This window comes from Lolium perenne, chromosome 4 (assembly GCF_019359855.2).
Source record: "Lolium perenne isolate Kyuss_39 chromosome 4, Kyuss_2.0, whole genome shotgun sequence".
In the NCBI taxonomy this organism is placed as follows: Eukaryota; Viridiplantae; Streptophyta; class Magnoliopsida; order Poales; family Poaceae; genus Lolium; species Lolium perenne.
Genome location: NC_067247.2, coordinates 24,064,749 through 24,135,480, shown reverse-complemented (window position 1 = coordinate 24,135,480; position 70,732 = coordinate 24,064,749). Strand labels below are relative to the sequence as shown.

The 70,732-nt window shown below is 44.0% G+C and overlaps 4 protein-coding genes and 1 long non-coding RNA gene across 11 annotated transcripts; 4 read left to right on the top strand and 1 right to left on the bottom strand.

Annotated features, from left to right (window-relative positions):
- The first annotated feature begins 22,236 nt into the window (after positions 1–22,236).
- Positions 22,237–26,982, top strand: LOC127291928 (uncharacterized). 4 transcript variants are annotated; one of them, XR_007844827.2, is made up of 7 exons: positions 22,237–22,411; positions 22,511–22,741; positions 24,447–24,671; positions 24,822–25,428; positions 25,767–25,806; positions 25,952–26,036; positions 26,476–26,982. It is a non-coding gene; the product is annotated as an uncharacterized lncRNA (long non-coding RNA). The 4 variants fall into 4 exon arrangements; XR_007844824.2 differs by having other exon boundaries at positions 24,447–25,210; positions 25,311–25,428; XR_007844821.2 differs by having other exon boundaries at positions 24,447–25,428.
- Positions 26,983–28,556: 1,574 nt separating this feature from the next.
- On the top strand, positions 28,557–36,917 carry LOC127291926 (flap endonuclease 1-B). Of its 3 annotated transcripts, none has more exons than XM_051321248.2 (17): positions 28,557–28,714; positions 28,833–28,949; positions 29,630–29,688; positions 29,800–29,859; positions 29,953–30,006; positions 30,096–30,144; positions 30,251–30,298; positions 30,487–30,552; positions 31,210–31,260; positions 31,343–31,462; positions 31,532–31,616; positions 32,210–32,288; positions 34,754–34,862; positions 34,934–34,990; positions 35,087–35,133; positions 35,218–35,269; positions 36,456–36,917. In XM_051321248.2, the coding sequence occupies exons 1-17, from the start codon at positions 28,703–28,705 to the stop codon at positions 36,627–36,629; spliced, it is 1,239 nt and encodes a 412-aa protein (XP_051177208.1). In that variant the 5' UTR covers positions 28,557–28,702; the 3' UTR covers positions 36,630–36,917. The 3 variants fall into 3 exon arrangements, with proteins under 3 accessions (XP_051177208.1, XP_051177209.1, XP_051177207.1); XM_051321249.2 differs by having other exon boundaries at positions 35,218–35,292; positions 36,456–36,593; XM_051321247.2 differs by having other exon boundaries at positions 29,630–29,859.
- Positions 36,918–37,036: 119 nt separating this feature from the next.
- LOC127291927 (uncharacterized protein C24B11.05-like) lies at positions 37,037–39,881 on the top strand. The gene is made up of 10 exons (XM_051321250.2): positions 37,037–37,122; positions 37,211–37,273; positions 37,365–37,670; positions 38,236–38,314; positions 38,410–38,475; positions 38,570–38,667; positions 38,754–38,879; positions 39,020–39,310; positions 39,397–39,462; positions 39,554–39,881. The coding sequence occupies exons 4-10, from the start codon at positions 38,263–38,265 to the stop codon at positions 39,710–39,712; spliced, it is 858 nt and encodes a 285-aa protein (XP_051177210.1). The 5' UTR covers positions 37,037–37,122; positions 37,211–37,273; positions 37,365–37,670; positions 38,236–38,262; the 3' UTR covers positions 39,713–39,881.
- A 464-nt stretch (positions 39,882–40,345) lies between these two features.
- LOC127348270 (uncharacterized) lies at positions 40,346–41,828 on the bottom strand. 2 transcript variants are annotated; one of them, XM_051374354.2, is made up of 2 exons: positions 41,001–41,828; positions 40,463–40,915 (listed from the first exon to the last, which is right to left on the bottom strand). In XM_051374354.2, the coding sequence occupies exons 1-2, from the start codon at positions 41,807–41,809 to the stop codon at positions 40,600–40,602; spliced, it is 1,125 nt and encodes a 374-aa protein (XP_051230314.1). In that variant the 5' UTR covers positions 41,810–41,828; the 3' UTR covers positions 40,463–40,599. The 2 variants fall into 2 exon arrangements, with proteins under 2 accessions (XP_051230313.1, XP_051230314.1); XM_051374353.2 differs by having other exon boundaries at positions 40,346–41,828.
- Positions 41,829–42,977: 1,149 nt separating this feature from the next.
- LOC139838869 (uncharacterized) lies at positions 42,978–46,918 on the top strand. The gene is made up of 8 exons (XM_071828887.1): positions 42,978–43,371; positions 43,486–43,731; positions 44,981–45,155; positions 45,302–45,470; positions 45,554–46,032; positions 46,167–46,272; positions 46,504–46,577; positions 46,630–46,918. The coding sequence occupies exons 1-8, from the start codon at positions 42,978–42,980 to the stop codon at positions 46,916–46,918; spliced, it is 1,932 nt and encodes a 643-aa protein (XP_071684988.1).
- The last annotated feature ends 23,814 nt before the right edge of the window (positions 46,919–70,732 follow it).

The following is a 70,732-nucleotide window of genomic DNA, read 5'->3' as shown; positions in this document are numbered from 1 at the left end:
CTGGAACTAACCTATTAACAAGATGCCGAAGTGCCGATTCTTTGTTGCTGTTTTTGGTTTCAGAAATCCTAGTAACGAAATATTCTCGGAACTGGACGAAATCAAAGCCCAGGGGCCTATTTTTCCACGAAGCTTCCAGAAGTCCGAAGAGGAGACGAAGTGGGGCCACGAGGCGCCCAAACCCTAGGGCGGCGCGGCCTGCCCCTTGGCCGCGCCGACCTGTGGTGTGGGGCCCTCGTGTGGCCCCCTGACCTGCCCTTCCGCCTACTTAAAGCCTCCGTGACGAAACCCCCAGTACCGAGAGCCACGATACGGAAAACCATACTGAGACGCCGCCGCCGCCGATCCCATCTCGGGGGATCCAGGAGATCGCCTCCGGCACCCTGCCGGAGAGGGGATTCATCTCCCGGAGGACTCTACACCGCCATGGTCGCCTCCGGAGTGATGAGTGAGTAGTCTACCCCTGGACTATGGGTCCATAGCAGTAGCTAGATGGTTGTCTTCTCCCCATTGTGCTATCATTGTCGGATCTTGTGAGCTGCCTAACATGATCAAGATCATCTATCTGTAATTCTATATGTTGCGTTTGTTGGGATCCGATGAATAGAGAATACTTGTTATGTTGATTATCAAAGTTATATCTACGTGTTGTTTATGATCTTGCATGCTTTCCGTTACTAGTAGATGCTCTGGCCAAGTAGATGCTTGTAACTCCAAGAGGGAGTACTTATGCTCGATAGTGGGTTCATGCTCGCATTGACACCGGGACAAGGATGAAAGTTCTAAGGTTGTGTTGTGCTGTTGCCACTAGGGATAAAACATTGATGCTATGTCTAAGGATGTAGTTGTTGATTACATTACGCACCATACTTAATGCAATTGTCTGTTGCTTTGCAACTTAATACTGGAGGGGGTTCGGATGATAACCTGAAGGTGGACTTTTTAGGCATAGATGCAGTTGGATGGCGGTCTATGTACTTTGTCGTAATGCCCAATTAAATCTCACTATAATCATCATGATATGTATGTGCATGGTCATGCTCTCTTTATTTGTCAATTGCCCAACTGTAATTTGTTCACCCAACATGCTGTTCGTCTTATGGGAGAGACACCTCTAGTGAACTGTGGACCCCGGTCCAATTCTCTTTACTGAAATACAATCTACTGCAATACTTGTTCTACTGTTTTCTGCAAACAATCATCTTCCACACAATACGTTTAATCCTTTGTTACAGCAAGCCGGTGAGATTGACAACCTCACTGTTTCGTTGGGGCAAAGTACTTTGGTTGTGTTGTGCATGTTCCACGTTGGCGCCGGAATCCCTGGTGTTGCGCCGCACTACATCTCGCCGCCATCAACCTTCAACGTGCTTCTTGACTCCTACTGGTTTGATAAACCTTGGTTTCTTACTGAGGGAAACTTGCTGCTGTACGCATCACACCTTCCACTTGGGGTTCCCAACGAGCGTGTGCTTTACGCGTCATCAATGGCAAACTTCGTTCTTGGTCAGAGAACAATTAACAGGTTATACTTATCTATTGAGCAATGCTCTCATATTTAAAGCTTATGGTAAACTTTCATACTCAATCATAATGATCATTGATAATTTGCAAAGTTATATTCATTCAGATAAAACTTGTACTAAACAAAGAAGAGTAAAAGACATGATGAAGTAAATCACAATATAGATAGTTTGATCACAACAACTCAAATGCTTGCATAAGATGGAGGGAAATAGGTTCACTGACTCAACATAAAGTAAAAGATAAGCCCTTCGCAGAGGGAAGCAGGGATTAAATCATGTGCTAGAGCTTTTTCAGTTTTGAAATCATATAAAGAGAATGAAAGTAATAATTTGAGAGGTGTTTGTTGTTGTCAACGACTGGCAGCGGGTACTCTAACCCCCTTGCCAAACAGACTTCCAAAGAGCGGCTCCCATGAAGGACGTCATCTCTACCAGGAAGGTAGATCATCCCTCTTCTCTTTTGTTTACACATGTACTTTAGTTTATTTAAGGATGACACTCCCCCCAACCTTTGCTTACACAAGCCATGGCTAACCGAATCCTCGGGTGCCTTCCAACAATCTCATACCATGGAGGAGTGTCTATTGCAAAATTAAATTGCTTACTGATGAATCAGAGCAAAACATGTGAAGAGAATTATTAATGAAAGTTGATTAATTGGGGCTGGGAACCCCGTTGCCAGCTCTTTTTGCAAAATTATAGGATAAGTGGATGAAGCCACTAGTCCATTAGTGGAAGCTGCCTAACAAGACTGAAAGATAAAACACCACATACTTCCTCATGAGCTATGAAACATTGACACAAATAAGAAGTAATAAATTTTGAATTGTTTAAAGGTAGCACATGAAGTATTTACTTGGAATGGCAGACAATACCATGTAGTAGGAAGATATGGTGGACACAAATGGCATAGGTTTGGGTTCAGGTTTGGATGCACGAGAAGTATTCCCTCTCAGTACAGGTCTTTGGCTAGCAAGGTTAATTAGCAAGCAAAAGAGTTGATGGAAACAAACAAATATACATGTGATAGACATAATCATGCATCTTCCTTGTAAGCACAAACAATTTTAGCTTCAGAATAATAAGCTATGAGCTAATCAAGGAAGAAAGACAATGAAACAACTACATGTATTTCTCTTTTCTACTTAAACTTCAAAGTGTTGTTGCTACTGACCAATGCTAAGTTTGCCAAAACCAAATAGATTTATTCGATGCTCCCAAAGTGATACCAATACTAAAATCAAGATCAATCATATAATAGAGATTGCAAACTAAAATAAGGTGTGCAATATGTAAATGATAAGACTTCTCATTCATATTCCATAACGATAACTCACACCAAGGGATACATAGACAACCAACTAAAGGAGAGATACTTCCACACTGCAACCCATCTTATATGATAACTTCCCTACTCATGATATGACACTACTTGACAGTAAAAGGTAAAAGATAGTGATGATGTGATACCGCGGCACTCCCCCAAGCTTGGAATAAACCAAGGGGATGCCAATACCGATGATGAATTACTCCTTTGGCGATGGTGGTGATGAATTCTTGACAAGCTTCTCAACAAGCTCCTGAAGCTCATCAATCTTGTACATGAGATTGCGGATCATCTCCGAATTATGCTCGACGCGGTTAAGAAGTATATCCGACGGCGAACCCCAACTCTTGGAGTTATTTCCCCACCCTTCAGCTTCAGGCCTCGTCCTTCCTGCAGTGTGATACGTCTCCGACGTATCGATAATTTCTTATGTTCCATGCCACATTATTGATGTTATCTACATGTTTTATGCACACTTTATGTCATATTCGTGCATTTTCTGGAACTAACCTATTAACAAGATGCCGAAGTGCCAGTTGCTGTTTTCTGCTGTTTTTGGTTTCAGAAATCCTAGTAACGAAATATTCTCGGAATTGGACGAAATCAAAGCCCAGGGGCCTATTTTTCCACGAAGCTTCCAGAAGTCCGAAGGAGAGACGAAGAGGGGCCACGGGGTGGCCAAACCCTAGGGCGGCGCGGCCCCACCCCTGGCCGCGCCGGCCTATGGTGTGGGCCCCCCGTGCCGCCTCTTGACCTGCCCTTCCGCCTACAAATAGCCTCCGTGACGAAACCCCCAGAACAGAAAGCCACGATACGGAAAACCTTACTGAGACGCCGCCACCGCCGATCCCATCTCGGGGGATCCAGGAGATCGCCTCCGGCACCCTGCCGGAGAGGGGATTCATCTCCCGGAGGACTCTACACCGCCATGGTCGCCTCCAGAGTGATGAGTGAGTAGTCTACCCCTGGACTATGGGTCCATAGCAGTAGCTAGATGGTTGTCTTCTCCCCATTGTGCTATCATTGTTGGATCTTGTGAGCTGCTTAACATGATCAAGATCATCTATCTGTAATTCTATATGTTGCGTTTGTTGGGATCCGATGAATAGAGAATACTTGTTATGTTGATTATCAAAGTTATATCTACGTGTTGTTTATGATCTTGCATGCTTTCCGTTACTAGTAGATGCTCTGGCCAAGTAGATGCTTGTAACTCCAAGAGGGAGTACTTATGCTCGATAGTGGGTTCATGCCTCGCATTGACACAGGGACAAAGTGATGAAAGTTCTAAGGTTGTGTTGTGCTTTGTTGCCACTAGGGATAAAACATTGATGCTATGTCTAAGGATGTAGTTGTTGATTACATTACGCACCATACTTAATGCAATTGTCTGTTGCTTTGCAACTTAATACTGGAGGGTTCGGATGATAACCTGAAGGTGGACTTTTTAGGCATAGATGCAGTTGGATGGCGGTCTATGTACTTTGTCGTAATGCCCAATTAAATCTCACTATACTCATCATGATATGTATGTGCATGGTCATGCTCTCTTTATTTGTCAATTGTCCAACTGTAATTTGTTCACCCAACATGCTGTTCGTCTTATGGGAGAGACACCTCTAGTGAACTGTGGACCCCGGTCCAATTCTCTTTACTGAAATACAATCTCTTTGCAATACTTGTTCTCTTGTTTTCTGCAAACAATCATCTTCCACACAATACGGTTAATCCTTTGTTACAGCAAGCCGGTGAGATTGACAACCTCACTGTTTCGTTGGGGCAAAGTACTTTGGTTGTGTTGTGCAGGTTCCACGTTGGCGCCGGAATCTCTGGTGTTGCGCCGCACTACATCCCGCCGCCATCAACCTTCAACGTGCTTCTTGGCTCCTACTGGTTCGATAAACCTTGGTTTCTTACTGAGGGAAAACCTGCTGCTATACGACATCATACCTTCCTCTTGGGGTTCCCAACGAACTTGTGAGTTACACGCCATCAAGCAGTTTTTCTGGCGCCGTTGCCGGGGAGATCAAGACACGCTGCAAGGGGAGTCTCCACTTCTCAATCTCTTTACTTTGTTTTTGTCTTGTTTAGTTTTATTTACTATTTTGTTTGCTGCACTAAATCAAAATACAAAAAAAATTAGTTGCTAGTTTTACTTTATTTGCTATCTTGTTTGCTATATCAAAAACACAAAAAATTAGTTTACTTGCATTTACTTTATCTAGTTTGCTTTATTTATTACTGCTAAAATGAGTAATCCTGAAGTTGAAGTTCGTTCGTTTAAGCAACAAGGGGGAGAATGTTTAAAAGATGCTTGGTATAGAATTAGTGATGCTCATAGTAGGTGCACTAAGAAACATTCCACCACTATCCTACTCAGGAATTTTTATGTTGGTATCTCTAGCTGGAATAGATATGTTCTTGATTGTCTCGCGGGAGGTAACTTCCTAGGTGCTCCCGCTTTAGAAGCTAGTTGCATTATTGAGAGTTTATTTGGAACACCACCTGTTGATGAAACTAAAATTGAAACCTCTCTTGAGGATGTTATGAAAAAATTGGAAACCATAGAGCAAAACCTTCCAATTATTGATACTACTTTGAAAGCATTACTTGATAGCACTGATAAACTTGATAAATCTCTAGGTGGAATTAATGAGAGAATCGCCATCTTAGAATCTTGTGCTATTCATGATAATCAAACCCAAAGGATTAGTGAACTAGAAGAGGCTATGGGAACATTGGGTTCAACCTTTTCATCTATAAAGTTTAGAGAAAAAACTTATGTGGGTAAGGAGCAAAAGTTTATGTATGTCTCTAAAGTGCCTAAACCAAAGAAATATTATTATAGGCCTAAAATTGACAAAGCCCTTAGTACCACCATGGATGGGGGAGCTCATGATAACAATGTACCACCCCTTGATAATACTTGATACACACTTTCTGCGCCTAGCTGAAAGGCGTTAAAGAAAAGCGCTTATGGGAGACAACCCATGTTTTTACCTACAGTACTTTGTCTTTATTTTGTGTCTTGGAAGTTTTTTACTACTGTAGCAACCTCTCCTTATCTTAGTTTTGTGTTTTGTTGTGCCAAGTTAAGCCGTTGATAGAAAAGTAAGTACTAGATTTGGATTACTGCGCAGTTCCAGATTTCTTTGCTGTCACGAATCTGGGCAAAATCACTCTGTAGGTAACTCGGAAAATTATGCCAATTTACGTGAATGATCCTCAGATATGTACGCAACTTTCATTCAATTTGAGCATTTTCATTTGAGCAAGTCTGGTGCCATTTTAAAATTCGTCAATACGAACTGTTCTGTTTTGACAGATTCTGCCTTTTATTTCGCATTGCCTCTTTTGCTATGTTGGATGAATTTCTTTGATCCACTAATATCCAGTAGCATTATGCAATGTCCAGAAGTGTTAAGAATGATTGTGTCACCTCTGAATATGTCAATTTATATTGTGCACTAACCCTCTAATGAGTTGTTTCGAGTTTGGTGTGGAGGAAGTTTTCAAGGATCAAGAGAGGAGTATGATGCAACATGATCAAGGAGAGTGAAAGCTCTAAGCTTGGGGATGCCCCGGTGGTTCACCCCTGCATATATTAAGAAGACTCAAGCGTCTAAGCTTGGGGATGCCCAAGGCATCCCCTTCTTCATCGACAACATTATCAGGTTCCTCCCCTGAAACTATATTTTTATTCCATCACATCTTATGTGCCTTTTCTTGGAGCGTCGGTTTGTTTTTGTTTTTTTTTGTTTTGTTTGAATAAAATGGATCCTAGCATTCACTTTATGGGAGAGAGACACGCTCCGCTGTAGCATATGGACAAGTATGTCCTTGGTTTCTACTCATAGTATTCATGGCGAAGTTTCTCCTTCGTTAAATTGTTATATGGTTGGAATTGAAAAATGATACATGTAGTAATTGCTATAAATGTCTTGGGTAATGTGATACTTGGCAATTGTTGTGCTCATGATTAAGCTCTTGCATCATATGCTTTGCACCCATTAATGAAGAAATACATAGAGCCTGCTAAAATTTGGTTTGCATATTTGGTTTCTCTAAGGTCTAGATAATTTCTAGTATTGAGTTTGAACAACAAGGAAGACGATGTAGATTCTTATAATGTCTACAATATGTCTTTTATGTGAGTTTTGCTGCACCGGTTCATCCTTGTGTTTGTTTCAAATAAACCTTGCTAGCCTAAACCTTGTATCGAGAGGGAATACTTCTCATGCATCCAAAATACTTGAGCCAACCACTATGCCATTTGTGTCCACCATACCTACCTACTACATGGTATTTTCCGCCATTCCAAAGTAAATTGCTTGAGTGCTACCTTTAAAATTCCATTCTTCACCTTTGCAATATATAGCTCATGGGACAAATAGCTTAAAAACTATTGTGGTATTGAATATGTAATTATGCACTTTATCTCTTATTAAGTTGCTTGTTGTGCGATAACCATGTTCACTGGGGATGCCATCAACTATTCATTGTTGAATTTCATGTGAGTTGCTATGCATGTCCGTCTTGTTTGAAGTAAGAGCGATCTACCACCTTATGGTTAAGCATGCATATGTTAGAGAAGAACATTGGGCCGCTAACTAAAGCCATGATCCATGGTGGAAGTTTCAGTTTTGGACATATATCCTCAATCTCAAATGAGAAAATTATTAATTGTTGTTACATGCTTATGCATAAAAGAGGAGTCCATTATCTGTTGTCTATGTTGTCCCGGTATGGATGTCTAAGTTGAAGAATAATCAATAGCGAGAAATCCAATGCGAGCTTTCTCCTTAGACCTTTGTACAGGCGGCATAGAGGTACCCCTTTGTGACACTTGGTAAAAACAGTGCATTGTGATGATCCGGTAGTCCAAGCTAATTAGGACAAGGTGCGGGCACTATTAGTACACTATGCATGAGGCTTGCAACTTATAAGATATAATTTACATGATGCATATGCTTTATTACTACCGTTGACAAAATTGTTTCATGTTTTCAAAATCAAAGCTCTAGCACAAATATAGCAATCGATGCTTTTCCTCTATGGAGGACCATTCTTTTACTTTCAATATTGAGTCAGTTCACCTATTTCTCTCCACCTCAAGAAGCAAACACTTGTGTGAACTATGCATTAATTCCTACATACTTGCTTATTGCACTTATTATATTACTCTATGTTGACAATATCCATGAGATATACATGTTACAAGTTGAAAGCAACCGCTGAAACTTAATCTTCTTTTGTGTTGCTTCAATGCTTTTACTATGAATTGTTGCTTTATGAGTTAACTCTTATGCAAGACTTATTGATGCTTGTCTTGAAGTGCTATTCATGAAAAGTCTTTGCTTTATGATTCACTTGTTTACTCATGTCATATACATTGTTTTGATCGCTGCATTCACTACATATGCTTTACAAATAGTATGATCAAGATTATGATGGCATGTCACTCCAGAAATTATCTGTGTTATCGTTTTACCTGCTCGGGACGAGCAGAACTAAGCTTGGGGATGCTGATACGTCTCCGACGTATCGATAATTTCTTATGTTCCATGCCACATTATTGATGTTATCTACATGTTTTATGCACACTTTATGTCATATTCGTGCATTTTCTGGAACTAACCTATTAACAAGATGCCGAAGTGCCGATTCTGTTTTCTGCTGTTTTTGGTTTCAGAAATCCTAGTAACGAAATATTCTCGGAATTGGACGAAATCAAAGCCCAGGGGCCTATTTTTCCACGAAGCTTCCAGAAGTCCGAAGGAGAGACGAAGAGGGGCCACGGGGTGGCCAAACCCTAGGGCGGCGCGGCCCCACCCCTGGCCGCGCCGGCCTATGGTGTGGGCCCCCCATGCCGCCTCTTGACCTGCCCTTCCGCCTACAAATAGCCTCCGTGACGAAACCCCCAGAACAGAAAGCCACGATACGGAAAACCTTACTGAGACGCCGCCACCGCCGATCCCATCTCGGGGGATCCAGGAGATCGCCTCCGGCACCCTGCCGGAGAGGGGATTCATCTCCCGGAGAACTCTACACCGCCATGGTCGCCTCCGGAGTGATGAGTGAGTAGTCTACCCCTGGACTATGGGTCCATAGCAGTAGCTAGATGGTTGTCTTCTCCCCATTGTGCTATCATTGTTGGATCTTGTGAGCTGCTTAACATGATCAAGATCATCTATACGTAATTCTATATGTTGCGTTTGTTGGGATCCGATGAATAGAGAATACTTGTTATGTTGATTATCAAAGTTATATCTACCGGTTGGTAAGGATCTTGCAGGCTTTCCGTTCCTAGTAGATGCTCGGCCAAGTAGATGCTTGTAACTCCAAGAGGGAGTACTTATGCTCGATAGTGGGTTCATGCTGCATTGACACAGGACAGTGTGATGAAAGTTCTAAGGTTGTGTTGTCTTGTTGCCACTAGGGATAAAACATTGATGCTATGTCTAAGGATGTAGTTGTTAATTACATTACGCACCATACTTAATGCAATTTTCTGTTGCTTTGCAACTTAATACTGGAGGGGGTTCGGATGATAACCTGAAGGTGGACTTTTTAGGCATAGATGCAGTTGGATGGTGGTCTATGTACTTTGTCGTAATGCCCAATTAAATCTCACTATACTCATCATGATATGTATGTGCATGGTCATGCTCTCTTTATTTGTCAATTGCCCAACTGTAATTTGTTCACCCAACATGTTGTTCGTCTTATGGGAGAGACACCTCTAGTGAACTGTGGACCCCGGTCCAATTCTCTTTACTGAAATACAATCTACTGCAATACTTGTTCTACTGTTTTCTGCAAACAATCATCTTCCACACAATACGGTTAATCCTTTGTTACAGCAAGCCGGTGAGATTGACAACCTCACTGTTTCGTTGGGGCAAAGTACTTTGGTTGTGTTGTGCAGGTTCCACGTTGGCGCCGGAATCCCTGGTGTTGCGCCGCACTACATCCCGCCGCCATCAACCTTCAACGTGCTTCTTGGCTCCTACTGGTTCGATAAACCTTGGTTTCTTACTGAGGGAAAACCTGCTGCTATACGACATCATACCTTCCTCTTGGGGTTCCCAACGAACGTGTGAGTTACACGCCATCACAGTGTTAGAACGATCTATATCCCAATTGCTAGGCAATGCTGCCTTGGGAGTCCTTTCAATTTGACTATTGTAAATTAGATTGCGGAAGGGGTTGTAGGTGCCTGGAGGAGATGTCTTTGGAGCTAGGTAATGACGTGGAACTCCTCCTCCAGTGCTAATCCGTGCACTCTTCTTGGCGTTGAACGGGTTTGACACCACTCCGATGCTTGCAATGGTGGTGCGCGGGCGCACTCGCGGAACTTCCTCGACTTCCTCTTCATCCTCCTTGACTTCTTCCTTCAACTCGGGGTCTTGGATATCTTCCTCCGAAGGCTCCTTGTCCTTGTTGTGGGAGACCATGGTGCTCCTAGATTGAAAATAGATCCTGGCAGAAACAGCTCAAAACAAAACTCGTCGAGAAAACGATATACGGACCTCCAGGGGTCCGGGGGATTATATAGAATAAATTTTTACAACAGACGGAAAGTACCAGGTCGAACCAGAGTCGGAAAGGGGCGACGAGGCGGTGCCACCATAGGGCGGCGCGGGCCCAGGTCAGGCCGCGCCGGCCTGTGGTGGCACGCCCTCGTGCGTCCTTTCCACTCCGTTTCGAACTCATAATTTTTCATATTTTCCAAAAACAGCGAAAATATTGTCCGGAAAGTAAATTGCGTACTTTTCATTACCAGTACTGTTACCTATTCAAAGTCGAGTTCTGGCGGACTGTCAATTTGTCCTTTGATAAAAGCCTCCGGTGTTTCCACTTGAATAATATCAACATCAACATTATAAGAATCACCTGAGATATAATGCTTGAGTCTTTGTCCATTCACCACTTGCGTGGCATTGCCTTGGAGAGAGCTAATTTTAATTGCTCCTGAACGATACACCTCCTCAACAACATATGGTCCTTCCCATTTCGAGAGCAATTTCCCTGCAAAGAATCTGAGACGAGACCGATACAATAGGACTTTATCCCCAATATTAAATTCTCTTTTGATAATCCTTCTATCATGCCACTTTTTAACTTTCTCTTTAAAGAGTTTAGCATTTTCATAAGCTTCACTTCTCCATTCATCTAGAGAACTCAATTGTAACAACCTCTTATTACCGGCAAGTTTAGGATCTTTATTTAATTCTCTAACAACCCAATAAGCTTTGTGCTCTAATTCTAAAGGTAAATGACAAGCTTTTCCATAAACCATTTTATAAGGTGACATTCCCATGGGGTTTTTATAAGCAGTTCTATAAGCCCATAAAGCATCCTTCAATTTACTAGCCCAATTCTTCCTAGTTTTATTAACAGTCTTTTGCAAGATAGATTTAATTTCTCTATTTGATAGTTCTACTTGCCCACTAGTTTGAGGATGATAAGCAGAAGCAATTCTATGATTAATTCCATATTTAGCAAGAGTTTTTCTAAAACCACCATGAATAAAATGAGAACCTCCATCAGTCATAATATATCTAGGAACTCCAAATCGAGGAAAAATAATATCTAAAAGCATTCTTAAAGAGGTCTCACCATCAGCACTTTTTGTAGGTATGGCTTCCACCCATTTAGTAACATAATCAACAGCAACAAGTATATGAGTGTTACCTTCTGAAGAGGGAAAGGGTCCCATGAAGTCAAATCCCCAACAATCGAATGGTTCAATAACAAGAGTATAATTCATAGGCATTTCATTGCGTCTGGAGATATTACCAACTCTTTGGCATTCATCACAAGATAAAATAAACTTCCTTGCATCTTTGAAGAGAGTTGGCCAATAAAAACCTGATTGTAGAACCTTTTGCGCGGTTCTTTCTCCGGCGTGATGTCCTCCATAAGCACTCCCATGACATTTACTCAATATTTCCTGTTGTTCATATTCGGGAACACATCTTCGCAGAATACCATCAACTCCTTCTTTATATAAGTGTGGGTCATCCCAGAAATAATGCCTCAAGTCATAAAAGAATTTCCTCCTTTGCTGAGCTGAAAAGGTTGGAGGCAAGTACTTGGAAACAATAAAGTTAGCATAATCAGCATACCAAGGACTGTCTCGCGAGCTCACCTTTATCACAGCCAATTGTTCATTTGGAAAACTATCATTAACAGGAACAGGATCATAAGAAATATTTTCCAATCTAGACAAATTATCAGCAACAGGATTATCAGCACCTTTCCTATCTACAATATGTAAATCAAATTCTTGCAACAGAATTACCCATCTAATAAGCCTTGGCTTAGCATCTTTCTTTTGCATAAGGTATCTGATTGCAGCATGATCAGTATGAATAGTAACTTTTGAATCAACAATATAAGATCTAAACTTATCACAAGCAAAGACTACAGCTAACAATTCTTTTTTAGGTAGTAGCATAATTTCTTTGAGCAGCATCAAGAGTTTTACTAGCATAATGAATAACATTCAATTTTTTATCTACTCGCTGTCCAAGAACAGCGCCTACAGCAAAATCACTAGCATCACACATAATTTCAAATGGTAAATTCCAATCAGGAGGTTCAACTATAGGAGCAGTTGTTAGGGCTTTCTTTAGAGTTTCAAAAGCTTCCTTACAATCATCATCAAAAACAAAAGGTACATCTTTTTGAAGAAGATTAGTAAGAGGCTTTGAAATCTTGGAGAAATCTTTAATAAACCTCCTATAAAACCCAGCATGACCAAGAACACTACGAATACCTTTAACATCCCTAGGATAGGGCATCTTCTCAATTGCTTCAACTTTAGCTCTATCAACTTCAATACCTCTCTTGGAAATTTTATGTCCCAATACAATTCCTTCATTAACCATAAAGTGGCATTTCTCCCAATTAAGAACAAGATTAGTTTCTTCACATCTCTGCAAAACTTTATCAAGGTTCCGCAAACAATTATCAAAAGAATTCCCATAGACAGAGAAATCATCCATGAATACCTCTACAATACTCTCGCAAAAACCATGAAAAATAGCAGACATGCATCTTTGAAAAGTAGCAGGAGCATTACATAAACCAAAAGGCATACGTCTATAAGCATAGGTTCCATAGGGACAAGTGAAAGTGGTTTTCTCTTGATCCTTAGCTTTAACAGCAATTTGTGAAAATCCAGAATAACCATCAAGAAAGCAAAAATGAGTATTTTTGGATAACCTTTCTAACATTTGATCAATAAAAGGCAAAGGATAATGATCTTTCTTAGTAACTTTATTAACTTTACGAAAATCAATGCACATTCTATAACCTACAATTACTCTTTGAGGTATGAGCTCATCATTATCATTAGGCACAGGTCATTCCTCCTTTCTTAGGAACACAATGCACAGGACTAACCCATCTACTATCAGCAATAGGATATATAATACCAGCTTCAAGAAGTCGTAATACCTCATTTCTTACCACATCCTTCATCTTAGGAATTAGACGACGCTGAGGTTCAACAACAGGCTTCGCATCTTCTTCCATATTAATGGCGTGTTGGCATATAGAGGGAGAAATCCCCTTCAAATCATCAAGAGTGTAGCCAATAGCACCTCGGTGTTTCTTCAATATTTCCAATAGTCTTTCTTCTTCAAACTCTGTAAGCGTAGAGCTAATAATAACAGGATATATTTTCTTATCATCAATATGAGCATACTTAAGATTATCAGGCAAAGGTTTTAATTCAAAGACAGGATCTTCCTTTGGTGGCGGTGTTGTACCCAAATCTTCCACCGGTAAATCGTGCTTAAGAATAGGTTGGCGAAGGAAAATTTCCTCAAGCTCATCTCTTTCCTTCCTAAAAACTTCACTCTCGCTATTCTCCAAATGTTGCTGCAAAGGATTATTAGGAACAAGAACAATAGATGCACACTGTTCCATTTTAAAATCATTACTAGGCAAATCAGCTTTATAAGGAGTTTTGGTAAATTTAGAGAAGTTAAACTCATAAGATTCACCAGCAAATTTAGTCAAAATTTTCTCTTTCTTGCAATCTATAATAGCTCCACAAGTATTTAGAAAAGGTCTACCAAAAATGATAGGACAATAATCACTAGCAGCAGAACCAAGTACCAAAAAGTCAGCAGGATATTTAATCTTACCACATAGAACTTCCTCATCTCGAACAATACCAATTGGAGAGATAGTTTCTCTATTAGCCGACTTGAATAACCACATCAATATCTTCAAGTTCACAAGAACCAATTCCGTGCATAATCTCCGTATAAAGCTCATAAGGAATAGCACTAATACTTGCACCAATATCACATAAACCATAATAGCAATGATCACCAATTCTAACAGATAGCATAGGCACACTAGCTTGCTTGGGTTTATTAGGATGTGAAACAATATTAGAAGCATCTTCACAGAAAATAATATGACCTTCCTCCAAATTTTCTTACCACAAGATCTTTAACTATTGCAACAGCAGGTTCAATTTTTATTTGTTCTTCAGGTTCTATAGGTTTCTTTTCACTTTTATGAACTGCACTATTTATAACAGAGTACTCCTTCATTTTAGCAGGGAAGGGAGTTTTTTCAATATAAGCTTCAGGAATAACATGATCCATAGTTTCAACTACAACACATTTATTTATAGATGAATCAATTTTATCTTTATACGATTCATGAAACTTATCACAATTCTTCTTAGGCAATTCATAATGAGAAGCAAAAGCTTTATAAAGATTTGCAGCAACTTGAGAATCAAGACCATAAGTAGCACTCATATTACGAAATTTATCAGTTTCCATAAAAGCTTCAATGCATTTGTAATCATAATTTATACCTGATTCTCTTTCTTTGTCGATTTCCCATCCTTCAGTATTTTCCTGGATCCGATTAAGAAGGTCCCTTTTAAACTCTTCCTTATTGCGCGTGAATGATCCAGAACAAGAAGTATCCAGCAAGGTCTTGTCTTCAAAAGAAAGTCTTGCATAGAAATTATCAATAATAACATTACCAGGAAGCTCATGAATGGGGCATTTGAGCATTAAAGACTTCAATCTCCCCCATGCTTGGGCAATACTCTCTCCATCATGAGGCCAAAAATTATATATGCGGTTCCGATCCTTATGAATTTCACTTGGAGGATAGAACTTAGAATAAAACCGGGGCACAATATCATTCCATTCAAGAGAATCCCCATTATCCAATAATTTATACCAATGCGCCGCTTTACCAGACAGCGATATAGAGAATAGTTTCTTCCTCACTTCATCCATAGCAATACCTGCACACTTGAATAAACCGCATAATTTATGTAAGAACAATAAATGATCTCCAGGGTGGACAGTTCCATCCCCTGTATAACGGTTATCCACTACACGTTCAATAATTTTCATAGGTATTTTGTATGGTATCTCTTCCTCACCTGGCGCCTTATCCACTACCTTTGCAGTAGTAGTAGATTTCCCAAACAAACATTCGAGAGAAGATCTCTCCATAATGAATTATAGCAGCAGGCAGAAATAAAATCAGCACTAACAGTAGAAGTTTCCCTTACCAATTCCACTTACCAATAGAGCTTAGCTCCCCGGCAACGGCGCCAGAAAATAGTCTTGATGACCCACAAGTATAGGGGGTGTATCGTAGTATCTTCGATAAGTAAGAGTGTCGAACCCAACGAGGAGCAGAAGGTGTTGACAAGCAGTTTCGATGTAGGAATCACTGTAGATGCTCACAAACAAGTATTCAGGGGGTTTTAATGTAACAGATGAATAAAGTACGAGTAAGTAAAGTGCGAGAGTAACAATTGCTGCGAGTGGCCCAATCCTTTTTAGCACAAAGGACAAGCCGGTTTGTTTACTTATAATGACCAAACGTTCTTGAGGACACACGGGATTTTAGTCTAGTGCTTTCGCTTCATATAGCTGATTAATCTTCATTGTTTTGATAAGTGTTGTGTGGGTGAACCTATGCTAATGTACCGCCCTTCCTAGGACTAATACATACTTGTGATTATACCCCCTGCAAGCATCCGCAACTACAAGAAAGTAATTAAGAATAAATCTAACCACAGCCTTAAACTCTGAGATCCTGCTATCCCTCCTGCATCGATATACCAACGGGGGCTTAGGTTTCTGTCACTCCGGCAACCCCGCAATTAGCAAACGAGTACAAGATGCATTCCCCTAGGCCCATAAAGGTGAAGTGTCATGTAGTCGACGTTCACATGACACCACTAGAAGAATAACACCACAACTTAAATATCATAACATTGAATATTACCCAACATACTTCACTACTAACATTTAGACTTCACCCATGTCCTCAAGAACTAAACGAACTACTCACGAGATATCATATGGAACATGATCAGAGGTGATATGATAATGAATAACAATCTGAACATAAACCTTGGTTCAATGGTTTCACTCAATAGCATCAACAACAAGTAGGAATCAATACCGGGAGAGTTTCCCCTATCAAACAATCAAGATCAAACCCAAATTGCTACAGCGGTGACGAGGTGCTGCGGTGGAGATGGTGGTGATGATGATGAAGATGATGGTGATGGTGGTGGAGATGATGTCCAGCTCGATGACGGTGACGATGGCGTCGATTTCCCCCTCTCGGGAGGGAATTTCCCCGGCGGATTCCGGCCGCCGGAGAGCTCTTTTCTCTCTAGTGTTCTCCGCCCCGCAGAGGCGGCTGTAACTCTACGTGAGGTATCCTCTGTGGCTTAGGTCTTCGGGACGAAGGGTTTCGCGAAGAAAAGGAGGCGAGAGGGGCTGTGGGCCCCCCCACACCACAAGGTGGCGCGGCCAGGCCATGGGCCGCGCCGCCCTATGGTCTGGGCCCACCTTGGGTCCAGCTGGCTCCCCCTTCTGGCTTCCTTCGTCATCTGGAAAAATAGGATTTTTGGTATAATTTCCTTCCACAGTTGATCTTCCGAAATATTGCATTCTGACGGTGCTTTTTCCAGCAGAATCCTGGCTCCGGTGCTTGATCCTCCAATGATGATGAAACATGCAAAATAGATGAAATAACATAAGTATTGTGTCCCAATATGAAATATATCAATGAATAACAGCAAATTATGATATAAAATAGTGATGCAAATTGGACGTATCACGCCCTGCCAATAGTCAGCTAGCAACACCTTTAGAAGTCACACCTTTCTCCTACTGGTCGATTAAACCTTGGTTTCTTACCGAGAGAAAACTTGCTGGTGTGCTTATCATATCTTCCTCTTGGGGTTCCCCAACGGTGTGCAATCTACGCTCATCACACCCCAGGGAGTCCGACGGTTCCATGAAACTGCATGTGGTATGCCGACTTAGAGGAGAATCGGCCGTCCTCATGCCACTTCCAAGCAAACGAGTCCTGGCCGCCGCCACGGAGGGCATCCTCCTCCTGGATCATCGCCCACAGCCGCATGTACTAAACCACGACATCCACAGATATCTGGCCCACGATGTCGGTGGCCTAGCTATTGCCCACGAGTCCGTCATGGACGGTTCGTGATCGTCGCAAGCCCGACCGAACCAGACGCAGGACCTCCGATGTAATTGCCTCAACCGTAAGCCCCCGGATCCACGCGTCCTCCCAGAAGAGCAGAGAGACCCCATCTCCTACATGGATCCACATGGAGGCATGGAAAATCGTGGCCGAGCTCGGGCCGACGTGAAGATCCAGGCCGCTCCAAGGTACAATATTGAGTTGGTGTAGATTATTATTTTTAACTCCAGTGAAAGAAGAGAATGCCAAATTCCAGGGTTTGTACATCCAAACGGGATTTGGAATTGAGTTCACCCTTCGATTTCAACATGAAATTCCGAGCACATCCAAACAGCTGAATTCTATTTCAGAGCCAATTCATTTCCATCTTAGATTTGGAATCTGAAAGTCTAATTCAATTCCATAGAGGATTCTATGCATCTAAACACAACGTAACTGATTTCGCATGTAGAGAAAATAAAAAGTAGGCTGTCATTTAAAAGATTTGTAGCTGGTTGGCTACCAAAAAAAAACCGACTAGATAAAAGCAAAACAAAATAGAAGAACCTCGAGAATGAGTTTTAAATGGTTTTGAACAAGTAAAAGATATTATTAAAGCTACCAGGGTTACATTGGTGGCAAGTAGGTTATAAGGTATACATCGGTTGAAAGCAAGGTTTTTAGCATCGAGATATTATGTAATATCATTTTCTTGTCAGCATTATCGTACCGTACTATCATGATACTATGAGATTTTTTATTTTTAATAAAAAATATGTATATATTATATATCTCAAATAAATTTAAATTTAATCTTTATATTCAGTTTCGAGCATATTCTATTTCTTTCATAGAGTCTCGTAATGTAAATGTTGTATTTGAATAATATAAATATAGGCGGACTCATCCAATGCATGATACATACGTAACTAATTACCCACTCATAAAACAAAAAGGCTGAGTTTGCTTGACAACCGGTACAAACAAATGTCTAGCTGTCTACTTATTGCATATACAAACTCATCTTTAAACTCATCTCGTCTAAATTTATTGATGTTATTTAAAAAAATATACTTTGTTAGCCTTGAGACTACAAAATTAACTTTTACTCTTCAGCTTGCCATCGTGTTGCATATGATATTCCTTTTATATCGAGATACCAAAGATACCACAATACCTATAATATGAGTAAGATAGTACCAGATTAAAATACCATCACGATACATATCGATCGGCCACGGTTGTACCTAAAATTGTAAGATAACACGATCAAAAAATCGTATGATACTACAATACGTATGGTTGTACTATTATGTATGGGTTGATTGGTGGGGGAGTGATGTTCAACAACCCCTAACTAACTTGGGGATTGTTCTATGGTAGTTTTTTTTCTTCCGTGAAACATACTAATACGATGGATTCAGTTGCTAAGGGCATGTACTAGATATGACGATAAAACATGATGTATAATGGGTTATTTTTTAGTCTTATCTCTACTAATCAACACGTCCTAAATATGTTGCAAGAGAGATTATGCTAAGAGATCATCTCTTAACTAAGAGAAAACAAACCATTTTTTCAACCTTCTCATTCTCCACCTTAGCATTTATCAAACGTGGCACTGCTAAGATATCACCATTGTACATGCTCTAAGATCTTGTGGAAACAAAGTATATTATTAGTTTTTAAGAGTATATAATTTAGTTTAGTAGAATATTTAATGGTCAATTGCCAAGGGCATGTACTAGATATGACGATAAAACATGATGTATAATGGGTTATTTTTTAGTCTTATCTCTACTAATCAACACGTCCTAAATATGTTGTGAGAGAGATTATGCTAAGAGATCATCTCTTAACTAAGAGAAGACAAACCCTTTTTTCAACCTTTTTATTCTCCACCTCAACATTTATCCAACGTGGCACTGCTAAGATATCACCATTGTACATACTTTAAGATCTTGTGCCAACGGAGTATATTATTAGTTTTTAAGGGTATACAATTTAATTTAGTGGAATAATTTTTTAGCGATATTTTTGAACGAATTTATAATATATTTTGTGAGTAATTGAATGGACACATGGTTGCGTCGTTGAATACAGTCCAAAAGAATAGGCGGAAACAATTATTCATGCCTTCTCTCTCCCACGGCTCTCGACCCTCCCCCATCTCCTCTTCTCGTCCAGATCTTGGGCTGGCTGGCCCCTCCCCTCTCTTCTCCAGCGGTGGCTGGCGTCGAGTAGGGTGAGGGTCCCCCCTGTACATGTGTAGGCTAGGTTTAGGTGTCTAGGGTTTGTGATTTGCCTCCATGACGTCTAGGTGTATGCCGTCTCCGCCTCGTTCTCCACCGTCCCCGAGCGACGGTTGGAGAGCCCTCCTCCTGCTGCTCTGTTGCTGTCCATGGTGGACGGTGGTGGTCTATGGCGGATCTGGGGGAAGCAGATTAAATAAGCTCGTTGGCTATGGTGGAGATCGAGATCTGCTTGGTTATGTCCTGGATGGCCGTCATGGTGGCGGATTGATGGGGCTACCGAGGGGATCTGGATCTCTGGGGTTAGTATGTGATGCTGCTTCGTGGAGTTCATACATGGCAGCAAACCTTGGCTGCTGTGATCTTTGGCTGAGATGGTGGCCACTCCACACGCCGCTGCAGCTTCTGCGCTTGTGCGTCTTCAATCTCCTTCAGTGGAGGCCCTTCTTCCTCGGCGCAGCGGTTCAAACCTTCCTCAGGCCAAGTGGTTTCATCCCCGGTGCTGAGGCTGGTCGTCATGCTGTGAGGTGGTTCAACGCGGGCTGTGATGAAGAAGACGGAGGACTCAATGGCGTTTCTGCAAATCTTCGTAGTGTCCTTTTTGCAAGATTTCTAGACCAAATTGTAATGATTTTTTATTTTTAAGGTCCTTTCTGTAAAATGTAAAATCACCGCTGATGAATCTTTACTATTATATTCGAGTTGGTACGTCGTCAAACATGTTTGATGTCAAAGATTGGAGACATCTTGACCATCCAATCTTACTAAACATCTCCCGCTTGCCATCCAGCCATCCGTTATATACTTACCAAAATGAACGACAAAATCAAATCAGAAATCCATTTAGCGGGAATCAATCACAGAAAATCAATCACGGAAAAATCTTCTTTACTATTATATTGGAGACATCTTAACCGTCTAATCATACTAAACATATTCCGCTTGATATCTAGCCATCTATATGATCTACCCTTATCAACATCTCCTACGTGTGAATCACTTTTTAAAATCCACGTTAGGAGCAATAAAACCGTTTTTGCCACATAAAGGAAGTAAACACAGGTATTAATCGTGGGATCGCTACTACAGTCAATCAGGATTAAATGTCCTAATTAAAGAGACAAGTTTACTAAACTTTCCTAATAACTACATCGGTGGTTTGCACGCCTTCTCCTTTTTGTTGCTTGGTTTGCATGCAGTGGACTAATCCACGAGTAATTAACTCGATCGGGTGTGTTTGGCAATGTAAATCTTATTTTTCCAAAACCGTCCGTATGTGCTAATCAATAACTCTACGTATATGGTGAACCACACCTCATTCTTGATGTTGTTGCCGACTTCCCTCTCCCTCGTGTTAATCTGGCATGCGTACACCCGGTTTGGAATACCTCTACGTATATGGTGAACCACACCTCATTCTTGATGTTGTTGCCGACTTCCCTCTCCCTCGTGTCCACCAGTTGATCTGAAATACCCAGCACGGCATCACCTCCTTCATGGTATGTGCCCATCGGATCCCAATAAAACTGGAGCACGCGACAAGACAGCTTTAGAGAGTTCGCGAATGACCGACGTTCTGGTGGTGCAAGGCGGCACGGACGACAGCAAAAACCCTAGCTCATGATCACGGTGCAGGATATAGGGAGAGGTAAGGAGCAGTCCATCACCGTCGTCTCCTCTTCAATCTGAACCGCCTTCGTTCCGAGCGCGGAGAAATGCCGAGATCTCAATGGTTGATGCCCCACACTATGCCATGGAGTCTTCCGCAACGTCAGCCCCTGGGGTCACTAGGACCACGACCATAATCGGGGTTGGTTTATTTGAAGTTGCTGAGTAGTCATCGTCGTGTTTCTCTCTCTCTCTCGTGCTATGTTAGTATAACAATTGTATGCGAAATTTCATATAGGATTTTTTTAGATAACAATGTCAAATGCATATAGGATGCCAAAGGGAATGGCGCCCCAGATGTAAAATATATTATCGCTACTTTCCATTAACTGCAATTTTATCTGAGTTTTTCATGGCAGGCTTCTATCAGCATTTTTTCCGAACTTCTCTTGAATAAATAATTTAGTCTCTGAATAAGGAGAAATCTATGGCTGGCGTCAACCCATAAGAATTGTGCCTACATGCACTGATTTCACATACAAGGTGTGGTTGGCTACTCCAAACTAGGAATCTTGCTGCTAATGTCGCGAAACATCAAAGTTGGTTGTAAATGTTTCTTTCCTTCTTACCAACGGGTTTTTTTAGTACTATCACCATTTTATTTTGTTTCCAGTGTGACCAGAGCGCACTACGAGCCCCATTATTTTCAGGTTTTGTGCCGACTTATTTTCTACATTCCATATGAAACTTTTGGAGGTAAAAAAATAGTGTAAGGAATGGCTTGACACTACCTGTACTGAAGGCAAAAGTGCAGAGTGCTTTCCAAAGTAATGAACTATGCATATAGCAGTCTTTACTATTAAATACGAGTTGGTCGTTTGACGCTCAACGCACTTTGGTGGTCGTCATTAAAACAATCTGAACCGTCCAATCTTAACTTAACAGCTAACACCGTCTGATCGATACATGTATCCCGCACTCCACAAAACAAAATTAGGCATGCAATCCCCGCATTCCCGTTTCGCCCGATCCAAATTAAATTAGGACGCGATCCCCGGCTGTTTTCCTAAGAAGAGCACATACCAACCTGCAGTCTCTCGCCATACCCTCGAGCGCCTCCCCTGACCGCCCCGCCGCCGCTTCGCCCAGCCTCCAGTCACGCTCCTCGCCCCCTTATCGAGTTATTGCCCAAGGTACCACGCTCTTCACTATATCTATTCTCACCAGCCTCTATATGGGCCTATTGAAGTTCCCAGACGCATCGGTCATCCAGATGCATCCGACCTCTGCAGCGCCTCGAGTTGGCTTTGATGGGAGCTCGGCGTGTGTAGCGTCATCGTGGAGAATCCCAGGAGCCCCATCTTAGATATCCTCAACATCTAAGCGGGGCAGTGGTGCTTATCCACCTGTCAGCCACAAACTCCGGTATCCAAGCCAACCCGATGCGGGATGATGAGGCTTGGATGCGAAATATGTCCGGCATGAGGAATTCTAGCTCGTGTTGACTCCAAGGTTCATCTCCGGTAAGATCTCTTTTCTCCTACCCTATTATTTATTTGTTCTTCTTATTCTAAATTCTGTAGCGATTAATTTGATGCATGTATAGGATAATTTAAACATTTTAGTGGTCCTGTACTTGACCTTGTTCGTGCAATTCTTCCCTTTCCTCCGATTCCATTCACTAATTGGTCTCATACTTCCTCCCCTTTGTGTTAGTTTGAAGACAATAGAAGAACAGCCTTTGGATAGATTGGAAGCTCCTTTGTTAGGGCATCTCCAATGGGGCGACGCATATCGGACGCTCAAAAGTGGTCGCGCGACTGTGTCGCTCCGCGGACATATTTTGACCGCGCGTGAATATGCCCGCGCGTGCATTTGCGTCTAGGAGTGTTCCCAGCGGGGTGACCTATTTTTATTTTGCAAAATATTTAAAAAGCATAATGTACTAGAAACTATACAAACTACAATTATAGAAACCTAGACTACTTGCTGCCCGACGTCCCGGCTCCGTCGTTGCGTCCCTCCCTCGTCTGCTTCTCCACCGCCTGCCGTGTGGCCGCTAGAGCTCCGTGCGCCGCCGCGTCCTCTAGCAGGCACCACCGCGGCGTCTCGTTAGCGGCGTCCTCGGCCTTCTTGAGCGTCTCGAAGGAGTCGACTAACGCCCTCTGCTCCGCCGCTTTCTCCTCCAGGGTAGGCGCATCAGGGTCATCAGAAGATCATGAGGTGTCGGAGTCGTTGTCCTCTGCGGCGGCCGCCACCCTACGGCGTTCGATCTCGGAATCGAACGCCGCGTGGGCGCCCGCTCCTCCTCTGCTTCCTTCTCGGCGTCAGCCAGGAACTTGCCGTCCCTGACCGGGTCGAGGAGGTCGTCGGTGCTGTCGTCGTCGAACTCATCGTCGGAGCTCGAGGCTGCGGGTGGTGCAGTCGGAGGTGGAGGTGGAGGCGCGGCAGCCTGGCCGCGGCCGGCGCTGCTCATGGTGGCAAAGGTGGAGGTTGAGCGGCAGCGGCGCTATGGTGGAGGTTGTGCGGCGGTTAGGGTTTAGTGTGGGAGGAGATGAGATGCGCGCGCCCCTGTTTATATAGGCCGGAGGCAGGCGACGGCCGCGGCACGCGTGACATCGCCATTACTTCGTGCGCAGAGGTAGGCGACGGCCGCGCGCCGCGTGATGCATCGCCATTACGCGGCCGCAGACTGCCGAAGTGACGCCTCGGCGCCAGGCGCGGCTGAGAAGACGCATCGAGCCTGGGTCACTGCTAGGCGGGCCTGACGAAACGTCCGCCAGACGGGAGAGGACACTTTGCGCGTCCGCAGAGATGCATCCGAGGCGCATATTTGGGCAAGGTTTGCGTCGGTGCGGACGGCCCGGTCACTATGCGTCGCCCCGCTGGAGCTGGTTCCTGGCGGATTTTCGGCCCGCGCGGACGCAAACGGTCGCCCAGCATCCGTTTGCGTCACCCCGTTGGAGATGCCCTTACTGCTATACTATTGATAGTCATGTTGGTTATGTTACGATTTATCTCTGTTGGGGGATATACTCTTTCTTTAAGCACCTCCATCTCAAATGTTTGCTTCTCATCCATATTTGCACCGACGAAAATTCTCAAACATATGAGAAAGTGCAATCATGGATGACGGTTAAATATGAGTGTCCTTGTTGCTGTGGACCAGCAGACACGTGTGAAATATACTAATAATTACCCGTATGTTTATTTGATGGTCCTTAGCAGGAATTCAAGTCTTTGGGCAAACCTCCCTGTGAACTCTTACATTTTCTTTACATAGCTGTTCACTGGAATGACTAGGCATCATGGAAAGAGCTACAAGTGGATCAAGGAGTCGCTGATATTAGTTTTATTCTTGGGAAGATCAGATTCAGCAATGATTGGTTTGGAAGTTACCAATTCCAGGTTCTTGGTTTCGTAGCTACAGCGAGATAGATTCTTGTTATACAGGTTTTGTTTTTTTGTTTTCGGGTTGTTCTTTTCTACCACAAGTCTACCGTTGCATCCTGAATTATTTCCGCACTAATTTCTTAACGAATTTTCATTGTTCTGGCTCTGAACTCATTTTGTTGTGCTATTTTATTTTTTTATGGGGTCAAGGAGAACACTCTATGACTGGTTTGCTGAACTTGAATCACTTGGTTGTGCAATCATGATGCTGGTTAGAAAATTTCTTCATTACTTTTTTATAATTTTGCATCGTTCAGGTTCTAATTTCATTTACTGCGTCATTAAGATATTTATACAAAATAAATAATACTTAACGCTGCCATCCTAGAGCTTTAGTTTTCTAACTTCATGTTCTTAGGCGAGACATAATTGTCATCTTATTCCAGTCCTGTATATGCCTTATCCTTAGAGAAAATAATTTTGAATTGTTTTGCTTACCATATCTCTCTCACACATTTATGTCTTATACTTTCATGGATTTTTGGCATTCTCAATATACAAGTATAGCTGTCGAATCCCTCGCTCAGAAGTGTAATAAGGTCCCCTTCAAGTATCATATCATGCGCTGATGAATTTTTTTATTTTGCATTTATACACTAATATTATTAAGTTCGTTCTTTTTCTTTTTTTGGTCAAAAGGTATTCTAATTTATGAACAGTGGATCTTCTGGTGCTCTTGATGTTAATGTTGCCCTGATGGAAATGTAACATCCTGAGTTATGAAAGTTATGTACTCCTCCCAACTGCAACAACTAAAGTGAGTTATGAAAGTTCAAACCCTCTCTCCTACCTTTGTACTTTGTTGTTATGTTCAGTTAAAATATTCATATAGGCTTAGACTGCGTTAGGTCACATGCTTACCTATGGTCAGAACCCAGTGTTCCAAATTTTAAATGATGGTTAAGTTTTGTACTACGATTTTCGGTAAGAGTGTCCTTGGTTATCCTTCATTTTTTAAAGATTATTGTCGGTTAGAAGTTTAATGTTATTAAAATACACGGTTTCATTAAATTTCATGGTTGCCAAGAATCTGAGGCTCTGCCGATATGGAAATTTAGTATTGTGAAAGAAGTAAATCTGCTCTGCTTTTTTCAGAAATTTTCTTCAGCATTGGAACAAACTGCATGTCGAAAAGGTAAGAAGTTGTTGATGTATCGCTGTATCTTATTTCAACCTACAGTTTACTTGATCCTCTCTATAAATCTTATATACCTTGGTTGTGCTTAATTCGGTAGGACCATTGTATTCTATAACCAATAAATCTTCTCACATTCTTTTAGCATCCACACGGTTCAAGGTATAAAAGGAACTAAAGGAGATGGTATGCACAATTAGAATGCATCTGTTGTTATGTTTATAATAGAGGTGAGTGAATTAGTAACACATTCCTTTCACAGCGATTTTATCTTTGCATGCATTTTGTCATTTCCGCATGTAGACTATGATACAAAAGTACATGTTTAAGTGAAGTGACAATGTATATTTTTATTTTCCCATCCTTATAATTATAAACCTTGTGTATTTTTCTAGGGTGACACACACAAGACATCCCAAATTGTAAAGAGTAAAAATCTTTGATAGCCTCTCAAGAGGATTAATGATGTGATAATTTTTTGTTTTGTCCATTTTTGTATCTTCTCTTCTCATCATGACATAAAATGTAAATAATAATAATAATTGCCTAAGTGTTCTACTTCAAATAAACATTTGCAAACACTATATTGATCAATTGTGATTAAACTTAAAGTATTTTGTTTTTTAGTAAATGTATCTACTATCCAATTTTTCTTAAACCTTTATGTAGTTTCCACAAGATTTCTGGGCATGGCATCAGCAGCCTTATATGAACTTGTCTTCAAAAGTTCTTCCGCAGTCTGCTCAGCGAGTGGAAGTAGGAGTTGGATGCTATGGTAGAGCTGGATGCTATGGTAAAGTTCTTAAAAAATCGATGGTGCCCACATTCTCTCTTTCTCTGGCAACACAAAACCTTGACGGGGGTGGTGCATGGCCTGACTGACGAAGAGATGAAGCAATTCTACGTGGAGTGGATTGGAGTGGATTCGATGGTAGTGATAACCACTTTTATTTTGAATTTGAGCTAACTATACTGAAAAAGGGATTGCCTTTATGTTTTGTTCAATATTGATGTATTTGAGCAAACTATAACTAGAATAATGTGAGTCCACATAACACTTGGCGTAGTTTCTTTGAAGGATGCTTCTGGTGATATTGGTGATACTGGTTCTAGGTATGGTTATATCATATACATTGGGTAATCAAAAACATATTTCCAAGTGTTTTCTACAATCAATTTCAATTGTAAGAGATGTGTAAAAGAGCATGGGCTATGCTATAATTAGGCATGCGACATGTGTGATGACACAAAAAAATTAGAGGCCGTAGCAACGCACGGGCATTCAACTAGTATTCAATAAGAGAAGGACTTGAAGATTAAGCCTTATTTTCCAAGTTCAAGGTTTTGTTTGAGAAACTTTTGTTCTCTTATTGTTTTGGCCGGGCGATAATACGTAGTCTTCTTATGGTAACATGTTGTTTTTTCATATTGCTTCAATCGATAACAGTCAAAAAGAGTGTACGCTGATGCATGGTTCAAATTTTAAGTAGCCTACATGTCAAATTGTTTCAATACTCAAATTTGCAGAGTAATGTGATTATTCTGTTAAAATAAATAATTATGAAGCCCTTAGTTTGAAGAGTAATATTAATGGACTTAAATTCTTGGCAAGAGTAGGTAACCAACATGTATGAGGATAAACGACAGAAGAAGAGGGAGGCTCGTGGAGTCACAGCATGTGCATTGCCTACTTTACATAAGGTTAAATGTGAGTAAAAGTAAAGAATTCGGACCTTTTCATGATAGCTTGTAATCAAGGCCCTTGAACTTTTATGTAGCAAAATTGGATGACTTCTAATAACCCCGTGTTTTTTTCCTACTGGTGTTCCATTCTCAGCTGCTTACTCCTCCAATTCCAATCAGGTCGCTCTCCCTAATCAATAGTTGTTCTATGACATCACTCTAGGGGTTCAGTTTATGATTGATATGTGTGTGTCATGCAACAAAGGCTCTCAATTTCAGAATGATCCTAGGAATAATACGATTGATTGTGTATTCTGGACTCAACGAAATGGTGAATAGGTACAAAGTGTAGTTATTTCATAAACCTCCATAAGTTGGAGACAAAAAAAATTATATATAAATAAAAGAAAGGATTTAACAAGGACGAGAAAGATATGCGGTGAACAGCTCAAACCCTTGAGTTGTGGCCAGCTGATAGGAAACCGTAATTTGTCGTTTTGATGATGCTCCACCTAAACACAGGTCTTATTGACGTCAAATGTGTAGAATACTATATAGCTACTAAATGTGAATTTCCATGTATATTATGTTTACACATGTGAGATAAATACCGTGGAAATGTTCATAAATTATTTTTGATTATACAACCCAATTGATTTAGATTAGAGATTCACATGTTTATAGATTAGTGATAATTAATTCTCATGTAAGATGGTTTCGAGTCAGAAGATATTTTTTACTACACTTTCTCAAGTACTGAGAAAATCAAGCCAATGACAATACAATCAATTCTAACAGAATATCTAAATCGTGGCATGGTGTAAGCATTAGTTGAAGAAAGATAATTACGTGGGTCCTTATATATTCATATGACATCATGTTATGTATGTGGCATCATATATGCTTCAGATAAAATATAAACAACCGTAGCAACGCACGGGCATTCAACTAATACTGTAGCAGTATCTGGGTCTAAAAAAAAAAAGGCAGTGCATTGTGTGGCAAATCTAAAAGAAAAGGAAACAAAATAGCCAGCGAAAGCCCATTTAGAGCTTCAGCCCAAAATTTTCTATCCACTTCCGTCTCCCTCCTCTCCTCTCCTCTCCTCTCCTCTCCTGACTTCCGGGGCGGGAAAGGTCGAGCGGCGGCAGCGGAGGCCGTCGGACTACCGGAGGCTCCTCGCCGCGCTTGGACTCGCCGACGACGCCACGCCATGGGCATCAAGGTACTCCCCCCAGAGCTTTCCCGGTTCGCGCATCCCGTATTCGCCCTCCCCCGTTGGCTCTCGAAGTGACGACCTCTCACTCCCTTGGGGCTCCATGTCCCTGCGCTTGGCCCGCTAGGGTTTGACGAAGCTGCTGGCGGGGCACGCGCCCAGGGCAGCGACGCTGCGGCGGGTGGAGGACTACCGGGGCCGCGTCATTGCCATCGACGCCAGCCTCAGCATCTACCAGTTCCTGGTGAGTCACCTGACCTCCATCCCATCTACTCCACTGACCCCCTTCCGCTTCGATTCGAGTGCCGTGCGAATTGTTATTGTGCAATCGGCTTGGTTCGGGGATATCATGGTGTTATTCAAGGGAAGGGTTCCAGTTCATATATGCTGCTAATGCCTTTGGGCGATTGATTGGGCTTGGGCTGGCACATTGGAGTACTGTGACGTGATGCCCACCAAAAGTTTGAGAAAATGCCAACACATTTCCATACGCCTTATTCTGTGTGTGAGATACTATTAGGTCAGTGGTTACCGCTAGCTGTTTTATGTCAGAGAGTTTAAATTAATCAACACGCCATTTTCTTCTAAGGGCAATGCTGCTACTTGCTAGCATGGACAAGCTGTCCATATGTTGACAAAAGGGGATGCTTACAATATACTGTTAGCATGTGCCAGATTTTCCTATGTTGGAAAAAGGGAATGCTTATTGGTAAACAGTTATAGAACCCGCTGTTAACAATTCTCCATTTGCATCAGCTGCATGCTGCTGTTGATGTGTTTCTCTGCCTGGCTTTTTAAATAATATTTGGATGCAGAGGCCGGGAGTTATGTTCCTTTTCTAGAAAAAAGAGCATTTGCAAACCATGTGGGTGGGCCATTTGACTGCGTATTTTTTTGGTATAACTCTGGGATTCATTTCTCTAGGTCGTGGTTGGAAGGAAAGGAACAGAGGTTCTGACCAATGAGGCTGGTGAAGTCACAAGGCAAGAAAAAAACAATTTTACGATATTGTCTGCCCATCAAAATTCTCGTCTGATTGGTCATGAGCCCATGATGTTCATTAGCTCATTTGAACTTTCATCCTTAAATCACAGTCATCTGCAAGGCATGTTGAACCGGACCGTGAGATTGCTAGAAGCAGGAATAAAACCTGTGTAAGTTGATCCATTTCTGTGGTCGCTGTTCATTCCTTGGGTACAGCTGCAATTGATACTCTGAAAGGGTTTACCTGCTGAACTTCTTGCCAGGTTTGTGTTTGATGGCGAGCCACCTGATCTGAAGAAAAAGGAACTGGCCAAAAGGTATGCACTGAATCGTTCCCTTGCTTCCATTCTTCACTATCATTTGCAAGTCCCGTTACATGTTTTGCCATAACTTTTTTGTGTATTAGGTCTTTGAAGAGGGATGATGCTTCGAAAGATCTTCTTAGTGCTATTGAGGTCATGCTCCTCACCGTAGTTCTAGTGTCTCCAGCCCTCCTCCTTACTCGCCATGCTTCTGTATTTGTTGTGTTGCCAGACCTCTAAGGTGGCCATTGCATTACAGGTTGGAGACGAAGATTCAATTGAAAAATTGAGCAAAAGGACTGTGAAGGTAATTGTTCTATGATTTGGGAAAGGAGGCAATAATTTTTGTGTGTATTAACTTTTCGCAAAAAAATAAGCGTAGATTTTTTCGGTATAAAGTATCCTCACATCCATTCTGCCATTTTGATCTTTTGTCTGCAACTGGTTCCAGCTTCCAAGCATGTATTGCGATCTTTTTGTTCCTTTTCTTTCCAGATGACCAAAAAACACAATGACGACTGTAAGAGGCTGTTAGGATTGATGGGTGTCCCTGTAGTTGAGGTATCATTAATTCTTTCGTCTATCCGTTGCTTCAAGTATTTTTATACATTGTTCTCACAGATGAGTTAGTTTCTTAATTGATGTGTCTTTTCAATGCCGTGGAGATTTAGTAGAACATTCAGGTTCTTTTGCACACAGAGAAGTAATCACCAGACTTCCACTTCAGGAAAACCCTCACTTATGTGCCTGCTTGGGAGGCCTTAAATCTGCTCAAATATAAGTTCTCCTAGATAGGGATATAAAATGATTTCTCTGTCAGGTGATCCTTTCACGCCTAGTAACTGTTCAGTTGAGCTCAGCTTGCGGGCCTCTGCAAAATCTGAACCATAAGCACCAAAGTATTCTCTGCTTGTCTCATGTATGTTTTCTCTTTAGCTTGTCTGCTTAGCTAAGCTTGAGGTAACAAAAGGCCTAGCTTAAGCATTATCAGAGTAGTGATACTTTGTCCACCAACAGTTATTCCCCATGGTATAAGAAATGAAAACAGACTGAATTGGGCTTTGCTTTTTTGGAGAGAAATTCTTTGAACTGAGCAACATGCCGAACTGCAATTTCATGGCAATGACGCAAACTTGTTAGCTGGCCTTTATGAGCTTCTCAGTTATATGTATATACCTAATCACTTTGTCCGAGTACTTACGCACTCTGCTTATGCAGGCACCAGGTGAGGCAGAAGCACAGTGTGCATCACTTTGTGAGAACCATAAGGTGTAACACCCAAACGACATCGTAAGAACTATCTTTCTTACCCAATTAGCACGACTGAACTATATTTCATTGTGAGTGTCAGGCGTATGCTGTTGCTTCAGAGGATATGGACTCACTGACTTTTGGTGCTCGAAGATTTCTTCGCCATGTAACTGACCTTAGTTTCAAAAAGTCTCCTGTGACAGAGTTTGAAATGTCAAAGGTAATTTCTTTTATTTTATCTGATTTCTTTTCCTTCTGAGTATCATTTTGTTTCTTCGCTATTTCACAGGTTTTGGAGGAGCTTGGACTCACAATGGATCAGTTCATCGACTTATGTATCCTTAGTGGATGTGACTACTGCGAAAATATCAAAGGTTTTACTGCTTCATATGTTTTTTTACACAGTTTTGATATTAGATGGCCCAGATTATGATGCAGTACTTTATGATTTGCTTAAAGATGCACAACTCTGAAAATGTTAGAGCTGCCTCTCTTTTACTAACTGCTCATGTCATGGGTGGACACACCAGTCAATTCCAAACATAGCATTAGGGACACATAATGCATTAGGGGCAAAAGCGTCTTTGTATGTTCCCAATTAACACCGTTAACTCTTGAAATGAACTGAAGTGTCATATAAGGCATCAAAATTTAACACCTAGTGTCAAATAGGGAAGTGGAAAAATTTCAGGGCCAAATAGGGAACCATATTTGAAAGTAGTGTCAAATAAGGAATTCACTCTTCAAAATTTATCTTCTGTGCCTGCCTTAAGAATTTAAATGTATGCTTTTGTTAGCTAAAAAGTGAAGTTTAAATTAAGTTGAGCAGGGGCTTTGCATATAGTGCAGTGAAATTGGCTGATGTGATGTTTCCACCCATGAAGAATCTTTGCCATAAATCAGTAAAATTGGTCCAAATTCTGCATCCTTTTTAATACTTTTAGTTCCTCCATCTTTGTTTGAATAGGTATTGGGGGACAAAGAGCCTTGAAACTAATACGTGAGTATGGTTGCATAGAAGAAGTTGTGCCAAATCTTAACAAGAGGTATGCTTATCCTTGCTAGTGATTTATGTTGCTATAAAGTATTATGACACTTATTCAGTCCACTAACTTGATCATGCATTCAAATTCCATGTGGAAAAAACTATGTTATCGCATTATGGACACATTTGAATGGTAGTAATGATGTTTCAATGACGATTTTTCATGTGAACATGCTAAAACATGCTTAACATGGATTGAGTATATTATCATATAGGCCTTTAAGTTTTAACCGTGCTGCCAACACACATCTTATTCCTAGAGACCTAAACAACTGTCACTGTCCCACACTCTTGAACTGCGCCTGTTGCCATGCCACTGTGCTTCATGCACTATGACACTGTTATATTCCTGCACATATCATTCCACTATGTTGCTCCTGTGCTATTGCATTCACCCCCAGGTTCATGGTATCAATGGGGGCTGATTTGTCTCTTTTTTTTGCGAATCAGGAGCATTTAATTCAGTAGAAACAGTAGAGTTACAATTAAGCTGAAGGCAACTAGTAAGGAATCTTAAAATCATGTTCACCCTAGTACCTTTGCCTATCAGCTGAAGCATTTTTCGCACACAGATGAGCAGCAGCATTAACCGATCTATGAACAAAGTTGAAATGAAAACTAGAGAAACCTCTACACAGCTCCTTGACGTCCTTGAAGAGGGTGGCCACCTCCGACCTGTCCTCTCCATGTTTGGCCCAAAGATTGACAAACATCTGGGCATTGCTTTCTACTAGGACCTTGGTCTTCCGCATATGAGCACTTGAGCAGCCATCCTAACACCATCCCTTAGAGCATTAGCCTCCATGAAAGAGCATTGGGAGCAGCATGGTAAAATCATGATATTGCCTGTAAGAGTGCACCAGTGCAGTCCCGCATTAGGCAGCCAGTCACCCCTTGCAAGCCATTTTGTTAGAACCCAGTATCAACATTGATCTTACCAAAATCCCCATCAGTCTGTTTCCATAACTCAACACTTTTCGGCTTATCACTCATTGCAAAGGTCACATCAACAGGCCATTGAACACATGTTTTCACTGGCTTCTCTTTGGCATCATGAGTGAGAGAATTCCTGGCATTCCAGATTGTTCAAAGGCCACACATGATCAAGCAAGATTCCAGATCAGAATTAGCTCTACAAGTGATGAGATCCCCCGGCCACAAATCAGGATGCAAGGAGGGCAGTTTGACCCCAGTGAGATTACGCAAGGTGTTCCAGAAAACCTTTGCCCAAGTGCATCTAATAAGAGCACAGAAAATTGTCTATTCTTCCGCACCACAGATCTCACAAGTAGGACGTTCCATGTGTCTTTTCTTCATGATAACACGACATGGGATGTATTCTTTGATGATTCTCCAGTAGAAACATTTAACTTTCGGGGGAAGAGATCCTCACCATTAGAGCCAGAAGCTTGCTGCTCATCCCTAGTACCAACCAGGAGCATGCAAGCAGACCTGACCCTAAAACAGCCATGCTTTTAGAAATCATTTGAAGATTTTCCCAAAGGAATACTGCAGATTGTTTTCAAATCAGAACCGCAGAAGTTGGCAGTAACCTTTTGCACATCCCGCTCAACATTGCCCTCCACCAACAGACCATTGACCACCATAACCGTAGCAGAAGTAGGCTGATATAGTGATATGTAGGTTTATGGCCAAAGTTGCCTGGGATCCAGGGGTCATCGCACACATTGTCTAGGCACCATCTCCAATTCTTTTAATAAGACCTTTTTTCAGAGCTTCTCTTCCATGAAAGATAGCACGTCAAACATGAGAGTTCTTTTTTTTTTCTGCTTGAAGGAAGCTTCTATTGCGGTAGTACTTGCCACTCGACACCTTCGCGCACAAATAGTCCAGGTTTGTTAACAGCCCCTCCACCCCTGCTTTGCCAACATTGCTTTAAATTTCCTAATTTCCCTGAAACCATGCCACCAACACATTTTGGGATTGCAACCTTGGGCCAGCTTGCTCAATGCAGTTTAGATTTCTTTTCATCTCCTCCCCACCAAAATTTAGCTAGGCTTTCGGTGATGTTCTTGCAAGTCGTGAGAGAGAGTTGAAAGCAGCTCATCGAGTAAGTAGAGATCGCTTGACCTACTGTCTTGATCAGAATATCCTGCGCAGCTGCACTCAGCAACTTGGAACCACAAGAATTCACCAGATTCTTGACTTTTGTTGGGAGATGCTCAAAGGCCTCTGAGGTGGGGGTTGATTTGCATTGTGAATGGCATGTCTTGACTTTTGATGACTAATTTCTGATGAATGCATTGCCAGTGTCAAGGTGGTAATTTACAGTTTTGTCGAAGGCTCGAGGCAATCCTAATAATTTTGAATATTAAAATCTAACCAGAAATTGGAATTCGTTGGGCTCCATGGTAGACAGCGATTGCTATGTCTAGTTTTGACAAGGCACTCCGATTAATCTTGAAATGTTAGTTTTTACTGAGCACACTCATACTTGATCCATAGGTACATTGTTCCAGAAGATTGGCCTTATCAGGAAGTACGGGCTCTGTTTAAGAAACCGAATGTTACTACAGAAATTCCAGATTTCCAGTGGACCTCAGCAGACAAAGAGGTTATACTTGACAACTCATATCATACGGTCCATATTTTTTTCGCACTGACACATCTTGCTCCCCTTTTCAGGGCCTTGTGAACTTCCTGGCATTTGAAAACAATTTCAGTTCTGATCGAGTAGAGAAGGCATGAAAGCATATTTATTTCACCTATGCACTCTTATTAATCTCTCATAATTTGAATTATCAAATGACTGATTTGTTGAATATTTTTATTTACTAGGCGGTAGAAAAGATAGAGGCTTCTAGGGATAGATATTCCCCAGGGCGGTAAGTGTAAATCTGCCTTATATCTCATGGATAAATTCATAAATATCAGTGCTTCTATGATATGATATCTTTTTATTGTCTCAGAGTGAAGCTTTTGACACCAGTAGCTGATGTACAAGGATCTACTACAGAGAAGGTGCGGTGCTAGTGTTAGACTTGGTACTATTTGTCTCGCATGCTTCTAATCAGTATCCCTTTCCCTCTTCGTGGGCTACACCTGTATTGTTGTTTTCACATTTTTACAGAACAGTAAAATGCATAAAAATAATACAAATAAACAACACTTCACATCCACTCTCTTCTCGCTTTTTTTTTTCTCTTCCAATATTCTGTTTGCTTAATTTCTACATTTCCCTGGAACTTACATTCCTTGTCCAGTATGAATGGTAATATATGAAGATTTGGTTGAAAAATTATTGATTCAACTGTCCCATCGCTTTCATCCCTCCTTCCTTTCCCTCCATTATTATGCTCATTCAAGTGAGCTTAAACTAAACTATTTGTTCATGAGAGAAGACTTTCAGTAAACCTCTCTGTAGGTGGATGCACCGCACTGTGATACATTTGTTGTCCATGAGCTAGGTAAATACTGGTTATCGTGAGCAAGCCCGTAATACAGCATACAGAAGGGGGCTGTGATGGTGCACGTGAATGTGGGATACTAGAATAGAAACCATATATGAGAGAGAGAAGACTTTCAGGAGACAGACTAAATTCTTCTTGCTTGCGTAATAGCATGTATATTTTGAAACCCAAACCATTAACAAGATGTTGAGCCTCTTTTGTCTAATGGGTGTTCCAAACAAGAATGGCCGACTAACACAACTCAGACTCATCTGTATCTGCTAACACAGCTTGGACTTCAACAACTAAAGGCTAACAATTAAAAAAAATGCTACACAAAGTAATACTAATGCTTACAAAAGGTATCTATCCAAATTGGACTGTGTTCACACTTAATCTCCTTATCCATGAGTCTTTGCGGTCAACATTCTGTGCACTGGCCTGGCTTACTTGCGCAAACTCTTATAGTTCACTCCATCACACCTCACAGATTGGTAGATTGTCCCTTCAGAGTTTTTTTTGCCCTTGCAATGAGAAAATGAAAACATTCCTGTTTCTTCAAGTATTATTTGTTTCTTCTAATGTGGAGTAGTCTAGTGGTGCGCTATTACCTATTTTCTTTTTGAATTTTCTTTTTGGGTATGCTTTGTATCTTATTTGGTTGGATTTATATTAGTATGCAGTTGTGTACAATTTTTAAAACCAAGAAAGATTAATGTTGATCTTTATCTTATGCGTTCGTATTTTACTGATAACAGGAATCGAAGTGCGTTATAGGTGCTTCAGGACAAGGTGTGAAGAGCAGGTCTGCTCTACAAGTGTGCAGGAGCTCAAGCTCTGATTTCAGATACGGTAGTTCCAGTTCAAAGCCATTGGTGCTGGGAAGGCAATCAGGGTTTCGTGCGATGCCTCACACCTTCTCTTTCATCTAAATCTGGAATTGCTGGTTCTCAAGATTACTTGGCGAAGCACCATGTTACAGGAAGAATGGATGAACACCTGGAATGTGTTAAGCATATGCTTTGATTGTAATTTAGGCTTCTGTCTTGTAATCTAGAAAATGAACTTCAATGCTTCAGCTTACTCACATCTAACTCTTCTTCCTACTGGAATGTCCCGTGGTGAATAACAAGTGTTTGATCGCCTTTTCGCTATCAATGCTCATAACTATACATATGTCCCTTCCATTATGTCAAACTTAAAGTAAATTTTATGTTCTAGTGTGAGTAATGTTAGCCATATAGGCTGTCAAATTCTATGATGTATTTATCCTTTAACGCAGCATAGAGATTGTACATTAACCTGCCATGCTCGTGATATTCAGGAAACTGAGTAGTATCATTTGAACCACAATACTGGAACATTTCTCTGATGTAAGTTGTGCCATTTGGGCTATTTTTGGATTCCTAATGGGGCTGTGTGCAAGTAAGTTGGAGCCTTGGAGATGTCTGATTCGCCATATCTTATACTCCGTATTCTTAATTCTTTCCCATTCTGCACGACTTCAATATAGGTGGTTGGTAAACAACAACACTTGGAATGGTCCCAATTACTAGCAAGTGGACATATTCCTCAAGTACGTAGAATACCAGGGTATTTAATGCAGATGCTGTAATATTCTTTGGTTCCTTCAATTGGTGCAATATATTCTCATGCCACTTTTGTAGGAACCATGTCGTGGTTCTGACTCGTGGGCATATGGGAGCTTTGAGCGTGGAACACTAGCCCTGTTTTCTTCTATGAAATGAAGGAAAGTGGCATCTTGACTTGATGGAAAGTTGGAGCCAGATAACAAATTGGATGTGGATCATTTTGAATGCTGCATGTCATGCCATCAATCTACCAAAGCATCTGTGCATCTGTTCTATTCTGTACATTGACAGCTTGTGCTACTATAAGTATAGCACCAAATCCACCAGGTTCAACACCATTCATTGGCTCATTGGAAGCCTTCCAGTGTCCATTTTTGCGAGGTAACCGACTCTCTCGTTGTCCTCCCCAATCTTTTGGTTTTCTGCGAGTATTCTATTTCAAGTTCATGTTCACTGGAGTAAGGACACTTTTTTTTTTGGCTTATCATGCTGGATCAAGGTGTCATGTAGATTTATTAACACTTGAGTAATATCATGAATCTAGAACTGGGTGGGAACAATAGTGAGGTGTAACTACAATACTTATCTCAGATGTTCTTACCAAGGTTTAACCATTTAAATATCTGTGCTAATTTGTGAGTGTGAGAAGCAGGATAATGTTAACATGTGTTTAGCATGGGATTAAATTTTCTACCATGCCTGCCATTGTTTAGATTGCAGTGATATAAAGGTGCTTGTTGGATTGCTAAAGTCTAATTTGGCTGCTTCAGTTTAAATGTTCGTGAAATTTTGTATGGAAGGACTTGCTTTGGCAGCCGTGTTTGTTTTAACCTAGCATATTGCAGATTTTTTATTTTTCAGTTTATCCCCTAGGGACTATATTGCTTCTTTAGGAACTGCTCATTGTTCTTTCAGCTTGCTCTCTAACTAGTGCTATTTAATTTAGGAACTGCCACTGCTTTTGATTATAGAGATGGCTGCAATTGTTGAAGGTCCTACTCCCAAGTACGAGTGCTTGCTGTTTGGTATGTACCGCGCTTTAAAAAAATATGAAGAATTGTTGAAATTATTTGTTCCTTTTGTTTTGCACACTCCAGTAAAAGTTATTTGCTAACTGCAGATCTGGATGATACCTTGTATCATCTTAGTACTGGCATCAATCTTGCTTGCCGCAAAAATATACAAGGTACTGCAAAAATAATAATTTTCCATATCTTCCTGCTTTATGAAGTATTTTGTTAAATGATGTGAGAGACTAACTTTGAAAGTATGGCTGCTAGATTACATGTGTGGCCATCTGCAAATTGAAGAAAGCCAAATTGCAGAAATGTGTCTGGAACTTTACAGGGAATATGGTACCACAATGGCTGGTCTTAAGGTGCAGATTGTATTCATTTATTGTTTGCTTCTGGCTGAACCGCTCATATGTTTTCCCCTTATCATATGGCTGTTACTTCTTTGCAGGCATTAGGTTATGAGTTTGATAATGATGAGTTCCATGCAAATGTTCATGGTAGACTGCCATATGACAATCTGAAGCCTGATCCTGTTTTGAGGACCCTTCTACTTTCCATTCCACAGAGAAAAATAGTATGCGAATCTACCACAGTTTATTTGTTCTTATAATGTAAAGCATAAAACCTTGCATTAGCAGTTAATTCGGAATAATACTTTGCTGCTGACAAGGTTGTTGCAGAAATTCATCCTCAACCAAAATTTGCCTCTTGCAGATATTCACAAACTCAGACAAGGTTCATGCGGAGGAGGTTCTGCTCAGGCTGGGTTTGGAGGACTGTTTTGAGGGCGTGATATGCTTCGAGACACTGAATCCACCAGCCGCGCCGAGCAATGGCCTATGCCACTCCCAGGAGGATTATGTGGCGCTCTCTCGTGAACCAGCTTCCGACTTGGACTATCTCAATGGTTCGGATGTCATACCTAAATCCCCCATCCTCTGCAAACCCACTATTGAATCCATGGAAGCTGCAATCCGGATAGCGAATGTTGATCCCAGGAAGACGGTATGAGAAATCCCTCTTTAGTACACGCCCAAGAACACTTGCTGGCAGGAATGACAGCCCGATAGTTTGCTGTTTAAAAATTGCAGATATTCTTTGATGACAGCACTCGGAACATCGCTTCAGGAAAGGCCGCAGGATTCCACACCGTAATCGTAAGATTTCGCACGAACAATTCCAAACTAGCTGTTCTTCCACGTTTCATGGAAAATGTTTACACCTGCAACTCTTTTGAATTTGCTGCAGGTTGGCAGGGCGGAGCTTGTCCCAGGAGCGGATCACGCCCTAGAGAGCATCCATAACATCAAGGAGGCTTTACCCGAGATATGGGAAGGCCAGGATTGGTCAGCATGTGATGCTGATGCTGCTACTCCTGCTGCTGTCGAAATGGCCATTGTTGCTTGATGTCATGTTCCAATTGATTATCATCGGGAAAATGGAATGTTTGGGATAGAGCATGGTAAAGATGGGGTGTAATATTGGTACTTATTTGAGTATAAAGACATGTGATAGAATACGGGTAGAGTATGCTGAAGATATGATATGTCCTATCAACAAAAGTGAATTTCTCTTTTAGGTCAAATGCAGAGGTGAACTTAGTGGAGAACAAGCATCTGCTGTTGGTATCTTTGTGTAACCAAACTATAAGGTACCAAATGTGTGGACCTATGTAAGAATAATGAGACAACTCTCTCCCATATATCAAATTTAATAGAGTAATAATACTGCCTGTAATTGTCGTATTACCGCAAAATGCAGAGAATTATAAAGAGAAAACGGTAAATCTCACTGGGCACGTGTTTTAGTGTTCCATTGCTTCTCTTTTTGGAAGAGAGATTCCATTACGGAGATAAACTTATAGTACACCTAACAGAAACTGCACAAGTTGGCACAACTTGGCTGCAACATCCAAAACTGCTCAAAAATTAGTTTCTTGGATTTATAACAGTCTCGAGATTTTAGCTTAAATTTGAACTAAACCCTCTGACACTCATTGTGAAGGGGCGGAGAGAGTAATATTATTTTTTAGAAGCAAGACTAAATTACAGTGCATATTAATATTCAACATGGTCCACATAGGATAAGCATGTCTCGGTAACTTAACAGAAAATTAATTACGGAGAGAAATATAGGAGTATATGGTTGCATGAGCAGCGCCTGGGTATGCTACCTCCTACGCTTATTATTCTTCTTCTCGGTGGGGATGGGGTATTGGGGATTGGGAGCCTCTCCTCCATGGAGCCTAGGCTCGTCCTTTGTCGAGGGGATTCCTTCATCATTACAGGGTCCAACTAGAGCATCACGGAGATACCTGCTGAAACCGCAAGAGACGTGCTGGTCAGGAATCCAGTGCGCCAGAGGTACAGATGTGACGATCTTCTTCTGCATGTCAATCGCGAGCAGATAGCGCGCACTGCACGGGATGAACTTCCTAAAGCTCTTGTAAATGCTCTCGAAGCACTCGCCGAGTGCCAAGTAGATGACGTCCGTGTCCTTGGTGCTGAGGAGGGGGTACATGGGCGTGAGGTCCTTGGGCAGGTCGGCGAACCCCTCGAACCCCCACAACATCTTGAGGCTGAACTCGTGCTCCAACTCCCACGGATCGTCCTGGTCGTCACAGGAGAGCTTCCACACAGTCACGGTGCGGTTCTTGAGTTTGACGGGGTACATGAAGCCGTCGATGGAGACGAACCTGATGAAGGAGTCAGAGACGACACCCATGGTCCGGTACGCAGAAGGCTGCGCCAGCAGCTTGAGGTTGCGGTAGTGGCCCCTCTCCTCCAAGGGCAGGGGGATGAAGCCGAACTGGACAGCAGGGCCGCTGTTGTCGTCGAAGAGGGCGTCGCAGCAGCAGAAGGAGACGCCGCACACGAGGTCCACCCAGTAGGCTTGGCCGTAGAAGGAGAACTCCATGTCGATCTTGTTGGTGATCCAGTCTTCCGGGAAGCTGCACTGCTTGCGCTCCGACCAGGGCGGCGACGACGACGAGGAGGGCCGCCATAGGTAGAGAGAATCACCCTCCTGGGGCTCGGGGCCGGCCAGCTGACCCGTGTGGACCAGGGCGTAGGTGGCGTCGCCCTGGTATGGGCGCGCGATGGAGATGTTGTAGCTAAGGGTATAGGCCCAATTGGGGTCTCTTGGCTGCAGGGGGATCAAGCGGAGCGACAAGGCAACGGCGTCGTAGATGAGATAGGACAACCGGCCTCCAGTGCCCGCGAAGGAGAGCTTGATGACGATGAGGGTCTTGTCGACAGCTGCGATTTGGGCGTACACCCCGGCGCCTAGGATGACCAGGTAGGAGACAGCCGCCGGCGCGTCCGCGAGACACACTCCGATGACCATGCCCTGAAGCGTCTGGTTGTAGTCGTAGGGGTCGAGTTCGTACCTGTCGGCCTTCCTGTGCTCGCACTTTAGGATGAAGAGCGGGAGGCTCGGGTCTGCAAGTTCCTTGTCGCCGTCGGAACGCACGCGGCGTTCGAGCACGCACTCGGAGGGGAACATGATCGATCGAGCGACCTTTGGGGAAGGAGCGACGATGCAGAGGCTAGCTACCTAGGTTTTCTTCCGGGCACGCGCGCCGCAATTGTTTGGTTCGTCTTGCTCGTGGTTAATTCGATGGGTACCGGCGCGGACTTGTACGTGCTGGTAACCGACTTTCTCGAGCAGCAGGGCTTCCTTGGTCTGTCCCGTGAGCCCTAATCCTCTCATCCTCGCACAAGCCCATCATGTATTTTTATTTTAGGCCAGCCCGATCGAACTGCTCGCAACATATCACGCACGCGGCCAGCCGGGAATCAAACTGCCCTCCTCCTGCGATGCAGAAGAGGTGGTCCTGACGCTGCTTGCGTGCTATCTTCTCTCGCTCCTTGCCTAGGCTCTGCTTGCGTTGTACTTTTTTGCGAAACACCCCTGTATAATTTTCTGTGGCACATTTCCCCTTATGTAAGCTGGATGGTTGTATCGTGGATTCTGCCGGTGTGGCTTTATTAAGTTAAAGCAGGGCCTAAGGGCCTTACCTCTAAAAAAGGATGACCTTCGGCGCTGTCTCCCCCGCCGCGACGGTTAGATGACATACCCTAGCTGTGTATAGAGTTTGTATTGTATACGCGATGTATACTGTATTGTAACCGTATGTAACCTGTGCATATAAATATAAACCTGAGGCGGCCCGATTAGGGTGTTCCTCATAGGTTCTTCCAAAACGCATCTAGCTCCCGGAAAAGTATAGCCGCCGCCCCCCTCGATCGATCTACAGCGATCGTCGGCTCCTCGTCTGATCGTCAGCAACATGTCGCTGGGATCGTCTTCCTCGACGATGGACAAGCCGTCGCTCTCTGCGTCGGTTTTTGAAAAGCTCACACGGGACAATTTTCTTCCCTGGCAAGCACAAGTTCTGCCGGATATTCGTGGCGCCCAGATGTACGGGTTCCTGGATGGATCATCGCCGGCGCTGGAGAAGACTCTGACCAGCAAGGATGCGGATGGGAAAGAGATTAATCCCGAACCCAGAGTATGCCAGATGGATTGCAAGTGATCAGTCGATACTGGGATACCTCCTTCGGAATATGTCTCGCGAGGTGCTGACCCAGATGGTTGGGCAGAAAAGCGCTGCCGGCGCCTGGGCAGCGATCATAGAGATGTTCTCCTCGCAATCGAAGGCCCGTGTGGTATGGCTCCGCACGCAGTTGAACAAGGCCAGGAAGGAGAACAAGACAACTGCGGTATACTCAACGCGATCAAGTCCTTGGCAGATGAGATGGCTACCGCAGGGAAACCCTTGGAAAATGAGGATGTCATATCGTATGTTCTTGCTGGGTTGAACGATGAGACCTACATTGGTTTTGTCGCCGCCATCACTGCCCTGATCAAAGCTGAGAAAACAATTAGTTTGAGTGACGTGTATACTCAGTTAGTATCTTATGAAGCTCGGCTTGAAGATCAGAATCCAGCCGGTGGTGATATGTCGGTGAACGCCGCTACTCGGGGCGGTCATGGTGGTGGATACTGTGGAGGGTGCAATGGTGGTCGTGGAAACTACCAGGATCAACGTCACTTCGAGCAACGTAACTATGATTAGCGCGGTGGATACGATCGCGGCAACGATCATCGTGGGAACGACCGTGGCAATGGCGGTCGTGGATGATACCATCAGAAGAACTATGGTGGTGGAAATCAAGGTCCGAGGCCGGTCTGCCAAATCTGCGGCAAAGAAGGACACACATCACTGAATTGCTGGAAGAGGTTCCAGAAGAATTACCATGGTCCGGAGAAGACAGCAGGTGCAGCTGTTGGATCATATGGAGTTGACACAAACTGGTACTCTGATTCTGGAGCAACAGATCACATCACAAGCGAGCTTGACAAGTTGCATGTGAGGGATCGCTACAATGGAAACGAACAAATTCACACAGCTAATGGTGCAGGTATGGATATTCGTCATGTTGGTCACTCTGTTATTCGTACCCCTAGTCATGACCTGCATCTTAATAATGTCTTGCATGTTCCTAAAGCCACTAAAAGTCTTCTATCCACTAGTCGCCTAGCCCATGATAATCATGCCTTTGTTGAGTATTGGCCCAACTCTTTCTTCATTAAGGATCAGGAGACGAGGGAGGTTCTTCTTCAAGGTAGATGTGTGGGAGGTCTCTACCCTATTCCACCATCCTCGGTTTCTTCCTCCAATCATCAAGCTCATGGTGTGATCAAGTCTTCCCCTTTGCTTTGGCATATGCGTCTAGGCCATCCGTCTTCGGTTGTGGTTCATCAAGTTCTTCAAGACAATAAAATTTCGTTTAGTGAGTCAAATAAGGAGTCTATGCATGTGTGATGCATGTCAAATGGCCAAGAGCCATCAACTTCCCTATCCCAAGTCTACTAGTGTGTGTACCTCTCCACTTGAACTTGTGTTTTCTAATGTTTGGGGCCCTGCCTCTGAATCTTTTGGGAGATACAAATATTATGTCAGTTTTATTGATGATTATAGCAAGTTTACTTGGGTGTATCTTTTGAAAAAGAAATCTGATGTGTTTTAGAATTTTCATGATTTTCAACATCATGTTGAGAGACTATTTGATAAGAAAATCATTGCTATGCAAACTGACTGGAGAGGTGAATATCAGAAACTAAATTCATTTTTACAACGTGTTGGCATATCTCATCTTGTTTCCTGCCCTCATTCTCACCAACAAAATGGCCCTGCTGAGCGCAAGCATAGGCATATTGTAGAAGTTGGCTTGTCTCTTCTTGCTTTTGCCTCCATGCCTCTTAAGTTTTGGGATGAAGCTTTTCTTACAACTCTCTACTTAATTAATCGCCTCCCTAGCAAAGTTATCCAGTCCCAAACTCCCATGCAACGTCTCTTTGCAAATAGAGGTGACTATTCTCTCCTTCGGATTTTTGTTTGTGCCTGTTGGCCCAATCTCCGTCCTTACAATAAACATAAGTTGCAATTCCGTTCTAAGCAATGTGCTTTTCTTGGGTATAGTGGTCTTCACAAAGGGTACAAATGCCTTGATATCTCCACTGGTTGCATTTATATTTCACGTGATGTTGTTTTTGATGAAACGGTTTTTCCGTTTGCTTCCCTCCATTCTAATGTGGGTGCTCGTCTTCGTGAAGAAATTAGTCTCCTACCTCTCACTTTGCAACCTCTCCATGTGCATGGTCATGCAGGGCACGATTTACAAGTGAACCCTGACGCTAATCCTACTAATACTGTTCAAGTTGAGTCTTTTGTTCAGGAAACAGGTGAAAATTCTGCTCAAAATGGTGAATCTGCCGAACCTACATTTTCTGGCACGGAAATCGGGAATGATTCCTCCCAATCATTGGTGCCAGACTCCCCAAGGTGATCTTCCTTGGGATCGGCAGGCCGATCCGCCTCAGGATCGCGCGTGGTCGGCCTGGACCCGCCCCTCTCCCTAGTGGCATCTCGCGATTCGCTCCCTTCGTCGCCCATGGGCAGGAGTGGGGCTTCCTCGGCTGATGTGCCAGATTCCTCTGCCGCGGGGCCGGGATCTTCTGCGGCCTCTGGTGCTGCTTCTTCTCAGGCCACAGGATCTTCTGTGCCTGCCTCGTCAGATGTGCTAGCATCTTCAGGATCTTCTGCACCCTCTGTTCATGTAGCTACTGCTACGCCAGCTCCTGCACGCCAGCGTACACGGTCTCAGCATGGCATTGTTCAGCCTAAGATTGTTATAGATGGCCGTGTCAATATGATCGCCTTCGGTTTGGCAATTTTTGCAGTACGGGGGAGCCTACTACTGTAGTGAAGCACTCTCGGATCCTCAGTGGAAGCTTGCTATGGATGAAGAATACTCTGCTTTGCTCCGAAACAATACTTGGAGTCTTGTGCCTAGCTCTCATGGCAGGAATGTTATTGACTGCAAATGGGTGTATAAGGTCAAACGGAAGGCTGATGGCACTGTTGATCGCTATAAAGCTCGGTTGGTGGCTAAGGGGTTCAAACAACGTTATGGTATTGACTATGAGGACACTTTCAGTACTGTTGTCAAGGCAGCAACTATTCGGTTGGTTCTGTCTCTTGCTTTTTCTCGGCGATGGCATCTTCGTCAGCTAGATGTGAAGAACGCGTTTTTACATGGTGTTCTGGAAGAAGAGGTCTATATGCGTCAGCCTCCTGGATATGAGGAGCCCTCTCACAGACATTATATTTACAAGCTGCAGAAAGCTCTCTATGGTCTCAAACAAGCACCCAGGGCATGGTACTCTCGTCTCAGTACTAAATTACAGGCCATTGGTTTTTCTGCATCAAAGCTGATACTTCTCTGTTCTTGTACAACAAAGGGGGAGTAACTATATTTATGCTCATTTATGTTGATGACATTATTGTTGCTAGTTCGTCAGAGAAGACTGTTGATGCTTTGCTTCATGATCTTGGTCTTGATTTTGCCCTCAAAGATCTGGGTGACTTGCATTATTTTCTTGGGATTGAGGTAAAGAAGGTACATGATGGTATTATACTCTCTCAGGAAAAATATGCTAATGATCTATTGAAACGGGTGAATATGGCGATGTGTAAGCCAGTTGATACTCCTTTTTTGGTCTCTGAAAAACTGTCCATAGTTGATGGTGAGCTTTTGAGTAGTGAGGATTCTACTCGCTATATGAGTATTGTTGGAGCTTTGTAGTACATTACTCTAACTAGGCCGGATATTTCATTCTCTGTGAACAAGGTGTGCCAGTTCTTTGCATTCACCTACAACAGTGCATTGGTCAGCTGTGAAGCGTATCTTGCGGTATCTGCAAGGTACAATCTCTCTTGGGTTGAAATTGAGTAAGTCCTCCTTTGTTTTGGTCAGTGCATTTTCTGATGTTGACTGGGCTGGTTGTCCGAATGATCGAAGGTCCACTGGTGGATTTGCTGTGTTTTTGGAATCTAATTTAATCTCGTGGAGTGCAAGAAACCAGTCAACAGTTTCTCGCTCTAGTATAGAAGCAGAGTATAAAGCCTTGGCAAATGCTACAACTGAAGTTATTTGGGTACAGACCTTGCTTGCAGAACTGGGAGTACCTCAGCCTCGTGCAGCATGTTTATGGTGTGATAATATTGGTGCCACCTATTTGTCTGCTAACCCAGTGTCATGCTAGGTCTAAGCACATTGAGGTGGATTATCACTTTGTTCGTGAAAGAGTTGCTAAGAAGCTTTTGGACATACGGTTTATTCCTTCAGGAGATCAAGTGGCTGATGGTTTTACTAAGTCACTGTCTACAACACAGCTAGTATTTTTTAGACGCAATCTTAACTTAGATAAGTTATGACTGAGAGGGAGTGTTAGATGACATACCGTAGCTGTGTATAGAGTCTGTATTGTATACGCGATGTATACTGTATTGTAACCGCATGTAACCTGTGCATATAAATATAAACCTGAGGCGACCCGGTTAGGGTTACGCATCATCATAATCTTGATAGCGACATCTACATACGTGGCGTGGGCGTCATCCTCGCCTACGCGGCAGCCATAAGTAACCAAACCGATTAGCTCCTCCTCCGTTAATATCTTAGATTTGGTATAATTTGTCTCGTAATTTGGTAAAGGTGTGAGGTGCGCCAGCAGCGTACAGGTCGTGCGACAGGAGCTCTCCCACCATCTGCTAGGTACGTGTTGATTGTGCATAGTTGCGTGATAAGCCACAAAATACGCCATAGTTTTATGGGTGATACTAATCAATGCGGGTATACCGCAACCTCGCTAGGTTCATAGTTCGAATCCCAATCATTGTGTTAGTTTTAAGTTTAACAGTTTCTTCTACAACTGACTAGTGAGACCCACCTAGAAGGCATCACCTAGGTGACATTTGCCACAGAAAATTATACAGGGGTATTTCGCAAAAAATACAACGCCACATTTTCAATCCTAAGTTCCCAACTGGTTGTGGACCTATTTGCTCCCTCGATATAAGTTGTAGTACCAGTGGTACACATTTTGCAAGTTGTGGTACTAAACTGTATATTTAGTGCAAGTTGTAGGTCCAGTCCAGCGGGAACGCGAAGCGCAAACGAACGTGAGCTGCTATACCGAATCCCCCGTTGGCCATCGGGGACCTAGTGGTAAGGCCATGATCCGCAGGGGAAGGGATCACTCATTCTTCTATTGGGGACAGGTGCACGAACGACAACTCCAAACGTCAGACATCCGCCGCCCAGTGATCCTATCTTCTCCAGGATTGTATAATGGCCAAAGTATTTCATAGCAAGTTTAGGAAAGGGACGGTTAACCACGGAATGTTGTGCATATGGTTGTAATTTGAGCCTGATTCAAGAAAGTCTATGCTCAATAGAAACAAAGCTGTAAAGAGGGATACAAACTAAATCTAGCACCACAAGAATACTGCTAGGAACCATCTAACAGAAACTGATAACTTGGCTGCAACACCCAAAGCTGCTCAAAAAGTAATATTGGTTGTATTAACCATGATCCACATAGGATAAGCATGTCTCGTTAACTTAACAAGTAATTAATTGCGGAGAGAAACATATACTATATGATGAACATCAAGAGCACCTACATACGCTTCCTCCTACGCTTACTCTTCTTCGCTGGGATGGCGGATTGGGGACTGGGGGCCTCTGCTACATTATTTCCTCCATGGCGCATAGTAGGCTCGTCCTTCACCATGGGGATTCCTTCATCGTTACAAGGTCCAATTAACGCTTTACTGATATACTGGCTGAAACCAAACGAGACGAACGGGTCAGGACACATGTAGCGCGTGAGCGGTACAGATGTGACTATCTTCTTCGGCATGTCAACGGCAAGGAGGTAGAGCGCGTTGGACGGGATGAACTTGAAGTCGAACGGGTTCTCGCGGCACTCGCCGAGTACCAAGTAGATGACATCCGTGTCCTTGGTGCTAAGGAGAGGGTACATGGGCGTGAGGTCCTTGGGAACGTCGCCAAATCCCTGGAAGCCCCACAGGGTCTTGAGGCTGAACTGGTGCTCCAACTCCCACGGCTCGTCCTGGTCGTCACAAAGCTTCCACACAGTGATGGTGCGGTTCTTGAGCTTGACGTGCTGCTGGAAGCCGTCGATGGAGACGAACCTGATGAAGGAGTCGCAGACGACGCCCATGGCCCGGTACGCTTCCGGCTGCGCCACTCTCTTGGAGTCGCGGTAGTCCCCGTCCGGCTCGAGGGGCAAGGGGATGAAGCCGAACTCTACCAGGCCGCTGGTGTCGTCATCGAGGAGGGCGTCGCAGCTGTAGTAGGAGACGCCCCACAGAAGGTCTACCCAGTAGGCGTCGCCATTGAACGAGAAGCTAGTATCGATATCGTCCCTCCAGTCCTGGAAGCTGGGCTCCTTCTTCTCCGACCAGGGCGGCGACGATGATGAGGGCCGCCACAGGTAGAGAAAAACAGCCTCGTCCCAACCCGTTAGGACCAGGGCGTAGGCGTCGCCGTCGCCTCCCTGGCATGAGTGCGCGATCGAGGCACGTGAGCTAATGATGTAGTTCCAGTTGGGGTTTTGTGGCTGGGAGACCAAGCGAAGCGACAACGCGACGGCGTCGTAGATGAGGTATGAGGTCCGGCCTCCGTCGCCCACGAAGCCCAGGGTGATGACGATGACGTTCCTGTCGACGGTTTCGATTTCGGCGAAGAGTTGGGCGCCTAGGACGGCCAGGTACGAGACGGCTGGAGGCGCGTCGGCGAGGCGCACTCCGATGAACATGCCTTGAAGCCTCTCGTTGTAGAGCTCGAGTTCGTGGTCCGCGTAGCCATCCGCCTTCCTGTGCTCGCACTTGAGGATGAAGAGCGGGAGGTTGGTGCCGGCGAGATCCTCGTCGCCGTCGGAACGCACGCGGCGTTCGAGGACGCACTCTGAGGGGAACATGATCGAGGAGCTTTGGAGCGTCGTCGGCGGGGAAGGATCGACGATCGAGAGGCTAGCTAGGTTTTGTTCCGGGCACGGCGCAAAGGTTGGTCCGTTTCGTTCGTCTCGTGGTCGATCGCTACCGGACTTGCTCGTAACGTAAGCGGAAACCGACAGAGTAGGGTTTCCTTGGTTCGTCCCGTGGCACTCCCCGTGAGCCCTCCAGACGTCCTTCTCATTCTCGCACAAGCCCATGTACTTTTAGGACGGCCCGATCGACGTAGAACCAACATATCACGCGGCAAACTCTGAACAGTTTGGGTTGACTCACCTTATACACATCGCATTAGCCATCCAGCCTTTGCTTAGCTGCTGTCTGAAAACTCTCTAGTTCGTACAATCGGTAGAAATAACATGATCAATAGGACATGGGACATTTACAATCTACTTAGGGAAAATTTGCCACTAGACATTGTTATTTTCCGGGCGTTTGCCAAAACACAGGGATTGTGTTTTTGCCGGGTATCACTATAATTCTGCGTCATATTTGACATAACACACCACATGACTAAAAACGGGAAGTTTTGCACTTTTGCCTGGGATGACTGGTTCTGATAATAAAATGCATAAGTTTCTGTTTTCGGCCAGGTGATGTGTTCTAGCGAATGTGCCACAAAATTATAATGGTACTTGGCAAAGATACAATCGAGCGGTGTGTTTTGGCAAAATGCCAGAAAATAACGGCATCATAGCAAATTTTCTCATTTACTTATCACCATAAAAATGAAGAGGAAGCTACCGACGAATAAGGAGAGAAGGTCTACTACGTAGAACCGGATTTGTCAAGCGGCATCGAAGGGATAGACTACGATATAGTACATGGAGTAGAGGCGGAAGAATTGGAGACCGAAACTTAGAACTCTTAGACTAAGGTAGACGAGCCAAGCATCGTAGCACCCTATTAAATAAGTTACTGAGTATAGATGAAGCCAGACTTAGCTATATCATCTTGCTTCAATACCATAGATTTGAATTTTCCGTTTACCGTAATGATTTGAATCCTCGTTGGACCAAGGTGGATCTTGAAACATTTGTACACTTTTAGCTTGTGATTTTGAGTTTATAAAAAGAAGACTTTGAAATTGTTGTACCATTCTGAGGGGTGTAATATTTACGAAACGGTGTTTCGTGAGTTGTATGCCAACAACTTCTACACTACAACATGCAATGGTGTCTACGTAACGAGGCAAAGGTGGGGTCATGACAGTGAATGGTCGTGGACCAGTCTATTGTAATAATAGCAAAAGATGCTTGGTGATGTTACTATTAGTCAACCGGACGGCTCGCGTCTTTGTGAAGAACCAACATGACCGTTGTCCGACTAATGTTGGTTGAGCTAAGTTTTGGATTTGACTGCCAGGAACTCTTCAAGACCGTTTTGCTAAACTTTTGCTATTCCAATTGATTATTCGATTTTTTTAGCAGGAATAAAGCTCAGACAATCTGCATGTATACCTCACACTATATGTATTCTTGAAACAAATTTCTAGTTCAAGTTTTAAACATGCAATGTCTTGACTCCTTGTATTCAAATTAAATAATTAATCACTGATTTTAATTTATAAAGACTGAGGTAAATTTCATGGGGATAGTTCAAGCGTTATTATTTCAAATGTATAAAAAATCATTAGATGTTGGGTCTCTTCTGTCTGCCCGGTCGGTTTTTAAACTATATATTTGATGTTAAAACAATTATTAAAATGATTTTATCATGGGTTTTGAATCTAAGGAGGCTGAGAGTACTTCTTCGATTTGAACATCCATCTAAAACATATATACATTATAATTGTAAATAATTTAACTGTTCTAACGAGAAATGAGATAGTTTCTATTTTAGAGCTTCACGGACTGCCTCGGATTTTGCTGGCCCGGTCTTACATAAGAGTTTGAGAGTGTGATAGATGCTTTTTTTATGTGCTTCGGTTTCTGTTGGCACTACCAAATTTGGCGTGCATTCGGAACCACTAAGGATGTGTTCGGTTCTAGAATCAGGGGGAACAAAATGGAATGGTTCCATTCCAACATCATGGGATGGTTTCGACCCCGTGTTCGGTTCAGAAAACGTCGAGGAACGGAACGGTTCTTTTTTTCTGTTCGGTTCTGGAATTGCACCGCGGAATGGAACAGCTTAAACATAATTTTTTGTTGAAATTAAAATCAACACAAGTCTAAACATGATTTTTTTGTCCAAATCAAAATTAAAATAAAAAATAAAAATCACTGCATGCGGGCATGCACCGCCGCCGCGCGTGCTGGGCAACCGTCGCGGGCGTGTGCCACCGTGCGTGCTGGGCAGACGCCGCTGGCCGTGCTTGGCCGCCACCGCGGGCGTCCGTCGCCGCGCGTGCTAGCCATGCTCGGCTACCATGCGTGCTGGCCGTCTGAGCCACTGCGGGCGGGCGCCGCCTGCGTCTTGGGACGACGCCGCTCCGTGCCGTTTCGCCGCCGCGCGTGCTTGGCCGCCGTTGCGGGCGTGCGCTGCCGCTGTTGGCCGTGCTAGCCGTCCTACGCCGCCGCCGCTGGCCGTGTTGGGTCGCTGATACGTCTCCAACGTATCTATAATTTCTTATGTTCCATGCTAGTTTTATGACAATACCTACATGTTTTATTCACACTTTATAATGTTTTTATGTATTTTCAGGGACTAACCTATTAACAAGATGCCACAAGGCCAGTTCCTGTTTTCTGCTATTTTTGATTTCAGAAAAGTTGTTTTACAAATATTCTCGGAATTGGACGAAACAAAAGCTCACGGCCCTATTTTCCACGGAGTATTTCCAGAAGACCAAAGAGGAGTCGAGGAAGGCCAGCAGGGGGCCCTCCCCATATGGCGGCGCGGGGGCCCCACTGCCGCGCCGTGACGTGGGGAGGGAGCCCCCTGGCTCCCCCGACGTTGCCCCTTCGCCTATTTATTCCTTCGTCCCCGAAAAACCTAGTACCTAGAGCCAAAATACTAGAACAGTTCCAGAGACGACGCCGCCGTCAACCCTAAATTGGGGGGTTCAGAAGATCTCCTCTGGCACCCTGCCGGAGAGGGGAATCATCACCGGAGGGCTCTACATCACCATGCCCGCCTCTGGACTGATGCGTGAGTAGTTCATCCTTGGACTACGGGTCCATAACAATAGCTAGATGGTTGTCTTCTCCTACTGTGCCATCATGTTTAGATCTTGTGACGTGCCTATCATGATCAAGATCATCTATTTGTAATGCTACATGTTGTGTTTGTTGGGATCCGATGAATATGGAATACTATATCAAGTTGATTATAGATCTATCTTATATGTGTTGTTTATGATCTTGCATGCTCTCCGTTGCTAGTAGAGGCTCTGGACAAGTTGATACTTGTGACTCCAAGAGGGAGTATTTATGCTAGATAGTGGGTTCATGTCTCCATTGAATCTGGGGGAGTGACAACAACCCCTAAGGTTGTGGATGTGCTGTTGCCACTAGGGATAAAACATCAATGCTTTGTCTAAGGATATTTGTATTGTTTACATTACACACAGTACTTAATGCAATTGTCTGCTGCTTGCAACATAATACTGGAAGGGGTGCGGATGCTAACCCGAAGGTGGACTTTTTAGGCATAGATGCATGCTGGATGGCGGTCTATGTTCTTTGTCGTAATGCCCTAAGTAAATCTCATATTACTCATCATGATATGTATGTGCATTGTTATGCCCTCTCTATTTGTCAATTGCCCAACTGTAATTTGTTCACCCAACATGCAATTTCTTATTGGAGAGACATCACTAGTGAACTGTGGACCCCGGTCCATTCTTTTACATCTGAATACAATCTACTGCAATCATTGTTCTCTACTGTTCATTGCAAACAAACATCATTTTCCACACCATACATTTAATCCTTTGTTTACAGCAAGCCGGTGAGATTGACAACCTCACTGTTAAGTTGGGACAAAGTATTTTGATTGTGTTGTGCAGGTTCCACGTTGGCACCGGAATCCCTGGTGTTGCGCCGCACTACACACCTTCACCAACAACCTTCACGTGATCTTCATCTCCTACTGGTTCGATAACCTTGGTTTCTTACTGAGGGAAAACTCGCTGCTGTACTCATCATACCTTCCTCTTGGGGTTCCCAACGTACGTGTGCTTTACCATCACAAGCAGCTACTTTTCTGGCGCCGTTGCCGGGGAGGTCAAGACACGCTGCAAGGGGAGTGACATAGGCATCCCAAATGGGCCTGCCGAAGATAGTACCCGGGGTTTACTGAAGGCCCACTACCCGAAGAATAAGAAGATTCGGGAGCCCAAGATATATCAAGGAAAGTCAAGAGTTGTAATAGGAAGTGTTATCTGTAATCTGGCGGGATGAGTTAGAAACCGTCCCGGACTCTGTAACTTGTATAGCACGAATCCCTCGGCTCCACCTCCTATATAAAGGGGGAGTCGAGGGACGAAGAAAGGATCGAATCATTGTTTACAAACCCTAGTTTTCATAATCGTCGAGTACTTTTCGGCTGAAACCTTCGAGATCTACTTACCCTCTACTTCCAACTAAACCCTAGCCTACAATCCATAGGCATTGACAAGTTGATACCTTGTCAATTGGCGCCGACCGTGGGGACTAGAGGCGTAAGGATCTGATCTCGATGGCACGTTCAAGATCTTCGACATCATCAACTGCAAGCAACACAATGGATCGAGGTAAACAGATCGCTGCTGGTCTTGTCGATTTTGTTCCTCACCCACCCTCCCGTTTGGATGCATATGCGTATCTGGCGGAGCCCATGGAGATGACGTTCGGAAGGTTTCACTTTCGCGTCGAGAAGGAAGGATCGTATCGTGTCGAGGTTTCGATTTCGTCGGGATCGTCGAAGGTCGATTCCGATTTTTCAAGCTATGCGTCGTCAACCGAGTCAGGAGAAGAAGAAACTTCGGCGACACGCTACATCAGCACCAGAACAAGAGAGAAACTCGCCAAGATCTTCAACGACATGTCGTTTGAGTCATTTGCGGACTCATATATAAGCGATGGCTCAAGCGATGTCGACAGCCATGACTTCATCGACAAATCTATCACAGTGGGCAAGGTCTTCATCAATCTAAACGATGATGCCACCAAACCCAACATAGATCTGAGTACAATGTATCATCAGATTTATGCCATTGAAGATCAAGAGGAAACATCTGAGGCTTTCGACGATCAGGGAAATCCATACGTCGATCCCTCCAATCTGCGACAAGGCCTGGGCAATAAATACGTCGGGCCAGAGCCGCGAGATAGAGTCCAACTTCCGCAAGCAGCGTGGGACAGAGCCGCGAGAGCTATGAACGGTACAGTACCAATGGCTACCACAGTGACAAGGGATTAACTTGTCAATGCCTATGGATTGTAGGCTAGGGTTTAGTTAGAAGTAGAGGGTAAGTAGATCTCGAAGGTTTCAGCCGAAAAGTACTCGACGATTGTGAAAACTAGGATTTGCAGACAATGATTCGGTCTTTTCTTTTGTCCCTCGACTCCCCCTTATATATGAGGTGAAGCCGAGGGATTCGTGCTATACAAGTTTACAGAGTCCGGGACGGTTTCTAACTCGTCCCGCCAGATTACAAACAACACTTCCTATTACAACTCTATCTTTCCTTAGTAAATCTTGGGCTCCCGAATCTTCTTATTCTTCGGGTATTGGGCTTCCAGTAAACCCCGGGTACCATCTTCGGCAGGCCCATTTGGGATGCCTATGTCCGGAGCCCCCGAGATTTTGCTTGAATCGTAGAGTCAGGGAAAATCTCCATTGTTTATTTTTACTCGAAAGCTTTAACCTTTTATATTTCTTCACATAAAATTCTATATTGTACAGGGATACTGGTAATTGGGGCTAGTTCATCTGACGGATCAGGTACTAGTTAACTGCTCTAGTGGCAATCCGCAAAAACCTACTTCAAAATCACGTCCCCGGACATGATCTCGGGATACTGGTGTAAACGTCGACAGGTGCCGCTTAAGGTCTTACCATTCTGTCGAGTCCCAGTCAAATTTATCGGGTACCTAACGCGTCCGTTAGGATTTTTCTTCGTATCTGTTGATACGGATAAAAGTAGCAGAGCGCAGTCTTTGGCGATGCCACGCCCAGCAGAACGGATCTGGGGTCTTACCTTCGCAAATTTGCGGCATTCAGAAATTGATCGCAACTTCGGCGTTCTGAGAATATATTGTCGAGTGCTTTTCCGGCTGTTGGAATGGCACATTTTATCGAGTCATATATGACTTATATTGTTCTCCCGATGGGAGTATATGTAGAGTTAATTATAACTCGAAATATACTCTCTTGTTTTTCTATTTTTGTTAATTTCATCGGGCACGCGAACAGCGTTCCCGATGGGAGTAGCCCCCGAGGCTACAACCAAGAACTTGTGCTTGGTTGTAGGCTCAACATTTTAGTCCACCTTGTCGCTATATTTTCATTACTTCCCAATATGATCTCTTTCTTCTTCTCTCTTTTTTTTATCTCTCGGGTGCGCGAACAGCGCTCCGATGGGAGTAGCCCGAGGCTACAGCCAAGGACTTGTGCTTGGTTGTAGGCTCCCGCAATTTCTATATTTATCATACTCGAAAATTTACTTTTTTCTGAAGTAGCCCCCGAGCATTTGGGCAAAAACTTGTATTTGACCAAAGGTTCCCGAGGTATTGAATAATTCTTTACGTCGCCGTTTTTCTTGTCGACATACTTCCCTTAATCAAATTTACTTCATCCTCCTCGAATAGTCGTGATTTTTCTGCCCTGTGGGTCCATTGCTTCGACTACGTTGACACGTCGTGCAAGTAGTGGACACACGTCCTCCGCTTTTCCTGGCGCACGTACGGTAACGCCTATTTCAGTAAAAATACTCTTTTGCCCTTGTGTCTAGAAGATCCATCCTCACCACACGATTTCTTCATCCAACGGCACTGCTGCTTCACCCGAATCTTATATAAACCCTTCTTCAACCTTCGTTCATCCCCTCACTTGCGCCGCTCACCTGTTCCTCTTCGCAAAACTTCCCTGCGCCCAACTCTCTCCAATCTTCCGTACGCACATACATTGCTCGCCCACTTGCCGTTGATGCCACCACGCACGCGTCGACTCGCCACAGCACGCCGGAATCCAAGATGGCCGCCGAGGATCTTGAGTGGGAGAGATCCAAAATCTCCAATCAAGACATCAACACGCTGAAGAGGCTCGGCCTCATGACGAAGGAGGACGCCATCCGCTTTCCTAGCGAAGAAAGCTACCCCAAGCCTCCAATGGAGTATCGGGTTAGTTTTGTTGATCACCTGATCCGCGGCCTTTCAACCCCAATCCACGATTTCCTCCGCGGCCTTCTTTTTGTTTATGGGATTCAACTGCACCAGTTGACTCCCAATTCCATCCTTCACATTTCTATTTTTATCACACTTTGCGAATGCTTCCTCGGAATCACTCCCAATTGGGCTCGTGGAAGCGCATTTTCTGCCTCCGCCGTAATGGCTCCCACAACGTCACTTATAACATAGGTGGCGTTGTTATCTGTGTTCGAACTGATGTCGATTATTTCGACGTCAAGTTTCCTGATTCTGTCCAAGGATGGCGCAAAAAGTGGCTCTACATCCACGAAGAAAGCGCCAATTCTGTGGAGCACAACATAGTTCCTTTCGACGGAAGTGCCAGGATTCAGCGTCGCCGTTCCTGGGATGCCGAAGCTTCTGAAGAAGAGACAAAAGCGACAGAGGCGCTCATGGCTCGTATCCGTCATCTTCAAAACACTCGAGGCAAAGAGCTATCTGGTGTTCAAATTACGCCTACTTCCTTAGGATTAGAGTGCAGCCTCTTCGTGCTCGCAAAAATCCCCTTTGGACGTATTCTGGTGAAAATGACGCCAACAGAATCTCCAGTGATCTTTCTGTAAAGGACTTGGAAAAATTGGTTCGAAGAATTTCTCGATTAGGCAAGAAGGATCCTATTCCCTCCTCCTGTCGAGTGGAACCATACAGTGCTTCCAATCCTCTTCCCGAGGTATTTTCTCTTCTCGAAGTTTTATCTTGTTTTGAACTGTTCCTCGTATCTTATTTGCAGTGGTATCTCACTTATTCTCTTTTGTCACTATTTCTTTGTAGAATCATCCTACTATGGCTTCCCTTCCTCCTCTTCCTGAGGATGGAGAGGTCGAAGAAAGAGCCGTTGTCGATGATGTCAACCAGGAGACCCCCTCTTTTGTGAATGAACCCGCAGATTCTCGAAAATCTGCGGGATCTACTGAGAAGGATGCTGCCTACGAAGATACAACATCAGCACAATCTCCTCCTCCTGCTGTTTCTCCGAAGAGCAAAAGGAAAAGGAGCAATGCCGAAGATTCCGGGACCTCGAAACCCGAAGAAACTGCTCCTGCACCTCGAAAAGCAGCTTATGATCCATACATCGAGAGTATCATCAGCTCGTAGGTTCCTTGCTCTTTTCCTTTTTTATTTGAAGAATTTTATTTTGCCTTGCTTTTATGCTGCCACTATTTTGTCACAGTGATGATGAAGAAACACCAACTTTAGATGTGGCTGCTCGAACGAGCACGTCACATACTTTAGTTATTTCAGAAAAACCGGTTGAAGGGGAGGAATCGTCGCCTCCTCGGCAAAATGTTGATACATCTACTCCTTCGAGCCCCGTGCCCCTTCACCAAAAGGGCACGGTTTGAAAATATTGTTGATCCTGCCCCTCAGTTGGGCAGTTCGTCGCCCCCGCTCCTAGATGATGTAATTTTTTCGAAAACTATATTTTATTTATTTTGTTTCTTCACATATTTTTTTTTTTTTTTTTTTTTTTTTTTTTTTTTATGCCGATGTTTCTCTTACTGTGTTCACGTTGAACAGCCTATGATCAAGGATCTTCTCCGCATCGGTTCCCAATTTATTGGGTACCGTGAATATGCTAATAGAGCCGAAGGTAACGACTTTCATACTTGTCGTTTTTCCTTAATTTGTCACTCCTGTTACTTGCCGCGATTTTTGATCTTTCTTCTCTCTTTTTCCATATCTCGACAGAGAAACTTGCAGAGGCTAACGAACGCGCGACGCCTTGGCTCAAAAACTTGAGCAAAGTGAGGCGGCTCGCAAGAAAGCTGAACTCGCTGCTAGCAAAGCCAAGGTCGAAGCTGATGAAGCTAAGGCGAAAGCTGCTGGTGTCGAGGAACTGCAGAAGAAACTTGAGGATGCGACAACTGCCTTGGATGAGCACAAAGCTGCACAAGCTTCTCGTGACGAAGGAATCCTCAAGCGTTTGAAGTCGCAAAGTCGACGTACTCGAGTAATATTATCAATCCCTTTTATTTTACTGCACTTCTGTTTCTTGGTTGTTGGTGATGTCTTGTCTCGTGTGGCAGCCCAAACAAACCAGGATTTTGATACGGATAATCCTGTCAACGATCCTCTCCTTGACGCACTTTCTCTTACGGAGTTTCACGGGCGCGAAATTCGTGAAGGCGTGGCAAATGCTAATGCAGGATTGTCAGCGTTGTTCCCTTATTTCTTCCGAAGAAAGAAGAACCCGCAACTTTCCTTAACCTCGCCAAGATGTTTAATGCTTCGGAAGACCTGGGATTGAAGATGCGTCAGGAGAATATGAAGGTTCTTTGTCGAAATCTTGTTGCCCTGGTTGCTGACAGCCAACAGACGCTTGATTGGATGAAGGTTGGCGACACCAGTCAGATAGAGCAGTCAAGATGGAGGTCGCTGATCAAGGCGGCCAAGCCCAACACGAAGAAGATATTGGCGTATCTGGGGATCAAGCCAGCTTCAACTCCTAGCTCCTCGAGGCCGGAGGTCTAGTTGCATGCCTCTGTTTTTCTTCTGTTTCTTTTGCTTCGTCGCCAAAGTAGTCATTTGGCGACACGTACTTTCTTAACTCCACTGTAATGCCCTTGTAATTATTCCAAGAGATTAATGAAGACTTCTATCTTTGCTTGTTATTTGATGTTGTCTTGTTTATTTTTCAGTTGATATTTGATAACTATACTCCATCTTCTGCTCCTTCCAATGTTTCGCCTTCTTCTTCCCGCGCGAGGAAAGCTTTTGGTGATACCGCTCCTGTCGACGATACCTTGTCGCAAGAACTGGATGAACTTCGGCAACAACTTCAGTATGCGAAGAAGCAAACACTTGTGATGATGGAGCAATCTCGTAAGTCATCTGAAGCCGAAAAAATTGCTCTTCAACAAGCTCGCGAGGCCGTAGCTGCTAAGGAAATTGCTGCTTCCGAGGCTGAAAAGGCGACTATTCGAGAAAATTTCATGCTCGAATTAATGAATGAAGCGAGTGCAGATATGTCGGGTATGCCTGTTTCATCCGCTGATATCCTTTATTTGCATACTATTGTTTCTTTGAAGGTTTCCGCTTTTTTGTTTTGATAGGTGCCTTTACTGATGCTGCTGCCGAGGAAGAGAGGGTGAATGCTAGGACAACCCTCCTTGTTAATCTCTCCTTGGACCATGGTTCTTTGTTTTGGGCTACCCCGGAAAGGACCCGCCAAATTGTCAGATTTCAAGATCGCGCCTCTCAAACTCGCGATTTCCTCGACTTACTGTACCAAGACCTTGTCCATGGTTTACAACTCCATGTTTCCTCGCAACGTCCAACCAAAAACTCTTCCTGAATTGATGGAAAGGTTCAAGGATGCTCGCAGTATCCATGATTTTGTCAAAGCTCAACTAGTAGCTGGTGCCAGATTTGCTCTTATCATGCTCCAAATCTGCCACTCGAAGCTTGACCTTACCCAGGTTGTCGAGAAGGTTCACCAAAAAGTAAAACGGCGGAGAGTTGGTGTTGACAGGATTAACACGAAGGTTACGCCTATAGCCGAAGAAATGATTGAGGACCTACTTCGGATGGATGCCGACTTTTTTGCCGATGGCCATTATGCCGATTTTCTTGGTGCTGCTCCTGAGGAAAACAGGGTTACTCTTGATGACATATTGAATCAAGACTAGTTAGTTTCTTCTTGTAGATATTTCTTCTTTGTAATCCATGACTATATTGTAAAGCAATCATTATATTTCTCTGTTTGTTTAGCCCCCGAGTGTTTCGGTGACTCTTTACTATATTTGTATACTTGCGAGGTTTTGAACCAAGACATTTATATATTTAAGGCGGATATGAGCCCCCAAGCTTTTTATTGAGCACTATTTTGTATTTTTGTTGACTCACGAGGTATTTGAATACCAAGGCAAGTTTTTCCTTTTGTCGATGAACTATATTGAAATTCGTCGGAGCGAAGACTTTGGTCATGTCGATAAGGAAGAAAAGTTATATTGTCACTATCTTTATTATATTGCAGCCCCGCGAGCCCGCCTCATTAAAAACCTTCTCCGGCCCCACTCGGTGCCCCGAAAAAGGAAAAGAGTGCGTCTGAAAACTCGCGGGCGTTCCAGTACATTGAAGCTTTACAAAGACTATATTTTGACTCTAGGCGTAAAAACGCCTAAGTTGCGCCACGTTCCAGTGGGTTTGGCTCCTCCACCCTGTCTTCTTGTCCTTTATTCTGTATGCTCCTCCTCCAATTACTTCCGTGACAATGTAAGGGCCAAGCCATGGTGACTCGAGTTTTTCATGACTTTTTTGCGTGAGCCGAAGAACTAGGTCTCCCACCTGAAAAGATCTTGGCCGCAAACGTCGATCGTGGTAATTCTTCAAGTCCTGTTGATATTTGGTTACCCGAGATAATACTTCATCTCGAGCTTCATCAAGTGCGTCGACGTCGTCTTCTAGCACTCTTCTCGACGTTTCTTCATCATATTCAGCGACACGTGGAGAGTTGTGCTCTATCTCGATTGGTAGTAATCGCCTCTGCTCCATGAACCAGGAAAACGGAGTTTCTGCGTTGCTGTGTTTGGTGTTGTTCGGATGCTCCACAACACGCTTGGTAGTTCTTCTGGCCAGGTATGTCGAGCTTTTTCCAGTGGTCCTAACAAGCGTTTCTTAATACCATTGCAGATGATGCCATTGGCTTTCTCGACTTGCCCATTGGTTTGAGGATGTGCGACTGACGCAAAGTTCAGCTTAATACCCACCTCTTCGCAATAATCTTTGAATTCATGGGATGTGAAGTTGCTGCCGTTGTACGTGACGATGTCGTGGGGCACTCCAAATCTGAAGACGAGGCCTTTTACGAATTTTATCGCGGATGCTCCATCTCGGTGAATTTATCGGCTTCGCTTCTATCCACTTTGTAAACTTATCGACAGCTACTAGCATGTACTCCTTTCCTCCTGGCCAGGATTTGTGTAACTTACCCACCATATCAAGTCCCCATTGAGCAAAGGGCCAAGACAATGGTATTGGTGCTAGCTCACGCCGGAGAGTGAGGTTTTGCGGCGAACCTTTGACATGCGTCGCAAGTTCTTACTATGTCCTTGGCGTCCTCGATTGCTGTCAACCAGTAGAATCCTGCCCGGAAAACCTTGGCTGCGATAGCTCGACTACTTGCGTGGTGGCCACATATTCCTTCGTGTACATCCTTCAGGATTATTCTTCCTTCTTCGGGTGTAACGCACCTTTGCAAAACGCCTGAAATACTTCGCTTATACAATTCTCCCTTGACCACCGTAAAAGCTTTGGAGCGTCGAATTACTCGCCTTGCTTCAACCGGATCATCGGGTATTTCTTTCCTCATGATGTATGATATGTACGGCTGCATCCACGGTATCTGTATCACCATGACCAAGTCCTGATCTTCTTCTTCGTCCTCTTGCTTTTCCTTGGCAGCCCCCGAGGGTTTCTTCTCCTTCTTTTTTGACTTTGTTGGCTTAGTGGATCTCTCTGTTATCTCTTCCTAATACACCGGCGGGATTGGAAGGCACTTTGTGACCCGATGTTTGCAAGAACGTCGGCTTCGTCATTGCTCAACCTGCTAATATGATTTACTTCGCATCCATCGAATAACTTCTCAAGCTCGTTGTACACCTCCTTGTATGCCATCATGCTATCATTGATTGCATCACATTGGTTCATAACTTGCTGAGCCACCAGCGTGAGTCGCCAAAGATTTTTAATCGAGTTGCTCGCATGCTTTTGCCATCTTCACCCCGTGTATGAGAGCCTCATATTCTTATTCATTGTTAGATTCTTTAAGGAACGTCATCCGGAGGATGTACTTAAATTTTTCGCCTTCTTGTGATATGAGTACTACTCTGCGCCAGCTCCTTCTAGTCTCTTGGACCCATCAAAGTTCATGGTCCAAGTTCTCGATAAATCTGGAGGTCCTGTATTTTGCAACTCCATCCATTCTGCGATGAAGTCCGGCGGTATTTGCGACTTTATTGCTTTTCTTTTTCATACGTGATGTCCCGAGGGGAAAGTTCTATTCCCCAAAGGGAGACACGACCCGTAGCTTCGGGTTATTCAAGATATTTGATAAGGGAGCTTCATTGACCACTATGATCGGGTGTGCCGAAAAATAGTGGCGCAATTTTCGTGCTGTCGTGAACACTCCATATGCTAGTTTTTGGTACTGAGGGTACCTTTGTTTTGAAGGTGACAAGACTTCGCTCACGAAGTATACTGGCCGCTGCACTCCATGGATTTTCCCTTCTTCTTCTCTTTCGACAACTAATACCGTGCTAACCACTTGGGGCGTGGCTGCAATATATAGCAGGAGAGGTTCCTTTTCCTTTGGAGCCACCAGGATTGGTGGTGTCGAGATTTTTCGCTTCAGATCCTCGAAAGCTCGTCGGCCTCTTCGTTCCACCGGAATTTATCTCCTTGTTTTATCAGCGCATAAAATGGTAACGCTTTTTCTCCTAACCTCGGCGACGAACCTGCTCAAAGCTGCGACTCGCCCGCTTAGCTGCTTTGTATTTCTTTCAACTTTGTTGGCTTTCTCATTGTTACTATGGCTTGTATTTTGTCGGGATTTGCTTCAATCCCTCTTGCCGAAACTAGAAACCCCGTAAGTTCTCCCGCTGGGACGCCAAAAGAACACTTCGTCGGGTTCAGTTTGAGGCAGAATTTGTCGAGGTTGTCAAAAGTTTCTTTGAGATCCTCGATCAACGTTGTCCCCTTTTTTGATGTTATGACGACATCATCGATGTATACTTGCACGTTTTTCCCGATCTGTGTTGCTAAACACTTCTGCAATCATCCTCTGATATGTTGCTCCCGCATTTTTTAGACCAAAGGGCATTGTCTTGTAGCAAAACACGCCGTAAGGTGTAATAAACGCTGTCTTGGCTTCATCATCTTCTTTTAATCTGATCTGGTTATAACCAGAGTATGCATCCAAGAAGGAAAGACGTTCGCAACCTGCCGTGGAGTCGATAATTTGATCGATCCTTGGGAGGGGAAAGTGATCCTTAGGACAATGTTTATTGAGACACGTAAAGTCGACGCACATGCGAAGGACTGTCGTGTTTTTCTTCGGCACCATCACTGGGTTAGCTACCCATGTGGCTTCTGTAGATATTTCTCTGATAAAACCAGCTTCTTCGAGTCGATTTATTTCTGAAAGCATGGCTTTGCGGTTTGGTTCAAAAACGCCGCAAAGGTTGTCTCGATTGGTTTATTTGTTGGATCCAAATTTAGGTGGTGCTCGGCAAGTTCCTGGGTACTCCTGGCATGTCAGCTGGACACCATGCAAAGATTTTCCAGCTTCTCACGGAGGAACTTGACGAGCGCGCTTTCCTATGCGATATCCATATCGTTTGCGATAGATGTCGTCCTTTTTGGATCTGTCGGGTGAATCTGCACCTCCTTAGAATTTTTCTCTGTGTTGAAAGTTGATTCTTTATTTGGCCTTCCAACGTCTGGCAGTACGTCGTAATCAGTCATGCTTTTTGACGCCAAGTACTCGGCTTGCATCCCGAAAGTTTCTGCCAACTTTGTGAAAATCCTTGTCGCACTTATCGGCTAAGGCAAAGCTTCCCTTGACCGTGATTGGTCCTCTTGGTCCGGGCAACCTCCACAACAGGTATGTATAGTGTGGTACTGCCATAAATCTAGCATATGCTGGTCGTCCCAACAGAGCGTGGTATTGTGATGGAAAATCCACGACTTCAAATTCGAGCTTCTCGATTCTATAATTTTCTCGGGTCCCAAATTGAACATCGAGATTGATTTTTCCCAATGGATAACTTGGTTTCTCCGGTGTGATGCCGTGGAACCTTGTGTCTCGTTGGTTTCAAGTTTGCTAAGGATATGTTCATCTTCCTCAATGTATTCGCATACATGAGGTTCAAGCTGCCGCCGCCGTCTATGAACACTCGAGAGACATCAAATCCTGCGATAATCTTTGGCGAGAATAAGTGCTGACTGCCCTGGTCGAGGAACTTGCTGCGGATGATCTGCTATTGTGAAGCCGATATCTTGTCCTGACCAATTAAGGTACTCAACTGTTGGTGGAGGCATTTTCTCTGCCATAAACACCTGTCGTGAGATTACTTTTTGAGCTCTATTGGACGGCCTTCCCTTCTGAATCATCAACACTGCTCCGTTGGAGTTAGGATCAACATAGGGTGGTGGTGCAGGTGCTGCCGCTATTCTTAGCTGGTGTCGATTGTCCTCTGTAATCGCGGGAGGTGGCGGTAGATGAATCTCGCTCCTAGGCTCCCGAGGGTTTCTCTGTGCTGCTCGAGCGTGAGCATTTTCTGCGTATCTGAACATTGCCTGAAAATTTCGACAGTCTTTCTGCAGGTGCCCTGACTGTCTTTTCCCGTTGCTGTCGAGGAAGAAGTGCATCTGGCACGGTCCGTTCAGCATTTCCTCGGGGGACACGAAAGGTCTTGGAAACCTCGGCCCACTATTTTGCCTGTTGCGTGAATCATCCCTATTATCACCTCGCTGTTCACTGCTTCTCTGGTAATCATCTCTGTTGCCTCCTGTATTTGTCCGAAAACCTGCCGAAATTTGTCCTGGAGCGTCGTAGTTTTGGTACGTCCGAGGAAATCTTCGCCTCGGTTGATAGTTTCGACCACGGTCCTCCTCTGGCGACCTGTGTCGTTTGTTGTGGACAGCGTCTTCTCCATCTGCCCATTTATTTGCTATCTCCATTAACGCGGATACTGTCCTTGGATTGGTCCTTCCCAAATCCTCGACAAAGTCTCCACGCCTGACTCCTGCGACAAACGCATCTATGCTCTCTCGTCAGATATGTTTTCTGCCGAGTTTTTGATGATATTCCATCTCTGGATGTACTTTCTCATTGGCTCATCGGCTTTTGTCGACACGCTCTCAACTCCTCTAACGATGCGGGTTTTTTGCACGTGGATCTGAAGTTCTTGACGAACACGTCCTCGAAACTTTCCCAGCTGTCGATGGATCCTGGAGCGAGTTTCTTTATCCATGATCGTGCGGCACCACTCAGGTGCACCTGGATGCTTTGCATGGCTGTTGCCCTAGTTCCTCCTGTCAGCTTCACCGTCTCCAGATAGTCGACTAGCCAATCCTCTGGATCTTGAAGGCCGTCGAATTTCTTGAAATTATCGGGTAACTTGAATCCTGAGGGGACTCGCGTTTTTCGGACTCTCCTCGTGAAGCATGGTAAGCCGCACATATCTTCGTCGTTGAGTTCTGGGATTGCCGATGATCCCTTCGTTTTGCCGCGCTCTGTCGACTCTTGCTTGTGCTGCCGTGTCTCTTGCTCCACTTGGCCCTTCGTGCTGCCGCTGTTGCTGCTGCGGGTCGCGGACTATTTTGCCTTGCCACTCCTTCGGGAGGCGTTGATATAAACGCTGTCCCCATAGCTCCAACTCCTGCTACCGCCATATTGTACAGTGTTTCCCTTGGGTCACCCGGAGGTGGTTTAGATGCAAGGATAAAAGCATGTGTCGCCATATACCCAGCCTCCGGTGTCTTAGGGATGATGTTTCCTCTTGTATCTATCGACATAAAGGACATGTCGAGGTTTTGAACCAAGTGTTCGCGGTCTGCCTCGGGTATGTGATGCCGCCTTGATCTTGCTCTGTTACGCGCCTCCCGAGGGCTCGCTCCCGTAGTTGTAGATTCTCGACTTAGTTCTGCCCTTCTCTGCCGGATGCGAAGCTGCCTCCTTTCTCTGTTCAACTCACCGTCTGTTTTTCCAATTCCCCGGCAGCTCGTGCGAGCCTATATTGATATGCTTGCAATTCTTCTGGTGTGGCTGTGGTAGCCATTGGTTCTGTGCCGTTCATAGCTCTCGCAGCTCTGTCCCACGCTGCTTGTGAAAGTTGAACTCTATCTCGCGGCTCTGGCCCGACGTATTTGTTGCCCAAGCCTTGTCGCAGATTGTAGGGATCGACGTATGGATTTCCCAAACCGTCGAAAGCCTCAGATGTCTCCTCTTGACCTTCAATGGCGTAAATCTGATGATACCTTGTACTCAGATCTATGTTGGGTTTGGTGACATCATCGTTGAGATTGATGAAGACCTTGCCCACTGTGAGAGATTTGTCGATGAAGTCATGACTGTCGACATCGCTTGAGCCATCGCTTATATACTAGTCATAAGATGACTCAAACGATATGTCGTTGAAGATCTTGGCGAGTTTCTCTCTTGCTCTGATACTGACGTAGCGTGTCGCCGAGGTTTCTTCTTCTCCTGACTCGTTTGACGATGCATAGCTTGAAAAATCGGAATCGGCCACTGATGATCCCGACGAAATCGGAATTTCGACACGATACGATCCTTCCTTCTCGACGCGAAAGTGGAACCTTCCGAACGTCATCTCCATGGGCTCCGCCAGATACGCATATGCATCCAAACGGGAGGGTGGGTGAGGAACAAAATCGACAAGACCAGTAGCGATCTGTTTACCTCGATCCATTGTGTTGCTTGCAGTTGACGATGTCGAAGATCTTGAGCGTGCCATCGAGATCAGCTCCTTACGCCTCTAATTCCCACAGACGGCGCCAATTGACAAGGGATTAACTTGTCAATGCCTATGGATTGTAGGCTAGGGTTTAGTTAGAAGTAGAGGGTAAGTAGATCTCGAAGGTTTCAGCCGAAAAGTACTCGACGATTGTGAAAACTAGGATTTGCAGACAATGATTCGGTCTTTTCTTTTGTCCCTCGACTCCCCCTTATATATGAGGTGAAGCCGAGGGATTCGTGCTATACAAGTTTACAGAGTCCGGGACGGTTTCTAACTCGTCCCGCCAGATTACAAACAACACTTCCTATTACAACTCTATCTTTCCTTAGTAAATCTTGGGCTCCCGAATCTTCTTATTCTTCGGGTATTGGGCTTCCAGTAAACCCCGGGTACCATCTTCGGCAGGCCCATTTGGGATGCCTATGTCACACAGCCACACCAGAGGAATTACAAGCATATCAATATAGGCTCGCACGAGCTGCCAGGGAATTGGAAAAACAGACAGCTGAGTTGAACAGGAGGAAGGAGGCAGCTTCTGCATCCAGCAGGAGAAGGGCAGATCTGAGTCGACAATCTAGAACTTCGGGTGATAGCCACAGGGAGGCTCGGAACAGAGGAAGATCAAGGTTACAACACATACCCGAAGCAGAAAGAGAGCACTTGGTTCAAAACCTCGACATGTCCTTTATGTCGATAGACACAAGAGGAAACATTATCCCTAAGACACCAGAAGCTGGGTATATGGCGACACAAGCTTTTATCCTCGCGTCTAAACCACCTCCAGGTGATCCAAGGGAAACACTATACAATATGGCGATAGCAGGAGTTGGAGCTATGGGGACAGCGTTCGTTTCAACGCCTCCCGAAGGAACAGCAAGGCAAAATAGTCCACGACCTGCAGCAGCAACGGCGGCAGCCCCTGAAGGACCAAGTGGAGCAAGAGATACGGCAGCACAAGCAAGAGTCGACAGAGCACGACAAAGCAGAAGGGATCATCGGCAATCTCCGGAGCTTAACGACGAAGATATGTGCGGCTTGCCATGCTTCACGAGGAGAGTCCGAAAAACTCGAGTCCCTTCAGGATTCAAGCTACCCGACAATTTCAAAAAGTTCGACGGCCTTCAAGATCCAGAGGATTGGCTAGTCGACTATCTGGAGACAGTGAAGCTCACGGGAGGAACCAGGGCAACAGCCATGCAAAGCATTCAGGTGCATTTGAGTGGAGCCGCACGATCGTGGATAAAGAAACTCGCTCCAGGGTCCATCGACAGCTGGGAAAGTTTCGAGGATGTGTTCGTCAAGAACTTCAGATCCACGTGCAAAAAACCCGCGTCGTTAGAGGAGTTGAGAGCATGTCGACAAAAGCCAGATGAGCCAATGAGAAAGTACATCCAAAGGTGGAATATCATCAAAAACTCGGCAGAAAATATATCTGACGAGAGAGCAATAGATGCGTTTGTCGCAGGAGTCAGGCGTGGAGATTTTGTCGAGGACTTGGGAAGGACCAATCCAAAGACAGTATCCGCGTTAATGGAGATAGCAAATAAATGGGCAGATGGAGAAGACGCTGTCCACAACAAACGGCACAGGTCGCCAGAGGAGGACCGTGGTCGAAACTATCAACCAAGGCGAAGATTTCCTCGGCAGTACCAGAACTACGACGCTCCAGGACAAATTTCAGCAGGTTTTCGGACAAATACAGGAGGAAGCAACAGAGATGATTACCAGAGAAGCAGTGAACAGCGAGGTGATAACAGGGATGATTCACGCAACAGGCAAAATAGCGGGCCTAGGTTCCCAAGACCTTTCGTGTCCCCTGAAGAGATGATGAACGGACCGTGCCAGATGCATTTTTCCTCGACAGCAACGGTAAAAGACAGTCAGGGCACTTGCAGAAAGACTGTCGAAATTTTCAAGCAATGTTGCGGTATGCAGAGAACGCTAATGCGCGGGCAGCACAGAGAAATCCTCGAGAACCCAGAAGCGAGATTCACTTGCCGCCTCCTCCAGCGATCACAGATGACAATCGGCATCAGCTCAGAATAGCGGCAGCACCTGCACCACCACCTTATGTTGATCCTAACTCCAACGGAGCAGTGTCGATGATTCAGAAGGGAAGGCCGTCCAATAGAGTTCAGAAAGTAATCTCACGACAGGTGTTTATGGCAGAGAAAATGCCTCCACCAACAGTTGAGTACCTTAATTGGTCAGGACAAGATATCGGCTTCACAATAGCAGATCATCCGCAGCAAGTTCCTCGACCAGGGCAGTCAGCACTTATTCTGCCAGCAGTTATCGCGGGATTTGATGTCTCTCGAGTGTTCATAGATGGCGGCAGCAGCTTAAACCTTATGTATGCAGATACATTGAGGAAGATGAACATATCCTTAGCAAACTTGAAACCAACAGACACAAGGTTCCACGGCATCACACCGGAGAAACCAAGTTATCCATTGGGGAAGATCAATCTCGACGTTCAGTTTGGGACCCGCGAAAATTATAGAATCGAGAAGCTCGAATTTGAAGTCGTAGATTTTCCGTCACAATACCACGCTCTGTTGGGACGACCAGCATATGCTAGATTTATGGCGGTGCCACACTATACATACCTGTTGTGGAGGATGCCTGGACCAAAGGGACCAATCACAGTAAAAGGAAGCTTTGCCTTAGCCGATAAGTGCGACAAGGATTTTCACCGGCTGTCAGAAACTTTCGGGATGCAAGCTGAGTACTTGGCGTCAAAAAGCATGACTGATTACGACGTGCTACCAGACGTCGGAAGGCCAAACAAAGAATCAACTTTCAGTACCGAGAAAAATTCAAAAGAAGTGCAGATTCACCCGACAGACCCGAAAAAGACGACATCTATCGCAAACGACATGGATATCGCATAGGAAAGCGCGCTCGTCGAGTTCCTCCATGAGCACTGGAAAATCTTCGCATGGTGTCCAGCTGACATGCCAGGAGTACCCAGGGAACTTGCCGAGCACCACCTAAACTTGGATCCACTAGCGAGACCAATCAAACAACCTTTGCGGCGTTTTTCGGAACCAAACCGCAAAGCCATGCTGTCAGAAATCAATCGACTACAAGAAGCTGGTTTTATCAAAGAGATATTCACAGAAGCCACATGGGTAGCAAATCCTGTGCTGGTGCCGAAGAAAAACACTAAGGTCCTTCGCATGTGCGTCGACTTTACGTGTCTCAATAAACATTGTCC

Bases quoted from the DNA above. Each gene is read 5' to 3' on its own strand.
- LOC127348270 (XM_051374353.2), bottom strand. From the start codon at position 41,809: ATGTTCCCCTCCGAGTGCGTGCTCGAACGCCGCGTGCGTTCCGACGGC.
- LOC127291926 (XM_051321247.2), top strand. The intron at 30,145-30,250 runs GTCATGCTCCTC...ATTGCATTACAG, and splicing joins ATCTTCTTAGTGCTATTGAG to GTTGGAGACGAAGATTCAAT. The intron at 31,463-31,531 runs GTAATTTCTTTT...GCTATTTCACAG, and splicing joins CAGAGTTTGAAATGTCAAAG to GTTTTGGAGGAGCTTGGACT.
- LOC139838869 (XM_071828887.1), top strand. From the start codon at position 42,978: ATGGCTCCGCACGCAGTTGAACAAGGCCAGGAAGGAGAACAAGACAAC. The intron at 43,372-43,485 runs GTAACTATGATT...GTGGAAATCAAG, and splicing joins TCAACGTCACTTCGAGCAAC to GTCCGAGGCCGGTCTGCCAA. The intron at 46,578-46,629 runs GTACAATCTCTC...TGTTTTGGTCAG, and splicing joins TATCTTGCGGTATCTGCAAG to TGCATTTTCTGATGTTGACT.
- LOC127291927 (XM_051321250.2), top strand. From the start codon at position 38,263: ATGGCTGCAATTGTTGAAGGTCCTACTCCCAAGTACGAGTGCTTGCTG. The intron at 38,315-38,409 runs GTATGTACCGCG...TGCTAACTGCAG, and splicing joins GTACGAGTGCTTGCTGTTTG to ATCTGGATGATACCTTGTAT. The intron at 38,476-38,569 runs GTACTGCAAAAA...TATGGCTGCTAG, and splicing joins TTGCCGCAAAAATATACAAG to ATTACATGTGTGGCCATCTG.